Raw genomic sequence first — 72,089 nt, 5'->3', positions numbered from 1 at the left:
GGATCTGGAGAAGGCATATGATAGAGTTGATAGAGATGCTCTGTGGAAGGTATTAAGAATATATGGTGTGGGAGGCAAGTTGTTAGAAGAAGTGAAAAGTTTTTATCGAGGATGTAAGGCATGTGTACGTGTAGGAAGAGAGGAAAGTGATTGGTTCTCAGTGAATGTAGGTTTGCGGCAGGGGTGTGTGATGTCTCCATGGTTGTTTAATTTGTTTATGGATGGGGTTGTTAGGGAGGTGAATGCAAGAGTTTTGGAAAGAGGGGCAAGTATGAAGTCTGTTGGGGATGAGAGAGCTTGGGAAGTGAGTCAGTTGTTGTTCGCTGATGATACAGCGCTGGTGGCTGATTCATGTGAGAAACTGCAGAAGCTGGTGACTGAGTTTGGTAAAGTGTGTGAAAGAAGAATGTTAAGAGTAAATGTGAATAAGAGCAAGGTTATTAGGTACAGTAAGGTTAAGGGTCAAGTCAATTCTGAGTTGAGTTTGAATGGAGAAAAACTGGAGGAAGTGAAGTGTTTAAATATCTCGTAGTGGATGTGGCAGAGGAAGGAAACATGGAAGCGGAAGTCGATCATAGGGTGGGGGAGGGGGCGAAAATTCTGGGAGCCTTGAAGAATGTGTGGAAGTCGAGAACATTATCTCGGAAAGCAAAAATGGGTATGTTTGAAGGAATAGTGTTTCCAACAATGTTGTATGGTTGCGAGGCGTGTACTATGGATAGAGTTGTGCGCAGGAGGATGGATGTGCTGGAAATGAGATGTTTGAGGACAATGTGTGGTGTGAGGTGGTTTGATCGAGTAAGTAACGTAAGGGTAAGAGAGATGTGTGGAAATAAAAAGAGCGTGGTTGAGAGAGCAGAAGAGGGTGTTTTGAAATGGTTTGGTCACATGGAGAGAATGAGTGAGGAAAGATTGACCAAGAGGATATATGTGTCGGAGGTGGAGGGAACGAGGAGAAGAGGGACACCAAATTGGAGGTGGAAAGATGGAGTGAAAAAGATCTTGTGTGATCGGGGCGTGAACATGCAGGAGGGTGAAAGGAGGGCAAGGAATAGAGTGAATTGGATAGATGTGGTATACCGGGGTTGACGTGCTGTCAGTGGATTGAATCAAGGAATGTAAAGCGTCTGGGGTAAACCATGGAAAGCTGTCTAGTTATGTATATTTGCGTGTGTGGACGTATGTATATACATGTGTATGGCGGTGGGTTGGGCCATTTCCTTCGTCTGTTTCCTTGCGCTACCTCGCAAACGCGGGAGACAGCGACAAAGCAAAAAAAAAAAAAAAAAAAAAATATATATATATATATATATATATATATATATATATATATATATATATATATATATATATATATATATATATATATATACCTGGGAATACCTTGGGAATACCTGGTTTAAAAAGCGAGATATACATAAGTATACGTATGTAAGTAGGAGAGATGGCCAGAGAGCGTTATTGGATTACGTGTTAATTGACAGGCGCGCGAAAGAGACTTTTGGATGTTAATGTGCTGAGAGGTGCAACTGGAGAGATGTCTGATCATTATCTTGTGGAGGCTAAGGTGAAGATTTGTATGGGTTTTCAGAAAAGAAGAGCAAATGTTGGGGTGAAGAGCCTGGTGAGAGTAAGTGAGCTTGGGAAGGAGACTTGTGTGAGGAAGTACCAGGAGAGACTGAGTACATAATGGAAAAAGGTGAGAACAATGGAAGTAAGTCGTGTGGGGGAGGAATGGGATGTATTTAGGAAATCAGTGATGGATTGCGCAAAAGATGCTTGTGGCATGAGAAAAGTGGGAGGTGGGTTGTTTAGAAAGGGTAGTGAGTGGTGGGATGAAGAAGTAAGATTATTAGTGAAAGTGAAGAGAGAGGCATTTGGACGATTTTTGCAGGGAAAAAATGCAATTGAGTTGGAGATGTATAAAAGAAAGAGACAGGAGGTGAAGAGAAAGGTGCAAGTGATGAAAAAGAGGGCAAATGAGAGTTGGGGTGAGAGAGTATCATTAAATTTTAGGGAGAATAAAAAGATGTTCTGGAAGGAGGTAAATAAAGTGCGTAAGACAAGGGAGGAAATGGGAACCTTAGTGAAGGGCGCAAATGGGGAGGTGATATGGGAAGGTAATGTGAGAAGGAGATGGAGTGAATATTTTGAAGGTTTGTTGAATTTGTTTGATGATAGAGTGGCAGATATAGGGTGTTTTGGTCGAGGTGGTGTGCAAAGTGAGAGGGTTAGGGAAAATGATTTGGTAAACAGAGAAGAGGTAGTAAAAGCTTTGCGGAAGATGAAAGCCGGCAAGGCAGCTGGTTTGGATGGTATTGCAGTGGAATTTATTAAAAAAGGGGTTGACTGTATTATTGACTGGTTGGTAAGGATATTTAATGTATGTATGACTCATTGTGAGGTGCCTGAGGATTGGTGGAATGCGTGCATAGTGCCATTGTACAAAGGCAAAGGGGATAAGAGTGAGTGCTCAAATTACAGAGGTATAAGTTTGTTGAGTATTCCTGGTAAATTATATGGGAGGGTATTGATTGAGAGGGTGAAGGCATGTACAGAGCATCAGATTGGGGAAGAGCAGTGTGGTTTCAGAAGTGGTAGAGGATGTCTGGATCAGGTATTTGCTTTGAAGAATGTATGTGAGAAATACTTAGAAAAGCAAATGGATTTGTATGTAGCATTTATGGATCTGGAGAAGGCATATCATAGAGTTGATAGAAATGCTCTGTGGAAGGTATTAAGAATATATGGTGTGGGAGGCAAGTTGTTAGAAGCAGTGAAAAGTTTTTATCGAGGATGTAAGGCATGTGTACGTGTAGGAAGAGAGGAAAGTGATTGGTTATCAATGAATGTACGTTTGCGGCAGGGGTGTGTGATGTCTCCATGGTTGTTTAATTTGTTTATGGATGGGGTTGTTAGGGAGGTGAATGCAAGAGTTCTGGAAAGAGGGGCAAGTATGAAGTCTGTTGTGGATGAGAGAGCTTGGGAAGTGAGACAGTTGTTGTTCGCTGATGATACAGCGCTGGTGACTGATTCATGTGAGAAACTGCAGAAGCTGGTGACTGAGTTTGGTAAAGTGTGTGAAAGAAGAAAGTTAAGAGTAAATGTGAAGAAGAGCAAGGTTATTAGGTACAGTAGGGTTGAGGGTCAAGTCAATTGGGAGGTAAGTTTGAATGGAGAAAAACTGGAGGAAGTAAAGTGTTTTAGATATCTGGGAGTGGATCTGGCAGCGGATGGAACCATGGAAGCGGAAGTGAATCATAGGTTGGGGGAGTGGGCGAAAATCCTGGGAGCCTTGAAGAATGTGTGGAAGTCGAAAACATTATATCGTAAAGCAAAAATGGGTATGTTTGAAGGAATAGTGTTTCCAACAATGTTGTATGGTTGCGAGGCGTTGGCTCTGGATAGAGTTTTGCGCAGGGGGATGGATGTGCTGAAAATGAGATATTTGAGGACAATGTGTGGTGTGAGGTGGTTTGAACGAGTAAGTAATGTAAGGCTAAGAGAGATGTGTGGAAATAAAAGGAGCGAGGTTGAGAGAGCAGAAGAGGGTGTTTTGAAATGGTTTGGGCACATGGAGAGAATGAGTGAGGAAAGATTGACCAAGAGGATATGTGTGTCGGAGGTGGAGGGAACGAGGAGAAGTGGGAGACCAAATTGGAGGTGGAAAGATGGAGTGAAAAAGATTTTGTGTGATTGGGGCCTGAACATGCAGGAGGGTGAAAGGAGGGTAAGGAATAGAGTGAATTGGATCGATGTGGTATACCGGGGTTGACGTGTGGACGTGTGTGTGTAGACATTTATGTATGGGGGTGGGTTGGTCCATTTCTTTCGTCTGTTTCCTTGAGCTACCTCGTAAACGCGGGAGACAGCGACAAAGCAAAATAGATAAAAATAATATATATATATATATATATATATATATATATATATATATATATATATATATATATATATATATATATATATATATATATATATTATTGTATATATATATATATTTACTATTATTACTATTATACTGTGTCACTGTCTCCCGCGTTAGCGAGGTAGTGCAAGGAAAGAGAAAAAAGAATCACCCACCCACCCACATACACATCTATATACATACACGTCCACAAACGTACAAGTACGCACCTATACATTTCAACGTATACACATATATACATACACAGACATATACACATATACACATGTACACAATTCACAACCGCCGCCCCCACTCTCCCCCACTGCCACCCCGCCACACACGAAACGACAACACCCTCCCCCACCATATATATATATATATATATATATATATATATATATATATATATATATATATATATATATATATATATATATATATATATATATATATATATATATGTATATATATATATATATTATTGGTGCATATGCACCTGGGCATGAGAAGAAAGATCATGAGAGGCAAGTGTTTTGGGAGCAGCTGAATGAGTGTGTTAGTGGTCTTGATGCACGAGACCGGGTTATAGTGATGGGTGATTTGAATGCAAAGGTGAGTAATGTGGCAGTTGAGGGAATAATTGGTATACATGGGGTGTTCAGTGTTGTAAATGGAAATGGTGAAGAGCTTGTAGATTTATGTGCTGAAAAAGGACTGATGATTGGGAATACCTGGTTTAAAAAGCGAGATATACATAAGTAAACTTATGTAATTAGGAGAGATGGCCAGAGAGCGTTATTGTATTACGTGTTAATTGACAGGCGTGCGAAAGAGAGACTTTTGGATGTTAATGTGCTGAGAGGGGCAACTGGAGGGATGTCTGATCATTATCTTGTGGAGGCTAAGGTGAAGATTTGTATGGGTTTTCAGAAAAGAAGAGTGAATGTTGGGGTGAAGAGGGTGGTGAGAGTAAGTGAGCTTGGGAAGGAGACCTGTGTGAGGAAGTACCAGGAGAGACTGAGTACAGAATGGAAAAAAGGTGAGAACAATGGAAGTAAGGGGAGTGGGGGAGGAATGGGATGTATTTAGGGAATCAGTGATGGATTGCGCAAAAGATGCTTGTGGCATGAGAAGAGTGGGAGGTGGGTTGATTAGAAAGGGTAGTGAGTGGTGGGATGAAGAAGTAAGAGTATTAGTGAAAGAGAAGAGAGAGGCATTTGGACGATTTTTGCAGGGAAAAAATGAAATTGAGTGGGAGATGTATAAAAGAAAGAGACAGGAGGTCAAGAGAAAGGTGCAAGAGGTGAAAAAAAGGGCAAATGAGAGTTGGGGTGAGAGAGTATCATTAAATTTTAGGGAGAATAAAAAGATGTTCTGGAAGGAGGTAAATAAAGTGCGTAAGACAAGGGAGCAAATGGGAACTTCAGTGAAGGGCGCAAATGGGGAGGTGATAACAAGTAGTGGTGATGTGAGAAGGAGATGGAGTGAGTATTTTGAAGGTTTGTTGAATGTGTTTGATGATAGAGTGGCAGATATAGGTTGTTTTGGTCGAGGTGGTGTGCAAAGTGAGAGGGTTAGCGAAAATGATTTGGTAAACAGAGAAGAGGTAGTGAAAGCTTTGCGGAAGATGAAAGCCGGCAAGGCAGCAGGTTTGGATGGTATTGCAGTGGAATTTATTAAAAAAGGGGGTGACTGTATTGTTGACTGGTTGGTAAGGTTATTTAATGTATGTATGACTCATGGTGAGGTGCCTGAGGATTGGCGGAATGCGTGCATAGTGCCATTGTACAAAGGCAAAGGGGATAAGAGTGAGTGCTCAAATTACAGAGGTATAAGTTTGTTAAGTATTCCTGGTAAATTATATGGGAGGGTATTGATTAAGAGGGTGAAGACATGTACAGAGCATCAGATTGGGGAAGAGCAGTGTGGTTTCAGAAGTGGTAGAGGATGTGTGGATCAGGTTTTTGCTTTGAAGAATGTATGTGAGAAATACTTAGAAAAGCAAATGGATTTGTATGTAGCATTTATGGATCTGGAGAAGGCATATGATAGAGTTGATAGAGATGCTCTGTGGAAGGTATTAAGAATATATGGTGTGGGAGGAAAGTTGTTAGAAGCAGTGAAAAGTCTTTATCGAGGATGTAAGGCATGTGTACGTGTAGGAAGAGAGGAAAGTGATTGGTTCTCAGTGAATGTAGGTTTGCGGCAGGGGTGTGTGATGTCTCCATGGTTGTTTAATTTGTTTATGGATGGGGTTGTTAGGGAGGTAAATGCAAGAGTTTTGGAAAGAGGGGCAAGTATGAAGTCTGTTGGGGATGAGAGAGCTTGGGAAGTGAGTCAGTTGTTGTTCGCTGATGATACAGCGCTGGTGGCTGATTCATGTGAGAAACTGCAGAAGCTGGTGACTGAGTTTGGTAAAGTGTGTGGAAGAAGAAAGTTAAGAGTAAATGTGAATAAGAGCAAGGTTATTAGGTACAGTAGGGTTGAGGGTCAAGTCAATTGGGAGGTGAGTTTGAATGGAGAAAAACTGGAGGAAGTGAAGTGTTTTAAATATCTGGGAGTGGATCTGGCAGCGGATGGAACCATGGAAGCGGAAGTGGATCATAGGATGGGGGAGGGGGCGAAAATTCTGGGAGCCTTGAAGAATGTGTGGAAGTCGAGAACATTATCTCGGAAAGCAAAAATGGGTATGTTTGAAGGAATAGTGGTTCCAACAATGTTGTATGGTTGCGAGGTGTGGGCTATGAATAGAGTTGTGCGCAGGAGGATGGATGTTCTGGAAATGAGGTGTTTGAGGACAATGTGTGGTGTGAGGTGGTTTGATCGAGTGAGTAACGTAAGGGTAAGAGAGATGTGTGGAAATAAAAAGAGCGTGGTTGAGAGAGCAGAAGAGGGTGTTTTGAAGTGGTTTGGGCACATGGAGAGAATGAGTGAGGAAAGATTGACCAAGAGGATATATGCGTCGGAGGTGGAGGGAACGAGGAGAAGAGGGAGACCAAATTGGAGGTGGAAAGGTGGAGTGAAAAAGATTTTGTGTGATCGGGGCCTGAACATGCAGGAGGGTGAAAGGAGGGCAAGGAATAGAGTGAATTGGAACGATGTGGTATACCGGGGTTGACGTGCTGTCAGTGGATTGAATCTAGGCATGTGAAGCGTCTGGGGTAAACCATGGAAAGCTGTGTAGGTATGTATATTTGCGTGTGTGGACGTATGTATATACATGTGTATGGGGGGGGTTGGGCCATTTCTTTCGTCTGTTTCCTTGCGCTACCTCGCAAACGCGGGAGACAGCTACAAAGTATAGAAAAAAAAAAAAAAAAAAAAATATATATATATATATATATATATATATATATATATATATATATATATATATATATATATATATATATATATATATATATATATATATATATATATATATATATATATATATATATATATATATATATATATATATATATATATACATATAATATATATATATAATTATATATATATATATATATATATATATATATATATATATATATATATATATATATATATATATATATATATATATATATATATATATATATATATCCTTTTTTCACATCTTGGTTACATCCACACACATTTAGGCACCCCAATCTGAGCCTTCGAGGAGGATGAGCACTCCCCGCGTGACTCCTTCTTCTGTTTCCCATTTTAGAAAGTTAAAAAATACAAGGAGGGGAGGATTTCTGGCCCCCCGCTCCCGTCCCCTCTAGTCGCTTTCTACGACACGCGAGGAATGCGTGGGAAGTATTCTTTCACCCCTATCCCCAGGGATAATATATATATATATATACATATACACATACACACACACATACATACGCACATATACACACACACACACACACATGCATATATATACATATGAAAAATGTAAGAAACAATTTAGAAAACTGAAAACTTCTAGCTTCAAATGCAATGAAAAAATGTATGTCACATAATGGTTCAACCTCTGGCTAAGGAAAAAGGAAATGTATAATTTATTTACACAAACGTCAATATTAGTTCTCATCAATTTGACTACTGTATCAATAAGCTTCAATATCTAAGCTACATTTTTTCCAATTTCACTATTTTCTTGTCAAAGCACCATGTATGAAAACTATCACTCCAGTAACACAACTATAAACATTTACTTCCCCTTTAAAAAAGTTCTGGGGAAGTCTGTCTCGATACACTGCGGGACACTCTACCACCTGGCGAGGTTTGTGTTGCAATGGTTCTTGATTCACAAACGTAGTAGCATCATTGGTGGGCCAAGGTAGTTCCGTTGGCGAAGAGGAGCTCATGAAACATGTCGGAAAGCATGCTACTGCAGGCAGGAGTGAAGGCTGATGCAAACTGGTACCGCTGCATTCTTGAGTTTTGTGTGACTTAATGCCACTTTGGGGATGCCAAAGGGCAAGAGAATTGCGTGGAGGAATCCAAAAATTTATAGGAAAATTGAAGGAAAATTTAGGAAAGGAACCTGGATGTTTTGGCTCTGAGTGAAACGAAGCTCAAGGGTAAAGGGGAAGAGTTGTTTGGGAATGTCTTGGGAGTAAAGTCAGGGGTTAGTGAGATGACAAGACCAAGGGAAGGAGTAGCAATACTCCTGAAACAGGAGTTGTGGGAGTATGTGATAGAATGTAAGAAAGTAAATTCTCGATTAATATGGGTAAAACTGAAAGTTGATGGAGAGAGATGGGTGATTATAGGTGCATATGCACCTGGGCATGAGAAGAAAGATCATGAGAGGCAAATGTTTTGGGAGCAGCTGAATGAGTGTGTTAGTGGTTTTGATGCACGAGACCGGGTTATAGTGATGGGTGATTTGAATGCAAAGGTGAGTAATGTGGCAGTTGAGGGAATAATTGGTATACATGGGGTGTTCAGTGTTGTAAATGGAAATGGTGAAGAGCTTGTAGATTTATGTGCTGAAAAAGGACTGATGATTGGGAATACCCGGTTTAAAAAGCGAGATATACATAAGTATACTTATGTAAGTAGGAGAGATGGCCAGAGAGCGTTATTGGATTACGTGTTAATTGACAGGCGTGCGAAAGAGAGACTTTTGGATGTTAATGTGCTGAGAGGTGCAACTGGAGGGATGTCTGATCATTATCTTGTGGAGGCTAAGGTGAAGATTTGTATGGGTTTTCAGAAAAGAAGAGTGAATGTTGGGGTGAAGAGGGTGGTCAGAGTAAGTGAGCTTGGGAAGGAGACCTGTGTGAGGAAGTACCAGGAGAGACTGAGTACAGAATGGAAAAAGGTGAGAACAATGGAAGTAAGGGGAGTGGGGGAGGAATGGGATGTATTTAGGGAATCAGTGATGGATTGCGCCAAAGATGCTTGTGGCATGAGAAGAGTGGGAGGTGGGTTGATTAGAAAGGGTAGTGAGTGGTGGGATGAAGAATTAAGAGTATTAGTGAAAGAGAAGAGAGAGGCATTTGGACGATTTTTGCAGGGAAAAAATGAAATTGAGTGGGAGATGTATAAAAGAAAGAGACAGGAGGTCAAGAGAAATGTGCAAGAGGTGAAAAAAAGGGCAAATGAGAGTTGGGGTGAGAGAGTATCATTAAATTTTAGGGAGAATAAAAAGTTGTTCTGAAAGGAGGTAAATAAAGTGCGTAAGACAAGGGAACAAATGGGAACTTCAGTGAAAGGCGCAAATGGGGAGGTGATAACAAGTAGTGGTGATGTGAGAAGGAGATGGAGTGAGTATTTTGAAGGTTTGTTGAATGTGTTTGATGATAGAGTGGCAGATATAGGGTTTTTTGGTCGAGGTGGTGTGCAAAGTGAGAGGGTTAGGGAAAATGATTTGGTAAACAGAGAAGAGGTAGTAAAAGCTTTGCGGAAGATGAAAGCCGGCAAGGCAGCAGGTTTGGATGGTATTGCAGTGGAATTTATTAAAAAAGGGGGTGACTGTATTATTAACTGGTTGGTAAGGTTATTTAATGTATGTATGACTCATGGTGAGGTGCCTGAGGATTGGCGGAATGCGTGCATAGTGCCATTGTACAAAGGCAAAAAGGATAAGAGTGAGTGCTCAAATTATAGAGGTATAAGTTTGTTGAGTATTCCTGGTAAATCATATGGGAGGATATTGATTGAGAGGGTGAAGGCATGTACAGAGCATCAGATTGGGGAAGAGCAGTGTGGTTTCAGAAGTGGTAGAGTATGTGTGGATCAGGTGTTTGCTTTGAAGAATGTATGTGAGAAATACTTAGAAAAGCGAATGGATTTGTATGTAGCATTCATGGATCTGGAGAAGGCATATGATAGAGTTGATAGAGATGCTCTGTGGAAGGTATTAAGAATATATGGTGTGGGAGGCAAGTTGTTAGAAGCAGTGAAAAGTTTTTATCGAGGATGTAAGGCATGTGTACGTGTAGGAAGAGAGGAAAGTGATTGGTTCTCAGTGAATGTAGGTTTGCGGCAGGGGTGTGTTATGTCTCCATGGTTGTTTAATTTATTTATGGATGGGGTGGTTAGGGAGGTGAATGCAAGAGTTTTGGAAAGAGCGGCAAGTATGAAGTCTGTTGGGGATGAGAGAGCTTGGGAAGTGAGTCAGTTGTTGTTCGCTGATGATACAGCGCTGGTGGCTGATTCATGTGAGAAACTGCAGAAGCTGGTGACTGAGTTTGGTAGAGTGTGTGAAAGAAGAAAGTTAAGAGTAAATGTGAATAAAAGCAAGGTTATTAGGTACAGTAGGGTTGAGGGTCAAGTCAATTGGGAGGTGAGTTTGAATGGAAAAAAACTGGAGGAAGTGAAGTGTTTTAGATATCTGGGAGTGGATCTGGCAGCGGATGGAACCATGGAAGCGGAAGTGGATCATAGGGTGGGGGGAGGGGGCGAAAATTCTGGGAGCCTTGAAGAATGTGTGGAAGTCGAGAACATTTTCTCGGAAAGCAAAAATGGGTATGTTTGAAGAAATAGTGGTTCCAACAATGTTGTATGGTTGCGAGGCGTGGGCTATGGATAGAGTTGTGCGCAGGAGGATGGATGTGCTGGAAATGAGATGTTTGAGGACAATGTGTGGTGTGAGGTGGTTCGATCGAGTAAGTAACGTAAGGGTAAGAGAGATGTGTGGAAACAAAAAGAGCGTGGTTGAGAGAGCAGAAGAGGGTGTTTTGAAATGGTTTGGTCACATGGAGAGAATGAGTGAGGAAAGATTGACCAAGAGAATATATGTGTCGGAGGTGGAGGGAACGAGGAGAAGAGGGAGACCAAATTGCAGGTAGAAAGATGTAGTGAAAAAGATTTTGTGTGATCGGGGCCTGAACATGCAGGAGGGTGAAAGGAGGGCAAGGAATAGAGTGAATTGGATCGATGTGGTATACCGGGGTTGACGTGCTGTCAGTGGATTGAATCAAGGCATGTGAAGCGTCTGGGGTAAACCATGGAAAGCTGTGTAGGTATGTATATTTGCTTGTGTGGACGTATGTATATACATGTGTATGGGGGTGGGTTGGGCCATTTCTTTCGTCTGTTTCCTTGCGCTACCTCGCAAACGCGGGAGACAGCGACAAAGCAAAAAAAAGAAAAAAAAAATATATATTTATATATATATATATATATATATATATATATATATATATATATATATATATATATATATATATATATATATTACTTATTTATTTTGCTTTGTCGCTGTCTCCCGCGTTAGCGAGAGAGCGCAAGGAAACAGACGAAAGAATGGCCAAACCCACCCACATACACAGATATATAAATACACGTCCACACACAGAAATATACATATCTATACATCTCAACGTATACATATATATACACACACAGACAATTACATATATACACATATACGTAATTTATACTTTCTGCCTTTTATCATTCTTATCGCCACCCTGCCACACATCAAATAACAGCTTCGCATGTGCGCGAAGTAGCGCTAGGAAAAGACAAAGCCCATATTCCTTCACACTCGGTCTCTAGCTGTCTTGTATAATGCAATGAAACCACAGCTCCCTTTCCACATCCAGGCCCCACAGAACTTTCTATGATTTACCCCAGACGCTTCACACACCCTGGTTCAATCCATTGACAGCACGTCGACCCGGGTATACCAGATCCTTCCAATTCACTCTATTCCTTGCACGCCTTTCACCATCCTGCATGTTCAGGCTCCGATCACTCAAAATCTTTTTCACTACATCTTTCCACCTTCAATTTGGTCTCCCACTTCTCCTCGTTCCCTCCATCTCTGACACATATATCCTCAGAGTCAATCTTTCCTCACTCATTCTCTCCATGTGACCAAACCATTTCAAAACACCCTCTTCTGCTCTCTCAACCACACTTTTTATTACCACACATCTCTCTTACCCTATTATCGCTTACCCGATCAAACCACCTCACACCACATATTGTCCTCAAACATCTCATTTCCAGCACATCCACCCTCCTCCGCACAACTCTACGTGTGGCCCACACCTCGCAACCATATAACATTGTTGGAACCATTATTCCTTCAGATATACCCATTTTTGCTTTCCGAGATAATATTATCGAATTCCACGGAGTCTTCAATGATCCCAGAATATTCAACCCCTACCCCACCCTCTGATTCATTTCCACTTTCATGGTTCCATCCGCTGCCAAATCCACTCCCAGATATCTAAAACACTTCACTTCCTCCAGTTTTTCTCCATTCAAACTTACCTCTCAATTGACTTGTCTCTCAACCCTACTGTATCTAATAACCTTGCTCTTATTCACATTTACTCTCAGCTATCTTCTTTCACACACTTTACCGAACTCAGTCACCAGCTTCTGCAGTTTCTCATACGAATCAGCCACCAGCGCTGTATCATCAGCGAACAACTGACTCACTTCCCAATCTCTCTCATCACAACAGATTGCATACTTGCCCCTCTTTCCAAAACTCTTGCATTCACCTCCCTAACAACCCCAGCCATAAACATTAAACAACCATGGAGACATCACACACCCCTGCCGCAAACCAACATTCAAGGAGAACCAATCACTTTCCTCTCTTCCTACAAGTACACGTGCCTTACATCCTCGATAAAAACCTTTTCACTGCTTCTGACAACTTGCCCCCACACCATATATTCTTGATACCTTCCACAGAGCATCTCTATCAACTCTATCATATGCCTTCTCCAGATCCATAAATGCTATATACAAATCCATTTGCTTTTCTAAGATTTTCTCACATACATTCTTCAAAGCAAACACCTGATCCACACATACTCTACCACTTCTGAAACCACACTGCTCTTCTCCAATTTGATGCTCTGTACATGCCTTCACCTTCTCAATCAATACCTTTCCATATGATTTCCTAGGAATACTCAACAAACTTATACCTCTGTAATATGAGCACTCACTCTTATCCCCTTTGCCTTTGTACAATGGCACTATGCAAGCACTCCGCCAATCCTCACGCACCTCACCATGAATCATATATTCATTAAATAACCTTACCAACCAGTCAACAACACAGTCTCCCCTTTTTTTGATAAATTCCACTGCAATGACATCTAAACCCGCTGCCTTGCCGGCATTCATCTTCTGCAAAGCTTTTACTACCTCTTCTCTGTTTACCAAATCATTCTCCCTAACCCTCTCACTTTGCACACCACTTCGACCAAAACACCCTATATCTGCCACTCTATCATCAAACACATTAAACAAACCTTCAAAATACTCACTCCATCTCCTGATGATGATGATGATGATGATAGAAAAGTCCCTTCCAAGGAGGGTCGGGAAAAGAGAGGGGGGGGGGGGGGAAAGAGGAAGAATTGTTTGATGGAATGAATTTTAGAGGGAGTAAAAGAGCCAGGGCTTAAGCCAGCTCGCATTGGAAAAATATGTTAAGAAGAGCGGAGCTGATGAGTGGAGGGCAAGGTTTTATTTTAGTTATCTATTCATTTATCTTTTTATCACTTTATCTTATTCTATTTTATTTTTTGTTTTGTATTTTATTTTATCCTTTTCTTTTTTATAAGGGATATAGGAGGAGATGGATCGTATCTCTGGCCGATGGAGACTAATTTTACCAAGGCGTTCCCCGCACGGACTTAGCAGCAAGATCTACAGAGGTTTTTAGTTTTTTCAAATATATTGGCACTGGATGTTGTCCAGGTTGTATATTAAACATGTAACCTGGGTGGTCTATTCTCAGGAGATTGTTGAAGAAATCAATCCAGTGAGTATGATGTATTTGAAATTGCTCTAATTGTCTTTCAAACAATTTCCTCCAGTAGATGTTTACAGGAGGGATTCGTGCTCTCTCGTGAAGTTCTGTGTTCCTGATGAACTCGTGCCATTTGATGTTAAAAACCCAACGTAGAGCTTTGTTCTGAATGACTTGGAGTGCACAGATGTTGGATTTGGCTCCGAGTTCGAGAACTGAAGGGGCATAAGTGATAAGTGGTCGTATTAATGCTTTGTAGAGGTGCAATTTGGTTTTGAATTGCGCCTCTCTGAATATAAACAATCTTGCGAGCTCCGCTCTCGCAATTGCCGCTCTAGACTGTATATGTCGTTTCATTCTTAGGTGTACGTCATAGTTTAGGCCCTGGACAGTGTTGGTGTTTGAGATTGGAATGGGTAAATGTCAGTGTATACGGGAGAGTAGGTAGACATTAGTTATGTTGTATCTCTGTCGTACATTAAAGTAGGATATGTTGGATTTTGCAGGATTTGTTTTGATCCTCCATTTTAACTCCCAGAGCGAAACGTGGTCAATTTCCTGTTGGGTTCTATTAACTGTGTGAGGGTTCTGGCTCTGATTAGCTTTGTAACATCATCTGCGTATTGGAGAGTGATGGAGTCCAGGTGTATAGGATTGGGAAGATCATTTGAGTAGAGTGTGTAAAGAGTGGAGGCCAGCAACGAGTCTTGGGGTACACCGGCATTAAGGAGGAAGTAGTTTGAGTAAGTGTTTCTGTATTTGATTTGGGGTTTCCTGTTGCTAAGAGAGTTAGAGAGAAGCTTAATGGTGAGTCGTGGGAGTTGGAACTGGGTGCTTAGTTTATACCTGAATCCATCGTGCCACACGGTGTCAAAGGCTTTTTCAACATCTTTTGTGACGAGTGCGGTCATTTTGTGTGTCCGCGTGTTGTTTCTTATGTAGTTCGTAATGATGTTGAGTTCATCTTGTGTGGAGCGATGTTGATGAAAGCCAAACTGCTTGTGTGAGAGTAGGTTATTGTTTGTTAGGTGTTGTCTAAGTCTGTTGTTTAAGATTCTTTCAAATGTCTTCCCAATGGACTCAAGCAGGCTGATAGGTCTGTAGTTCATTGGGTCTCTGTTGGATTTGTTGGGTTTAGGTATGATTGTGGTTGTTGCAGTTTTGAAGGCCGCGAGAAAATAGCCAGGGGCTAGTGCTGCGTTGAAGAAGAAGGTGATGGCTCTGATAGTGTTGTCAGGGAGATGTTTAAGTAGCTGGAAACCAATGCGTGAGTTACCTGGAGCTACTTTGGGCGATTTTAGGAGGAGGAATTTGACCTCGCTCGATCTTATTGGAGTTGTGAAAAGGTGGTTGTGTGAAAGCGATTAGAAATGTACGATATGTTCTGGGTAGAAGTGACTGGGTCTGTTTTGTATGTGTTGTGTGACAATTTGAGTGTTTTCGTACGCCACAGGGTGAGGGGGGTGAGGGTGAAAGATACCTTCCCGATGTTTTTGAAAAATATTGGCAATGTCTTGTGGGTGATGGTGTAGTGTTCTCGTGATTTACCTAATTAAAGTCTGTTTTCGGTATTCCTTTGAGTTTTCGGATTCTGTTCCAAAACTCTTGAGGAGATTTGATTCGGTGTTGTTCTGTTGTGGTGATAAGAGATTTCCAGTGTCTATTGTGGTCTTCTAGAAGACTGTTGCGTGTGTGGTTTCGTAGGGATGTGAGGTCCCACCGTACTAGGCCCAATCGACATCAGTTTTGCTCAAAGCGTCGACGGTAGCACGAGAGGAGTCTTGTTGTTTTGGGAGAGTGAAAGAAGGAGTATCTTGAAGTAAATGAAGATTTGGGGATAGAAATGTTAGCTGCCTGTGTGATTGTTCCATGTATATGTTCTATTTCTGTGTCTATTAGTGTTACTGAGTGATTTTCGTAGTTTGTGGTGTAAGTGCACTTGGAGACAGTGTCTTTGAAGTTCTCCCAGTCTGCTCTTTTGTAGTGGTAGTGTGAGGGTGATGGGACGAGGGTAGGTTAGACGAGAGATCTAGAAAGATAGGGATGTGGTTGGAACCACACAGTGGTCCTGGAGACAAGAAATTATGAAGATAATTACTGGCTCTGTTGGAGAAGACAAGGTCAGGTCTGCCTTTTCCTCCTGGGCCAGTGAAGACAGTGTGGAAGTAAGGTTCTAGGAAGTTAAGACGTTTGTAAGAGTATAAAGCGAATAAGTCATCACCATGAGAATTGTTTCTGTTGTGGTGGAAGGTTCTGTGTTGGGCGTTGAGGTCAGCTAGAAGGTAGACTGGGATATGTGTATGATTAAATACTATGTAGAAATCATGGAGTGGAATGGTAGTGTTGGGTCGAGAGTATGTAGTGCAGAAGATAATGAAACCATGTATTGTGTTTATCTTAACTGCTAGAAAATGTTCGAATTGCCATTTGGCGAAGTATTAGTGTTCGATGGTGTTGCGTTTGAGAATGGCGACTCCCTCGTATCTACTGTTAGGAGACTGTCGTGATGTATACCCACAATGTCTAATTCTATATCCGTTGGTGATACATATGCTGTTAAGTATCACAACATCGGGTTTTTTCTCTTCGAGGAGAGTGGCAATCAGATGGCAACCATTGTGATAGCTGCGCGCTTTAAATTGTAAGATTATTAGCATTTTACGCGTTATGGAAATTTATTGACCTTCTGCATCTGTGGTCGATGAGGGCCACTGACGAACCGTTCGAATGTTTCACGTGTATCATTTTTCTAGTCTTTGGGTCGGGATATATCTGGCGAGGGGTCAGGAGAGGGGAGACGGAAGGGGAGAGGGTCATTGTCCACGAGTTGAAGGTCGAGGTTGACCGTAGGCGGGTTGTCTTGTGTGTCGACTGGGTCAGGTGATGGGGCTCCTCTGGGAGGGTTAGGCGCGGGACGGAGGGAGGGGGAAGGTGGGGATTGGTGAATGGTGGTTCGGGGGTGGGGGTGGGGGGGGTTGCTGTCGTGGTGGTGGAAGTTGGGACGGTGGGGGTGGGAGAGGAATCGATATTTGGAGAGACAGTTGGATTGTTGGTGTTGGGTTGGGGGATTGTGGATGGAGTTGTGTTAGGGGGTGCGTAGGGGGTATTGAAAGTTGGGAGGGTGACAGGTTGAGTTGTTGGGGGAGAGTTGGAAGTGTTACTGGGGGTCTCCTGGGCAACATTATCGTTAGGGGACAGGGTGGCGGACGAGACAGCGGTCGGGGAGGGATAGTTGTTGGCGGGGGAGGTGAGGAGTTCAGGTGGAGTTCGCATATTGGGTAGGTTGTTATGAGCAAGCAGCAAATCGAAAATTCTGATGAATTCTGACTTATTTTCCCTGCTCATGAACAACGCTTTTAGGTAGCACGCATGCATCCTACCTTGTAGGATGAGGAGGTCTGAAGAACTGGTAGTTGGGATAGGAGAAGGTTGGGTGGCAGGGGGAGGAGCAGCAGCAGCAACTGTTGCGTAGAGGTGAGGGTTTGTGGAAGGAGGTGAGTTGGTTTTTTGTGCCTGACGCAATGCGCGGAGCTGCTCCTTCTTACGTGGGCACAGCCCAGATACAGCAACGTGTTCACCTTTACAGTTGACACACTTCGCTGCCTGAGCCTTGCACTCACGAAAACCATAACCAGTTTTCGCGCATTGACTACAGGTTTGGTGGTGTTCCTTACGGCTCTTAGTCTCATGTCCGTATTTCAGATATTTGATACATTGTTGTACGTCGAAATATTCATCTTTCTTCAGGGATTTCGCTGGCACAAAGATCATGGGGAACAGGACTCGGCCTCGGTCGGGTTTGAACATTGTATCTTTATTGATCTGGAGTTATTCGGTTTATAGACGTTGATGACATTAACGTCATTGTTTTCGCCATTGATGGCTTCAACAATATCCGAAGGGCTGAGGGACAAGATAGATGCATCAACATTGTAGGCAATAACAGTGCATTTAGCTTGAAGGGGGCAGCGGTCCTGAACGATTTGGTAGTTTTTTTAGCTAGTTCATCAAGGAGAGGCTTAGATAGGATTCCATCTAAATCACTATACTTGCACTAGCAAATCTTAAACTGGTAATTGTTCGTAGGGAATTGAATGACCCTAGTAGGACGGATCTCAGTGGTCTTAAAGACGATGGACAGGAGTTCGAACGTGGAAGTGGGGGGTGGGGGGACAATCAGTTTTGAGAGATTTTAGACGAATGTCGGTCGGCATGTTGGTGGCATCAGTGTCCTAGTGCGAGAAAACGTGAGTGAGGGACGCTCGACGGTCCAAGGTAGGGGAGAGGTAAGAGATAGTGTGAGGGTCTCCACCCCGTCAGGTGAGAACAGGTCCACTCCAGCCTCCGCTCCTCAGGAAAATGAGGTTTCCAGAATGGGGTGGGGAAGCTGGGGTAGAGATTGCTCAAGCCAAACGGTCGAGAGATGGATGATGGATGATGAAAATAAAAAAAATAAAAAAGGGATATGAAGATGGACTGGAGGCAACGCGGGGGTGTGGGGAGCAGCGAGGGTGGTGAGGGAACAGCCTGCCGGCGTCGTCACCGTAACGGTCTCCCGCGGGAAGGACCAACGCGGGAGGCAACGTTACAATCCACTTCTTTCTTCTGTCTTCTCTCTTCTGTCTTCTCTCTTCTTTCTTCCCTCTTCTGTCTTCTCTCTTCTGTCTTCTTTCTTCCCTCTTCTGTCTTCTCTCTTCTGTCTTCTTTCTTCCCTCTTCTGTCTTCTCTCTTCTTCCTTCTTTCTTCCCTCTTCTGTCTTCTCTACTCTTTCTTCTTTCTTCCCTCTTCTGTCTTCTCTCTTCCCTCTTCTATCTTTGTGGGATCTGGCGGTTAATCCTCCATCAACCACGTGGCCGAAACAGGAGCAGCAAGAACCTTCTCGAATGGCAAGAAAAGAAGGGAATACGATGATAGAAAGGTCCCTTCCAAGGAAGAGCGGAAAAAGATTGGGAGGGAAAGAGCAATAAATTGCTAGAGTAAGTGAATTTTAGAGGGAGGAAAAGAGCCAAGTCTTAACCCAGCTTGCATAGGAATAATAGGATGAGCAGATCAAAGATGATGAGTGGAGGGCAAGATTTTTTTTTTTTTTCTTTTGAATATAGGAGGAAATGGATCGTATCTCTGGCTGATGGACACTGATTTTACCAAGGCCTTCCCCGCACGGACTTAGCAGCAAGATCTATAGTGATTTTTAGTTTTTAATACATGGTCACTGGATGTTGTTCAGGTTGGATATTGAACATGTTATCTGGGTGATCTATTGCCAGGAGATTGTTGAAGTAATCAGTCCAGTGAGTATGATGTATTTGAAATCGCTCTACTTGTCTTTCAAACAATTTCCTCTAATAGATGTTTAATGGAGGGATTCGTGCTCTCTCGTGAAGTTCTGTGTTCCTGATGAACTCGTGCCATTTGATGTTAAAAACCCAACGTAGAGCTTTCTTCTGAATGATTTGGAGTGCACGGATGTTGGATTGGGCTCCGAGTTCAAGAGCTGAAGGGGCATAAGTGATAAGTGGTCGTATTAACCTAACCTAACCTAACCTAACCTAACCTAACCTAACCTAACCTAACCTAACCTAACCTAACCTAACCTATCCCTGGAGATAGGGGATTAAGAATACTTCCCACGTATTCCCTGCGTGTCGTAGAAGGCGACTAAAAGGGGAGGGAGCGGGAGGCTGGAAATCCTCCCCTCATTTTTTTTTTTTTTTTTTTTTTTTTTTTTTTTTTCCAAAAGAAGGAACAGAGAAGGGGGCCAGGTGAGGATGTTCCCTCGGAGGCCCAGTCCTCTGTTCTTAACGCTACCTCGCGAACGCGGGAAATGGCGAATAGTAAGAAAAAAAAAAAAAAAAAGAAGTGCAATTTGGTTTTGAATTTCGCCTCTCTGAATCCATACATTTTTGCAAGCTCCGCTCTCGCAATAGCCGCTCTAGACTGAATATGTCGGCTCATTCGCAGGTGTACATCATAGTTTAGGGCTAGCACAGTATTGGTGTTTGAGATGGGAATGGGTAAATGTCGGTGTATACGGGAGTGTAGGTACACATTAGTTATGTATCTCTGACGTACATTAAAGTAGGATATGTACATATATACATTTCCTTTTTCCATAGCCAGAGGTTGAACCATTATGTGACATCCATTTTTTCATTTCATTTCAAGCTAGAAGTTTCAGTTTTCTAAATGGTTTCTTACATTTTTTATATGTATATATATGTATGTGTGTGTGTGTGTATATGTGCGTATGTATGTGTGTGTGTGTGTGTGTATATATATATATATATATATATATATATATATATATATATATATATATATATATATATATATATATATATATATATATATATATATATATATATATATATATATATATATATATATATATATATATTATCCCTGGGGATAGGGGTGAAAGAATACTTCCCACGCATTCCTCGCGTGTCGTAGAAAGCGACTAGAGGGGACGGGAGCGGGGGGCCAGAAATCCTCCCCTCCTTGTATTTTTTCAACTTTCTAAATAATGGGAAACAGAAGAAGAAGGAGTCACGCGGGGAGTGCTCATACTCCTCGAAGGCTCAGATTGGGGTGCCTAAATGTGTGTAGATGTAACCAAGATGTGAAAAAAGAAGAGATATGTAGTATGTTTGAGGGAAGGAACCTGGATGTTTTGGCTCTGAGTGAAACGAAACTCAAGGGTGAAGGGGAAGAGTGGTTTGGGAATGTCTTGGGAGTAAAGTCAGGGGTTAGTGAGAGGACAAGAGCAAGGGAAGGAGTAGCAGTGCTCCTGAAACAGGAGTTGTGGGAGTACGTGATAGAATGTAAGAAAGTAAATTCCCGATTAATATGGGTAAAACTGAAATTTGATGGAGAGATATGGGTGATTATTGGTGCATATGCACCTGGGCATGAGAAGAAAGATCATGAGAGGCAAGTGTTTTGGGAGCAGCTGAATGAGTGTGTTAGTGGTTTTGATGCACGAGACCGGGTTATAGTGATGGGTGATTTGAATGCAAAGGTGAGTAATGTGGCAGTTGAGGGAATAATTGGTGTACATGGGGTATTCAGTGTTGTAAATGGAAATGGTGAAGAGCTTGTAGATTTATGTGCTGAAAAAGGACTGATGATTGGGAATACCTGGTTTAAAAAGCGAGATATACATAAGTATACTTATGTAAGTAGGAGAGATGGCCAGAGAGCGTTATTGGATTACGTGTTAATTGACAGGCGCGCGAAAGAGAGACTTTTGGATGTTAATGTGCTGAGAGGTGCAACTGGAGGGATGTCTGATCATTATCTTGTGGAGGCTAAGGTGAAGATTTGTATGGGTTTTCAGAAAAGAAGAGTGAATGTTGGGGTGAAGAGGCTGGTGAGAGTAAGTGAGCTTGGGAAGGAGACTTGTGTGAGGAAGTGCCAGGAGAGACTGAGTACAGAATGGAAAAAGGTTAGAACAATGGAAGTAAGGGGAGTGGGGGAGGAATGGGATGTATTTAGGGAATCAGTGATGGATTGCGCAAAAGATGCTTGTGGCATGGGAAGAGTGGGAGGTGGGTTGATTAGAAAGGGTAGTGAGTGGTGGGATGAAGAAGTAAGAGTATTAGTGAAAGAGAAGAGAGAGGCATTTCGACGATTTTTGCAGGGAAAAAATGCAGTTGAGTGGGAGACGTATAAAAGAAAGAGACAGGAGGTCAAGAGAAATGTGCAAGAGGTGAAAAAAAGGGCAAATGAGAGTTGGGGTGAGAGAGTATCATTAAATTTTAGGGAGAATAAAAAGATGTTCTGCAAGGAGGTAAATAAGGTGCGTAAGACAAGGGAGCAAATGGGAACTTCAGTGAAGGGCGCAAATGGGGAGGTGATAACAAGTAGTGGTGATGTGAGAAGGAGATGGAGTGAGTATTTTGAAGGTTTGTTGAATGTGTTTGATGATAGAGTGGCAAATATAGGGTGTTTTGGTCGAGGTGGTGTGCAAAGTGAGAGGGTTAGGGAAAATGATTTGGTAAACAGAGAAGAGGTAGTAAAAGTTTTGCGGAAGATGAAAGCCCGCAAGGCAGCAGGTTTGGATGGTATTGCAGTGGAATTCATTAAAAAAGGGGGTGACTATTGTTGACTGGTTGGTAAGGTTATTTGATGTATATATGACTCACGGTGAGGTGCCTGAGGATTGGCGGAATGCGTGCATAGTGCCATTGTACAAAGGCAAAGGGGATAAGAGTGAGTGCTCAAATTACAGAGGTATAAGTTTGTTGAGTATTCCTGGTAAAGTATATGGGAGGGTACTGATTGAGAGGGTGAAGGCATGTACAGAGCATCAGATTGGGGAAGAGCAGTGTGGTTTCAGAAGTGGTAGAGGATGTGTGGATCAGGTGTTTGCTTTGAAGAATGTATGTGAGAAATACTTAGAAAAGCAAATGGATTTCTATGTAGCATTTATGGATCTGGAGAAGGCATATGATAGAGTTGATAGAGATGCTCTGTGGAAGGTATTAAGAATATATGGTGTGGGAGGCAATTTGTTAGAAGCAGTGAAAAGTTTTTATCGAGTATGTAAATCATGTGTACGTGTAGGAAGAGAGGAAAGTGATTGGTTCTCAGTGAATGTAGGTTTGCGGCAGGGGTGTGTGATGTCTCCATGGTTGTTTAATTTGTTTATGGATGGGGTTGTTAGGGAGGTGAATGCAAGAGTTTTAGAAAGAGGGGAAAGTATGAAGTCTGTTGGGGATGAGAGAGCTTGGGAAGTGAGTCAGTTGTTGTTCGCTGATGATACAGCGCTGGTGGCTGATTCATGTGAGAAACTGCAGAAGCTGGTGACTGAGTTTGGTAAAGTGTGTGAAAGAAGAAAGTTAAGAGTAAATGTGAATAAGAGCAAGGTTATTAGGTACAGTAGGGTTGAGGGTCAAGTCAATTGGGAGGTGAGTTTGAATGGAGAAAAACTGGAGGAAGTGAAGTGTTTTAGATATCTGGGAGTGGATCTGGCAGCGGATGGAACCATGGAAGCGGAAGTGGATCATAGGGTGGGGGAGGGGGCGAAAATTCTGGGAGCCTTTAAGAATGTGTGGAAGTCGAGAACATTATCTCGGAAAGCAAAAATGGGTATGTTTGAAGGAATAGTGGTTCCAACAATGTTGTATGGTTGCGAGGCGTGGGCTATGGATAGAGTTGTGCGCAGGAGGATGGATGTGCTGGAAATGAGATGTTTGAGGACAATGTGTGGTGTGAGGTGGTTTGATCGAGTAAGTAACGTAAGGGTAAGAGAGATGTGTGGAAATAAAAAGAGCGTGGTTGAGAGAGCAGAAGAGGGTGTTTTGAAATGGTTTGGGTACATGGAGAGAATGAGTGAGGAAAGATTGACCAAGAGGATATATGTGTCGGAGGTGGAGGGAACGAGGAGAAGAGGGAGACCATATTGGAGGTGGAAAGATGGAGTGAAAAAGATTTTGTGTGATCGGGGCCTGAACATGCAGGAGGGTGAAAGGAGGGCAAGGAATAGAGTGAATTGGAGCGATGTGGTATACCGGGGTTGACGTGCTGTCAGTGGATTGAATCAGGGCATGTGAAGCGTCTGGGGTAAACCATGGAAAGCTGTGTAGGTATGTATATTTGCGTGTGTGGACGTATGTATATGCATGTGTATGGGGGTGGGTTGGGCCATTTCTTTCGTCTGTTTCCTTGCGCTACCTCGCAAACGCGGGAGACAGCGGCAAAAAAAAAAAAAAAAAAAAATGTTGGATTTTGCAAGATTTGTTTTAATCCTCCATTGTAACTCCCAGAGCGAAACGTAGTCAATTTCCTGGTGGTTTTTATTGATTAATTGTGTGAGGGTTCTGGCTCTGATTAGCTGTGTGACATCATCTGAATATTGGAGAGTGGTGGAGTCCAGGTGTATAGGATTGGGAAGATCATTTGAGTAGAGTGTGTAAAGAGTGGGGGCCAGCACGGAGCCTCGGGGTACACCGGCATTAAGGAAGAAGTAGTTTTGAGTAAATGTTTCTGTATTTCATTCTTTTGCTAAGATAGTTAGAGAGAAGCTTCATGGTGGGTCGTGGGAGTTGGAATTGCGTGCTTAGTTTATACCTCAATCCATCGTGCCACACGGTGTCAAAGGATTTTTCAACATCTTTTGTGATGAGTGCGGTCATTTTGTGTGTCCGCGTGTTGTTTTTTATGTAGTTCGTAATGATGTTGAGTTCATCTTGTGTTGAGCGATGTTGATGAAAGCCAAACTGTTTGTGTGAGAGTAGGTTGTTGTTTGTAAGGTGTTGTCTAAGTCTGTTGTTTATGATGTCTTCCCAATGGACTCAAGTAGGCTGACGGGTCTGTAGTTCATGGGGTCTCTGTTGTATCTGTTGGGTTTAGGTATCATTGTGGTTGTTGCTATTTTGAAGGCCGCGGGAAAATAGCCAGAGGCTGGTGCCGCGTTGAAGAGGAAGATGATGGCTCTAATAGTGTTGTTAGGGAGATGTGTAAGTAGCTGGTAACCAATGCCTGAATTACCTGCAGCTACTTTGGGTGATTTGAGGAGGAGGAATTTGACCTCGTTCGATCTTATGGAAGTTGTGAGAAGATGGTCGTTTGAAAGCGATTGGAAATGTATGATCTGTTTTGGGTAGAAGTGACTGGGCCTATTTTGTATGTGTTGTGTGACAATTTGAGTGTTTTCGCACGCCAGAGGGTGAGGGGGGTGAGGGTGAAAGATACCTTCCCAGTGTTTTTGAAAAATGTTGGAAATGTCTTGTGGGTTATGGTGTAGTGTTGTCGTCATTTACCCCATTAAAGTCTGCTTTCGGTATTCCTTTGAGTTTTCGTATTCTGTTCCAAAACTCTTGAGGAGATTTGATCCGGTGTTGTTCTGTTGTGGTGATAAGAGATTTCCAGTGTCTATCGTGGTCTTCTAGAAGAATGTTGAGTGTGTGGTTTCGTAGGGATGTGAGGTCCCACCGTACTAGGCCCAAACGACGTCTGTTTTGCTCAAATCGTCGACGGTAGCACGAAAGAAGTCTTGTTGTTTTGGGAGAAGGGAAGAAGGAGTATCTTGAAGTAATGAAGATTTGGGAATAGAAATGTCAGCTGCCTGTGTGATTGTTTCGTGTGTACGTTCTATTTCTGTGTCTATTAGTGTTATTGGGTGATTTTCGTAGTTTGTGGTGTACGTGCAGTTGGAGAGAGTGTCTTTGAAGCTCTCCCAGTCTGCTCTTTTGTAGTGGTAGTGTGAGGGTGATGGGACGAGGATAGGGTTAGACGAGAGATGAAGAAAGATAGGGATGTGGTCGGAACCACACAGTGGTCCCGGAGACAAGAAATTATGGAGATAATTACTGGCTCTGTTGGAGAAGACATGACAAGGTCTACCTAATCCTCCTAGGCCAGTGAAGACAGTGTGGAAGTAAGGTCCTTGGAAGTTCAGACGTTTGTAAGAGTATAAAGCGAATAAGTCATCACCATGAGAATTGTTTCTGTTGTGGTGGAAGGTTCTGTTTTGGGCGTTGAGGTCAGCTAGAAGGTAGACTGGGATCTGTGTGTAATTGAATAGTGTGTAGAGATCATGGAGTGGAATGGTAGTGTTGGGTCGAGAGTATGTAGTGCAGAAGATAATGAAGCAATGTATTGTGTTTACTTTAACTGCTAGAAAGTGTTCGTATTGCCATGAGTTGGCGAGGTATTCGTGTTCGATGGTGATGCGTATGAGAATGGCGACTCCCTCGTGTCTACTGTTTGGAGACTGTCGTGATGTATACCCGTAATGTCTAATTTTATATCCGTTGGTGATACATGTGATGTTAAGTATCACAACATCGGATTTTTTCTCTTCGAGGAGAATGGGAATCAGATGACGGCCATTGTGATAGCTGCGCACGTTAAACTGTAAGATTTTTAGCATTTTACGACTTATGTAAGTTTATTGTCCTTCTGTGTCAGTTGTCGATGAAGACCGTTGACGCACCGTTTGAGAGTTTCACTTGTATCATGTTTCTAGTCGTGGGTCGGGATCTATCTGGCGAGGGGTCAGGAGAGGGGAGAGGGGAGGGGAGAGGGTCATTGTCGACAATTTGAAGGTCGAGGTTGACCGTTGGTGGGTTGTCTGGTGTGTGGGCAGGATCAGGTGCTGGGGCTCCTCTGGGAGGGTTAGGGGTTGGACGGAGGGAGGGGGAAGGGGGAGGGGGGGATTGATGAGTTGAGGTTCAGGGGAGACTGTCGTGGTGGTGGAAGTTGGGACGGTGGGGGTGGGAGAGGAATTCGTATTTGGAGAGACAGTTGGATTGCTGGTGTTGGGTTGGGGGGATTGTGGATGGAGTTGTGTTAGGGGGTGCGGAGGGGGTATTGGAAGTTGGGAGGGTGACAGGATGTGTTGTTTGGGGAGAGTTGGAAGTGTTACTGGAGGTCTCCTGGGCAACATTATCGTTAGGGGTCAGGGAGGCAGACGAGACAGGGGTCGGGGAGGGATGGTTGTTGGCGAGGGAGGTGAGGAGTTCAGGTGGAGTTCGTACGTTGGGTAGGTTGTTATGAGCAAGCAGCAAATCAAAGATTCTGATGAATTTCGACTTATCTTCCTTGCTCAGGAACAACACTTTTAGGTAGCACGCATGCATCCTACCTTGTAGGGTGAGGAGGTCTGAAGAATTGGTAGTCGGGATAGGAGAAGCTTGGGTGGCAGGGGAAGGAGCAGCAGCAACTGCTGCGTAGAGGTGAGGGTTTGTGGAAGGAGGTGAGTTGTTTTTTTGTGCCTGACGCACTGCGCAGAGTTGCTCCTTATGTTGGCACAGCCAACGTCACTGCCTGAGCCTTGCACTCACGAAAACCATGACCAGTTTCCGCGCATTGACTACAGGTTTGGTGGGGCTCTTTACAGTTCTTAGTGTCATGTCCGTATTGCAGACATTTGTAGCATTGCTGAACGTCGAGATATTCATCTTTTTTCAGGTATTTTGCTGGCATAGAGATCATGGGGAACAGGATTCCTCGGGAGAGCAGGCGATCGGCCTCGGTCGGGTTTGAACATTGTATCTTTATTAATCTGGAGTTATTCAGTTTATATACGGTGATGATGTTAACGTCATTGTTTTCGCCACTGATGGCTTCAGCAATTTCCGTGGGGCTGAGGGTCAAGATAGATGCATCAACATTATAGGTAATAATGATACATCTAGCTTGAAGGGGGCAGCGGTCTTGAACGATTTGGTAATTTGTTTTAGCTAATTCATCAAGGAGAGGTTTGGATAGGATTTTATCTAAATCACTATCTTTGTCCAAGCAAAAGTTAAACTGGTATTGAATTGAATAACCCTAGTAGGACGGATCTCAGTGGTCTTAAATACGATGGACAGGAGTTCGAACGTGGAAGGGGGAGGACAGTCAGTTTTGAGAGATTTTAGTCGTATGTCGGGTCGTATGTCGGGCGGCATATTGGTGGCATCAGTGTCCTAGTACGTGAAAACGTGGGTGAGGGACGCTCAGCGGTCCAAGGTAGGGGAGAGGTAAGAGAGTGTGAGGGTCTCCACCCAGTCAGGTGAGAACAGGTCCACTCCAAGCCTCCACTCCTTAGGAAAATGAGTTTTCCAGAATGGGGTGGGGAAGCTGGGGGAGAGATTGCTCATACCTAGCGGTCGAGAGATGGATGATGGATGATAAAACAAATGAAAAAAAAAATTGGATGAGAAAGATTGAGTGGAGGCAACGCAGGGGTGTAGGGTGCAGCGGCGAGGGTGGTGAGGGAACAGCTTGGCTGCGTCAGCTCACCGTAACTGTCGCCCGCGGGAAGGAGGCAATGTTACTATCCGCTTCTTTCTCCTCCCTCTTCTTTTTTCGGTCTTCTCTCTTCTTTCTTCTGTCATCTGTCTTCTCTCTTCTTTCTTCTGTCTTCTGTCTTCTCTCTTCTTTCGTCTTCTTTCGCCAGACGGACCTTAACGAGGAGCGTAATATGGAGGAGAGGATGGAGGAGGTGGTCCACTATGACGAGAAACCTGCTGAGTTCTGGCAACGTGTCGTCTATGGTGACGAAAACACGTTCACCTCAGATGGTCATCCACAAACACATTATGTTGGGCCTAACACCAGGCTACTCTCTCTCTCTCTCTCTCTCTCTCTCTCTCTCTCTCTCTCTCTCTCTCTCTCTCTCTCTCTCTCTCTCTCTCTCTCTCTCTCTCTCTCGTGGCTGCCTATTCCTAACAATAGGTGCCTCAGCTTCATCCATATCCATAGATTGGTGTTGTCTGTAGGTTGGAGAATTCCTCACTACTGCAACGTAACTGAACGTCAAAAAAATTGAAGGAAATACGTTATCCCACAACATAATAACTATCTGCAGCCTTGTTATCCTACAACATAGTAACTATCTGCAGCCTTGTTATCCTACAACATAGTAACTATCTGCAGCCTTGTTATCCCACAACATAGTAACTATCTGCAGCCTTGTTATCCTACAACATAGTAACTATCTGCAGCCTTGTTATCCTACAACATAGTAACTATCTGCCGCCTTGTTATCCTACAACATAGTAACTATCTGCCGCCTTGTTATACTACAACATAGTAACTATCTGCAGCCTTGTTATCCTACAACATATTAACTATATGCAACCTTGTTATCCCACAACATAGCAACTATCTGCAGCCTTGTTATCCTACACCATCGTAACTATCTGCCGCCTTGTTATCCTACAACATATTAACTATCTGCAGCCTTGTTAGGTTTCTACTGTATATATGTCACACAACCGTAACTAGTTTAACATATTGACATGATTCAGCAACACCTACACAAACGTTAATGATCAATAAAACCTCCATCATGATGTGGTATGTTTGACATACACACTTCACTATCACTTATATAGTGACAGTGGACGAGTCTGAACGATCAATTATCGTGCCCTGGCAACCTACCGGACGCACTGGGACGGTGCCAGGTCACGATGATTAAACCTTCACACTCGTCCACCATGACTATAGATGGGTTAATGATGTGTGGCTACTGTATGTTGCCACATGTGCCACGCCTGCAACGACCCCGGACGGACCCGTGCTGCTGCTGCTGCTGCTGTCATAGCCGGTGGTGTGGAGACGTGGCACCACAGCGACCGACCGACGCCGTCCTGGAGTACACGTCACATGGTGACGTCAGCCATGTCTGAGGCTGGACTGTGTTAGCACAGCGCCAGGATATACTCGTTGTTTATATATTAATAAAGATGTGAAGCAGGTTTTCCTGAACATATGACACAATATATTGTAAATATAGTATTATATTACCTGAGCGTAATAGAGTATATGATTTTGCCTAACAATCATATTGTAATGATGGCCAGTCAGCGACCAACCATACATAATTGTCATACATTGCATTACACAGGTGATGTGTATTAACGTGACACGTGAGGTGTTTGGTCACGTGATTAGATCCGTGATGTGTGTGTGTATGTGTGTGTGTGTGTGTGTGTGTGTGTGTGTGTGTGTGTGTAATAAGCACATGACGTCATCCGTTGATCACATTATCGGCACACAAAGATCGGCCTGTATACGTCACCAATGTGAATCACGTGACCCACTGGTCTCCCATGATAAATGACCAATGACACCACAGGTGTTAGTGGTGTCATGTCTCACTCCCCACAGGTGTTAGTGGTGTCATGTCTCACTCCCCACAGGTGTTAGTGGTGTCATGTCTCACTCCCCACAGGTGTTAGTGGTGTCATGTCTCACTCCCCACAGGTGTTAGTGGTGTCATGTCTCACTCCCCACAGGTGTTAGTGGTGTCATGTCTCACTCCCCACAGGTGTTAGTGGTGTCATGTCTCACTCCCCACAGGTGTTAGTGGTGTCATGTCTCACTCCCCACAGGTGTTAGTGGTGTCATGTCTCACTCCCCACAGGTGTTAGTGGTGTCATGTCTCACTCCCCACAGGTGTTAGTGGTGTCATGTCTCACTCCCCACAGGTGTTAGTGGTGTCATGGCTCACTCCCCACAGGTGTTAGTGGTGTCATGTCAAGATATTTCCTACAAGTGGCTTCTGTCTGACGTGTAGTTCATTCATATTTACACAATATCCCCTGCATGACCTGACCTAAGACTCGTATTACTCTTCATCTCTTGTAACTGATCCAGAATGACAAAGTTCCCTCCATCCTCACTGATCCTGGCTACTGAACCCTCTGGCTATATATGCTTCCTCCCTGATTCAAGCCTCACACTTGATATATATGGCACATATAGGTATGTATATGTGCGTGTGTGGACGTGTATGTATATACATGTGTATGTGGGTGGGTTACGCCATTCTTTCGTCTGTTTCCTTGCGCTACCTCGCTAACGCGGAAGACAGCGACAAAGCATAATATATAAAATGAATAGATAAATTGATATATATATATATATATATATATATATATATATATATATATATATTTTTTTTTTCTTACTATTCGCCATTTCCCGCGTTCGCGAGGTAGCGTTAAGAACAGAGGACTGGGCCTCCGAGGGAACATCCTCACCTGGCCCCCTTCTCTGTTCCTTCTTTTGGAAAAAAAAAAAAAAAATGAGGGGAGGATTTCCAGCCTCCCGCTCCCTCCCCTTTTAGTCGCCTTCTACGACACGCAGGGAATACGTGGGAAGTATTCTTAATCCCCTATCTCCAGGGATATATATATATATATATATATATATATATATATATATATATATATATATATATATATATATATATATATTTATTATTTTGCTTTGTCGCTGTCTCCCGCGTTTGCGAGGTAGCGCAAGGAAACAGACGGAAGAAATGGCCCAACCCACCCCCATACACATGTATATACATACACGTCCACACACGCAAATATACATACCCATACATCTCATTGTACACATATAAATACACACACAGACTCATACATATATACACATGTACACAATTCACACTGTCTGCCTTTATTCATTCCCATCGCCACCTCGCCACACATGGAATAACATCCCCCTCCCCACTCATGTGTGCGAGGTAGCGCTAGGAAAAGACAACAAAGGCCCCATTCGTTCACACTCAGTCTCTAGTCAATGGATTGAATCAGGGCATGTGAAGCGTCTGGGGTAAACCATGGAAAGTTCTGTGGGGCCTGGATATATATATATATATATATATATATATATATATATATATATATATATATATATATATATATATATATATATATATATATATATATATGATCAGTACAGATGAATTTTTTACATTGTAGTTTTAGAATTAGGAGGCTGTTTACAGTAAAGTATGAAGATGGGAGAAGGTTATATTGTGTGAAGAATTCAATAAAAAAGCGCATGGATGAGAAAAGTACAGAATGGTATGGTTATGTAGAGCGGACGGCAGATAATAGGTGTGTCGAGAAGATACAGAGCAGGAGAGCAGAGGGTACAAGGAGAGGCAGACTTTGGAAGAGATGAACTGATGAGAGACAATTTTCCTTACAGGGAAGTATATATCAGATGAAGATGTCAGAGCAGTGACTGGGGTTGGATACAGTGGACACATGGTAACTATGGATCTGGTGCGACTGGCGACGTTGATCTCACAAGACGAATCAACTTACTGTAGTGAAAACGTAAGAATCACTTTCCGAAGTGTGGAAGTCCGTGTGTCAGTCTGACCGCTGGACACGGGTTATGTAGTTTGTGTGATGTTATGGAAGCTTTATGTATCTGGTCCACCTGATTAAGGTGGGAATGGGTGATAAAATGTACTTTACAACACATTGTACTTTACACAATAACTGTATATGCAAATTCATGTGTTTTGTTAAAAGTATCCCAAAACATATTTCATATCCCAAGCTAACTGATGTTCCTGCTTGAGAAATTAACGTTTTAGTGTGTGTGATTTTTATGATGATAATATACAAAGAAAAAATATAATATTAGTAAAGCTTGGTAATACAGGGAAGATAACATGCCAGACACCACTTGCAAATGGCACACATTAGTCTGTATAAAACAGTATCATATGGAAGTTCATATGCTTTTGCATTATTTTCATTGGGTCGCTTACATCCAATGCCAGCTTCTGCTTCTGCTATGGGAATGGAAGTGTAAGTGATAATACAACGTACAACGTAAATAGAAAGATATGAGATAAGAAATGTGAAGTAATCAGATAAGAGGAGATGCCAGACACCACTTGCAGAGGACAATCTGGAACCACACCAAGTTAACCTAAATTGATATGACTCGAGAAGACTAAACCAGAGATTACTTACCTGTCTGAATTACACATCTAAGCGATACTCAGGAGTATCTTAGATAAAACCATTTTCTTTTTTCCTGGTAATGTCATCGCCCTCGATGGGAGAAATCTATTACAAAAGACAAACTTTCTTGAAGCAATTGCATCGCTGCCGACACTAAGAACAATGCAGCTGAACTTGTCAACAACTCGACAGAATTCTTTGTTAGTCATGTTTACACTGAGGCGACCGCAGCTCCTACATAGGCCTCTCGATAGACCGTCACTAAGTTACTGGTTCACCGGTTCACTGGTAAAAGTATCTGATGTGTATATCTCTCTCACAGTCATGTTCACTGAAGATGGACACTCTTGTGTGACGATGAGAGGTCCATTGAGGGGCAATACAAGTATCAGGCTGAGAGAGAGAGAGAGAGAGAGAGAGAGAGAGAGAGAGAGAGAGAGAGAGAGAGAGAGAGAGAGAGAGAGAGAGAGAGTTCAGGTCGACATCTTGATCTGTAGGCGGTCCGGTAGTATGTTTTGTATAAGTGATAACGAATGTTAAGTAACGTAATATTTCGTGGTGTTGGTAAGACCAGCTGTCAAACTGCTGTCATTACTTACTTAATAATTATGTTACATGACACTTTATTAGCAAGTGTCCGTTGTGGAGGTCCATGCAAGATTCTGTGTAACATATATTAAATACAAACACAGCTACTGTGTCAAACATGAACAAGCAACATTTACGGGAAAATTGTCATGTCTTGTGACCTGTAGACACTCACCCTCTCCCTCTGCTGCCCCTCCCAGACACCCTAACACCCCTTACCCCGTTTTCACCCAACCTTCTCTGGCCAGTGATATCGCAGCCTTCACACGTCTTTGATTACCCCTGATCGAATAAAAACCATTGTTTCGTTCCCTTATGATATTAGTGCTAATACCATTTGCACCTGAAAACAGTTAACAGTTCACGTCACTCTACTGTGTTCCACGTCCCATTACTCTTCCCCCATACTGTCTTACCAGTTCAGTTGACATACGCATTACTTTTGACCTATTATATTGCTATCATTGCTAACGACTGTACATCATATTGTGCACTATTTCAAATACACATTTATACTCTGTATAAATGTATATTTATGTGTAAATTGTAAGTCTAAAATGTTTCATCACTTACCCATGTATATATGTCAATGCTAAGATGATATCCTGTATGACTTATGTCATACCTCCTTCGTATTACACAAACGTTGTTACCTATGTTACTATCAGTATACTGTATGTCGTGTTATACCTGCTTTGTGTTAAACAAACGTTGTTACCTATGTTACTATCAGTATACTGCATGACTTATGTTATACCTGCTTTGTGTTACACAAACGTTGTTACCTATGTTACTATCTGTATACTGTATGTCGTGTTATACCTGCTTTGTGTTACACAAACGTTGTTATCTATGTTACTATCAGTATACTGTATGACTCATGTTATACCTACTTTGTATTACACAAACGTTGTTACCTATGTTACTATCTGTATACTGTATGTGGTGTTATACCTGCTTTGTGTTATACCTGCTTTGTGTTACACAAACGTTGTTATCTATGTTACTATCAGTATCGCTCAGTATACTGTAATTAATGTATCCTAGACCCACCTCTGAAGGGAGTGTACCCTTGGGGTGCCTGAGCCCGCTCCCCTTCCCCCGTCACTCTTCTATGATGATGTATTTTACCCACTGTGCGCTCTATACTGGCCTCCACCTACACCTAGATATGTATGTACACTTCACCCATACAATCACTGAGATGTTTTTTCTATGGATATCTAGACAAGAATCTTTCTTTTGATAAAAGAAATAACATTTATTGAATTGTAACAAACTTACTCAATCTTCAACATTATCAACGTCACGAGCAGGTTTCTCAACTAATTGGACTATGGAACTATCAAGCAAATTTACGTGCATCCGAACATTAACAATATCTAAAATACTTTATGTCGTCGCAAAAACGACTCATTTCTTTATAGATACCAGTACACGGCTTCACTTTCATGAAACAATGACAGTAAAACAATGCAAAGTTCAATATTAGTATTAGGTGCAGCGACAAGTATAACATTGCAAACTGTTGCCACTCGTTACCACCACACATAAGTATTAAGGTTTTCTACACAGTCTAATGGCAATAAACAGACAACTTACCCACAGTAAGCTTATTTTAATGAAAAATCACGTTTCCTTCAGGAACTTCGCCTTATGTGCTTGCAGACAGTAACCTGAGTTCTCCTGGCTTAATGTTGAGGCTCTATATATACTGTACTACACGTCTGTACATACCATTATGCATAGTTGATTTTCATTGTAAGTAACATGTGTCCTGCTGTTGCTTTTATAAGTAGATGCAAGTGACATGACATACTGCTGATCAGGCAAATAAAAAGTGAAGTGATTAATCAAAAGGCAATCTATTTTGATAACATATCACTAATAGAGTAAACACGGTAGATCAATACTTTGTTCCAAAACAATTGATATTTCTGTATTGATAGTTTTTACAAATCAAGTAATCTATGGCACAGTCTACTTAGGCCGTAATGTATATATTTGATCAAAAGGTTGTGAACAGAAAGTTGCTTAAGCCGCAGACACCCACCAGAGATAATCATATGTGAGCAAAAAGGTGACACCTGTGTTACTATAGACCAGACCTGAGGGTGAGGCAGTGTGCCTACCACACACTAGACCAGGCACTGGGCTGCTGTATTCTACACTCATCATGGATAGTACAAGATAATGAATTTCCCATAAACCAGACTTAATGTTGAGATAGTTTGTCCTCAAACATCAAGACTGGCAACGTGTCTCTGCAGACCAGACCTGCAGAGAAGCTTGCCGATTGTGTCACTACACAACAGGCTTAGCACTGTGGTACTGTGTCACTAGACACTGCACCTGGCACAAGGGTCCTGTGGCACCACACATACACTAAATCTGTGGTAGTGTCTCACCACACACCACACCTGTCACGAGGGTCCTGTACCACCATACCATACCTACACTAACACTGGGGTACTGATGTCACCAGACACCTCACCGTAGTGAAGGAAGGTCTTGTAGGTCGGCAGTGAGGGTGAGTAGTGTACGTAGGTGGTGAAGGAAGGTAGTGTTGGCACCTGAGCGCTGTACCACCACACCTAAACCGACACTGGGGTACTGTGTTACCAGACACCCACAAGGCACTAGGACGGTGTAACACCACACCTACACTTACACTGGGGTACTGTCTCACCACACACCACATCTGACACTAAGCCATTTCATCTCACACTCACCAGTATTGCACTGGCACTGAGGTACTCTGTTCCTCACATACCAGACCTGGCAGGTAGTACTATGTCCCACACACCGCAAGCTTGTACCGGGATGAGGATACTGTGATAAGAGTTCCGTATCTCTGCTTGGGCATGGCGTTCCTTCACACATCACATCTCACACATAGGTATTGTGTCCCTCACACACCAGACGTAGCACTGGGGAACTGTTCCTGCACACCACACCTGGAGCTGGGATCCTGTTTTCCCACATCCTGAAAAATAATGAATATAACTCTCAGCACTGGTAGGCTTCCTGTAGATCTTAAAGGATAACTAATCAAAATACCTAATTATCACCACATTAAGGAAGGGTGATTTGCCTTTGTGTTTCCATTTAGTCTTAAACTTGATGGTGGGATGAATCGTAATTCATTAAAGAAAACATCATGATCTTGGTAAGATGGCCATAAGGACCACATATCGTTAACGTATCTTAACCATATTTTTGGACTTTTAGTAACGGAAGTTTGGATCTCAGTCTCATAGTATTCCATGAATAAGTTAAAGTTAATGAGAATGGGAGTGAGGGAATTTATCATGGCTAAACCGAATTTCTTTCAATAAGAATCAGCCTCAGCATCTTGGAAAACGTTATTGTCAACAAAGTTTTATTAAGTCAATGAAAGTTTTTGAGGGTAGGGGCATCTCAGCTACGTTAAAGGAAAAAGAATCTCGCCATATAATGAATATAATAGATTAGATTTTGCTAAGAGGGCTAGGATCATTTATTTGCCTTATCATGAACTTCTTAAATTTAATATCAATTTCTCTTTACCAAAGTATATATTGATGAAACCATTGCTTACTTAACCCTAAAACACTATTGTCAATAATGAGGAATGGTTTTACTTTCCTCGGGTCCAACAGACACAGAGGAGAAAAAGATCTCATTACGATTTACTAACAAATTATATGGACTTAAGCTTTAATTTACCTTATTGAAATATACGTGTAAAGACAACAAATATAGGAGTGGTTATTATGTATAATGCAAAAATTAAAAGATACCAGAAATGAAAAGAGAAGTAGAGAGAATTATTACGTGTGTGTGTGTGTGTGTGTGTGTGTGTGTGTGTGTGTGTGTGTGTGTGTGTGTGTGTGTGTCTGTGTATGTGTGTGTGCGTGTGTGTGTGTGTGTGTGTGTGTGTGTGTGTGTGTGTGTGTATTTTCAGGTCTGCCATTACATGTTAATCAGATCAACAATTCCACGTACTTCAGGTGGAGTGAGCGAGGATCTTAAGCCGCGGCAACAATGTATTAAAGTGTGTAATAAGGCTAATAGTATGTTTGGGTTCATTAATGGGACTGTTAGCAATGAGACTCCTCGAGTATTATTACAACATTATCTTGAATTGGTGAGACTCACATTTGAATCATGCGGTTTAGTTTTGGGCTCCATACTATGCAGTTAATAATGATTATTAGAGAGAGAGAGAGAGAGAGAGAGAGAGAGAGAGAGAGAGAGAGAGAGAGAGAGAGAGAGAGAGAGAGAGAGAGAGAGAGAACAAATGCGAATAACATAAATGATTCCAGGAATTAGAAACCTCACTTATGAAGAAAGGTAAAAAAGGCTGAATTTGCAGTCATTTAGAGGGGATGTGAATGAAGTTTTTGAATAGGTGAAGACCATACATAGAGGTAACATGAATAAAGTTCTTAGAATGACGCCACTGGGTAGGACCAAAAATAATGGATTTAGATAGATTCAGGTCGGATGTGGGTAGATATTGGTTCGGGAATAGGGTAGTAGATTTATGGAACAAGCTGTCAAGTACAGTAGTTGAAGTTAGTTCTTTAGTTAGCTTTAAACGAAGGTTGGATGTGTTTATGGGTACAGGCAGTTGGTTTGTGGACAGACTCAGGACCTGCCTAGCTCGGGCCAATACGCCTCTTGCAGTGTCCTTACTTCTCATGTTCTTATGGTATGTAGTTTTGTAATATACTCTATAATACAGTTGCACTATGTATCCCTGATAATACCTTTGTACTTTTCTAGACAGTTTTCTCGTATAGGCATTAATATTAAAAATCAATCCCAGAGATAGACAAAAATGCTTATAAACCGGTACAAACATTAAAAAAATGATTTTTTCATCCAAATTCTTATAAACCGGTACAAATATATAAATATATTTTTCATCCAAATTTTATCATATATATATATATATATATATATATATATATATTTTGGACAATCACATGATTACCAAATCGCGTCCTAGTTTCGGCTCTTCGATATATAACAACTGACTGTTATATTTCTCTCTTGCGTCTCTCTTGATGATGTGATTATGACACGAAAGTGCACTTGGGAACTTTTCGTGTTTCATTTACCCCGTGTCGTAGAAGGCGACTAAAAGGGAAGAGAGCGGGGGGCTGGAAATCCTCCCCTCTCAATTTTTTTTAATTTTCCAAAAGAAGGAACAGAGAAGGGGGCCAGGTGAGGATATTCCCTCAATGGCCCAGTCCTCTGTTCTTAACGCTACCTCGCTAACGCGGGAAATGGCGAATAGTTTGAAAAAAAAAAAAAAATATATATATACATATATATATATATATATATATATATATATATATATATATATATATATATATATATATATATATATATATATATGTATATATATATATATATATATATATATATATATATATATATATATATATATATATATATATATATATATATATATATATATATATATATTTTTTTTTTTTTATACTTTGTCGCTGTCTCCCGCGTTTGCGAGGTAGCGCAAGGAAACAGACGAAAGAAATTGCCCAACCCCCCCCATACACATGTATATACATACGTCCACACACGCAAATATACATACCTACACAGCTTTCCATGGTTTACCCCAGACGCTTCACATGCCTTGATTTAATCCACTGACAGCACGTCAACCCCGGTATACCACATCGCTCCAATTCACTCTATTCCTTGCCCTCCTTTCACCCTCCTGCATGTTCAGGCCCCGATCACACAAAATCTTTTTCATTCCATCTTTCCACCTCCAATTTGGTCTCCCTCTTCTCCTAGTTCCCTCCACCTCCGACACATATATCCTCTTGGTCAATCTTTCATCACTCATTCTCTCCATGTGCCCAAACCATTTCAAAACACCCTCTTCTGCTCTCTCAACCACGCTCTTTTTATTTCCACACATCTCTCTTACCCTTACGTTACTCACTCGATCAAACCACCTCACACCACACATTGTCCTCAAACATCTCATTTCCAGCACATCCATCCTCCTGCGCACAACTCTATCCATAGCCCATGCCTCGCAACCATACAACATTGTTGGAACCACTATTCCTTCAAACATACCCATTTTTGCTTTCCGAGATAATGTTCTCGACTTCCACACATTCTTCAAGGCCCCCAGAATTTTCGCCCCCTCCCCCACCCTATGATCCACTTCCGCTTCCATGGTTCCATCCGCTGCCAGATCCACTCCCAGATATCTAAAACACTTCACTTCCTCCAGTTTTTCTCCATTCAAACTCACCTCCCAATTGACTTGACCCTCAACCCTACTGTACCTAATAACCTTGCTCTTATTCACATTTACTCTTAACTTTCTTCTTCCACACACTTTACCAAACTCAGTCACCAGCTTCTGCAGTTTCTCACATGAATCAGCCACCAGCGCTGTATCATCAGCGAACAACAACTGACTCACTTCCCAAGCTCTCTCATCCCCAACAGACTTCATACTTGCCCCTCTTTCCAAAACTCTTGCATTCACCTCCCTAACAACCCCATCCATAAACAAATTAAACAACCATGGAGACATCACACACCCCTGCCGCAAACCTACATTCACTGAGAACCAATCACTTTCCTCTCTTCCTACACGTACACATGCCTTACATCCTCGATAAAAACTTTTCACTGCTTCTAACAACTTTCCTCCCACACCATATATTCTTAATACCTTCCACAGAGCATCTCTATCAACTCTATCATATGCCTTCTCCAGATCCATAAATGCTACATACAAATCCATTTGCTTTTCTAAGTATTTCTCACATACATTCTTCAAAGCAAACACCTGATCCACACATCCTCTACCACTTCTGAAACCACACTGCTCTTCCCCAATCTGATGCTCTGTACATGCCTTCACCCTCTCAATCAATACCCTCCCATATAATTTACCAGGAATACTCAACAAACTTATACCTCTGTAATTTGAGCACTCACTCTTATCCCCTTTGCCTTTGTACAATGGCACTATGCACGCATTCCGCCAATCCTCAGGCACCTCACCATGAGTCATACATACATTAAATAACCTTACCAACCAGTCAACAATACAGTCACCCCCTTTTTTAATAAATTCCACTGCAATACCATCCAAACCTGCTGCCTTGCCGGCTTTCATCTTCCGCAAAGCTTTCACTACCTCTTCTCTGTCTACCAAATCATTTTCCCTAACCCTCTCACTTTGCACACCACCTCGACCAAAACACCCTATATCTGCCACTCTATCATCAAACACATTCAACAAACCTTCAAAATACTCACTCCATCTCCTTCTCACATCACCACTACTTGTTATCACCTCCCCATTTGCGCCCTTCACTGAAGTTCCCATTTGCTCCCTTGTCTTACGCACTTTATTTACCTCCTTCCAGAACATCTTTTTATTCTCCCTAAAATTTAATGATACTCTCTCACCCCAACTCTCATTTGCCCTTTTTTTCACCTCTTGCACCTTTCTCTTGACCTCCTGTCTCTTTCTTTTATACATCTCCCACTCCATTGCATTTTGTCCCTGCAAAAATCGTCCAAATGCCTCTCTCTTCTCTTTCACTAATACTCTTACTTCTTCATCCCACCACTCACTACCCTTTCTAATCAACCCACTTCCCACTCTTCTCATGCCACAAGCATCTTTTGCGCAATCCATCACTGATTCCCTAAATACATCCCATTCCTCCCCCACTCCCCTTGCTTACATTGTTCTCACCTTTTTCCATTCTGTACTCAGTCTCTCCTGGTACTTCCTCACACAGGTCTCCTTCTCAAGCTCACTTACTCTCACCACCCTCTTCACCCCAACATTCACTCTTCTTTTCTGAAAACCCATACAGATCTTCACCTTAGCCTCCACAAGATAATGATCAGACATCCCTCCAGTTGCACCTCTCAGCACATTAACATCCAAAAGTCTCTCTTTCGCACGCCTGTCAATTAACACGTAATCCAATAACGCTCTCTGGCCATCTCTCCTACTTACATAAGTATACTTATGTATATCTCGCTTTTTAAACCAGGTATTCCCAATCATCAGTCCTTTTTCAGCACATAAATCTACAAGCTCTTCACCATTTCCATTTACAACACTGAACACCCCATGTATACCAATTATTCCCTCAACTGCCACATTACTCACCTTTACATTCAAATCACCCATCACTATAACCCGGTCTCGTGCATCAAAACCACTAACACACTCATTCAGCTGCTCCCAAAACACTTGCCTCTCTTGATCTTTCTTCTCATGCCCAGGTGCATATGCACCAATAATCACCCACCTCTCTCCATCAACTTTCAGTTTTACCCATATTAATCGAGAATTTACTTTCTTACACTCTATCACATACTCCCACAACTCCTGTTTCAGGAGTATTGCTACTCCTTCCCTTACTCTTGTCCTCTCACTAACCCCTGACTTTACTCCCCAGACATTCCCAAACCACTCTTCCCCTTTACCCTTGAGCTTCGTTTCACTCAGAGCCAAAACATCCAGGTTCCTTTCCTCAAACATACTACCTATCTCTCCTTTTTTCACATCTTGGTTACATCCACACACATTTAGGCACCCCTTCGAGGAGGATGAGCACTCCCCGCGTGACTCCTTCTTCTGTTTCCCATTTTAGAAAGTTAATACAAGGAGGGGAGGATTTCTGGCCCCCCGCTCCCGTCCCCTCTAGTCGCTTTCTACGACACGCGAGGAATACGTGGGAAGTATTCTTTCACCCCTATCCCCAGGGATAATATACATATATATATATACATTTACACATACACACACATACACATACATACGCACATATACACACACACACACATACATATATATACATATGAAAAATGTAAGAAACAATTTAGAAAACTGAAACTTCTAGCTTGAAATGAATATATATATATATATATATATATATATATATATATATATATATATATATATATATATATATATATATATATATATATATATATATATCTTTTTCTTTCAAACTATTCGTTAAGAAAAGCGTTAAGAACAGAGAACTGGACCTTTGAGGGAATATCCTCACCTGGCCCCCTTCTCTGTTCCTTCTTTTGGAAAATTAGAAAAAAAAAAATAATGAGAGGGGAGGATTTCCAGCCCCCCGCTCCCTCCCCTTTTAGTCGCCTTCTACGACACGCAGGGAATACGTGGGAAGTATTCTTTCTCCCCATCCCAGGGATAATATATATATATATACATATATATATATATATATATATATATATATATATATATATATATATATATATATATATATATATATATATATATATCTTTTTTTTTTTTGCTTTGTCGCTGTCTCCCGCGTTTGCGAGGTAGCGCAAGGAAACAGACGAAAGAAATGGCCCAACCCACCCCCATACACATGTATATACATACGTCCACACCCGCAAATATACATAATTACACAGCTTTCCCTGGTTTACCACAGACGCTTCACATGCCCTGATTCAATCCACTGACAGCACGTCAACCCCGGTATACCACATCGCTCCAATTCACTCTATTCCTTGCCCTCCTTTCACCCTCCTGCATGTTCAGACCCCGATCACAAAAAATCTTTTTCAATCCATCTTTCCACCTCCAATTTGGTCTCCCACTTCTCCTCGTTCCCTCCACCTCCGACACATATATCCTCTTGGTCAATCTTTCCTCACTCATTCTCTCCATGTGCCCAAACCATTTCAAAACACCCTCTTCTGCTCTCTCAACCACGCTCTTTTTATTTCCACACATCTCTCTTACCCTTACGTTACTTACTCGATCAAACCAACTCACACCACACATTGTCCTCAAACATCTCATTTCCAGCACATCCATCCTCCTGCGCACAACTCTATCCATAGCCCACGCCTCGCAACCATACAAAATTGTTGGAACCACTATTCCTTCAAACATACCCATTTTTGCTTTCCGAGATAATGTTCTCGACTTCCACACATTCTTCAAGGCTCCCAGAATTTTCGCCCCCTCCCCCACCCTATGATCCACTTCCGCTTCCATGGTTCCATCCGCTGCCAGATCCACTCCCAGATATCTAAAACACTTCACTTCCTCCAGTTTTTCTCCATTCAAACTCACCTCCCAATTGACTTGACCCTCAACCCTACTGTACCTAATAACCTTGCTCTTATTCTCATTTACTCTTAACTTTCTTCTTCCATACACTTTACCAAACTTAGTCACCAGCTTCTGCAGTTTCTCACATGAATCAGCCACCAGCGCTGTATCATCAGCGAACAACAACTGACTCACTTCCCAAGCTCTCTTATCCCCAACAGACTTCATACTTGCCCCTCTTTCCAAAACTCTTGCATTCACCTCCCTAACAACCCCCTCCATAAACAAATTAAACAACCATGGAGACATCACACACCCCTGCCGCAAACCTACATTCACTGAGAACCAATCACTTTCCTCTCTTCCTACACGTACACATGCCTTACATCCTCGATAAAAACTTTTTACTGCTTCTAACAACTTGCCTCCCACACCATATATTCTTAATACCTTCCACAGAGCATCTCTATCAACTCTATCATATGCCTTCTCCAGATCCATAAATGCTACATACAAATCCATTTGCTTTTCTAATTATTTCTCACATACATTCTTCAAAGCAAACACCTGATCCACACATCCTCTACCACTTCTGAAACCACACTGCTCTTCCCCAATCTGATGCTCTGTACATGCCTTCACCCTCTCAGTCAATACCCTCCCATATAATTTACCAGGAATACTCAACAAACTTATACCTCTGTAATTTGAGCACTCACTCTTATCCCCTTTGCCTTTGTACAATGGCACTATGCACGCATTCCGCCAATCCTCAGGCACCTCACCATGAGTCATACGTACATTGAATAACCTTACCAACCAGTCAACAATAGAGTCACCCCCTTTTTGTGCAGGGAAAAAATGCAATTGAGTGGGAGATGTATAAAAGAAAGAGAAAGGAGGTCAAGAGAAAGGTGCAAGAGGTGAAAAAAAGGGCAAATGAGAGTTGGGGTGAGAAAGTATCATTAAATTTTAGGGAGAATAACAAGATGTTCTGGAAGGAGGTAAGTAAAGTGCGTAAGACAAGAGAGGAAATGGGAACTTCAGTGAAGGGCACAAGTAGTGGTGATGTGTGAAGGAGATGGAGTGAGTATTTTGAAGGTTTGTTGAATGTGTTTGATGATAGAGTGGCAAATATAGGGTGTTTTGGTCGAAGTGGTGTGCAAAGTGAGAGGGTTAGGGAAAATGATTTGGTAAACAGAGAAGAGGTAGTAAAAGCTTTGCGGAAGATGAAAGCCGGCAAGGCAGCAGGTTTGGATATATATATATATATATATATATATATATATATATATATATATATATATATATATATATATATATATATATATATATATATATATATATTTTATTTATTTTATTTATCATACTTTGTCGCTGTCTCCCGCGTTTGCGAGGTAGCGCAAGGAAACAGACAAAAGAAATGGCCCAACCCCCCCCCATACACATGTATATACATACGTCCACACACGCAAATATACATACCTACACAGCTTTCCATGGTTTACCCCAGACGCTTCACATGCCTTGATTCAATCCACTGACAGCACATCAACCCCGGTATACCACATCGCTCCAATTCACTCTATTCCTTGCCCTCCTTTCACCCTCCTGCATGTTCAGGCCCCGATCACACAAAATCTTTTTCACTCCATCTTTCCACCTCCAATTTTGTCTCCCTCTTCTCCTCGTTCCCTCCACCTCCGACACATATATCCTCTTGGTCAATCTTTCCTCACTCATTCTCTCCATGTGCCCAAACCACTTCAAAACACCCTCTTCTGCTCTCTCAACCACGCTCTTTTTATTTCCACACATCTCTCTTACCCTTACGTTACTCACTCGATCAAACCACCTCACACCACACATTGTCCTCAAACATCTCATTTCCACCACATCCATCCTCCTGCGCACAACTCTATCCATAGTCATAGTCCACGCCTCGCAACCATACAACATTGTTGGAACCACTATTCCTTCAAACATACCCATTTTTGCTTTCCGAGATAATGTTCTCGACTTCCACACATTCTTCAAGGCTCCCAGAATTTTCGCCCCCTCGCCCACCCTATGATCCATTTCTGCTTCCATGCTTCCATCCGCTGCCAGATCCACTCCCAGATATCTAAAACACTTCACTTCCTCCAGTTTTTCTCCATTCAAACTCACCTCCCAATTGACTTGACCCTCAACCCTACTGTACCTAATAACCTTGCTCTTATTCACATTTACTCTTAACTTTCTTCTTCCACACACTTTACCAAACTCAGTCACCAGCTTCTGCAGTTTCTCACATGAATCAGCCACCAGCGCTGTATCATCAGCGAACAACAACTGACTCACTTCCCAAGCTCTCTCATCCCCAACAGACTTCATACTTGCCCCTATTTCGAAAACTCTTGCATTTACCTCCCTAACAACCCCATCCATAAACAAATTAAACAACCATGGAGACATCACACACCCCTGCCGCAAACCTACATTCACTGAGAACCAATCACTTTCCTCTCTTCCTACACGTACACATGCCTTACATCCTTGATAAAAACTTTTCACTGCTTCTAACAACTTTCCTCCCACACCATATATTCTTAATACCTTCCACAGAGCATCTCTATCAACTCTATCATATGCCTTCTCCAGATCCATAAATGCTACATACAAATCCATTTGCTTTTCTAAGTATTTCTCACATACATTCTTCAAAGCAAACACCTGATCCACACATCCTCTACCACTTCTGAAACCACACTGCTCTTCCCCAATCTGATGCTCTGTACATGCCTTCACCCTCTCAATCAATACCCTCCCATATAATTTACCAGGAATACTCAACAAACTTATACCTCTGTAATTTGAGCACTCACTCTTATCCCCTTTGCCTTTGTACAATGGCACTATGCACGCATTCCGCCAATCCTCAGGCACCTCACCATGAGTCATACATACATTAAATAACCTTACCAACCAGTCAACAATACAGTCACCCCCTTTTTTAATAAATTCCACTGCAATACCATCTAAACCTGCTGCCTTGCCAGCTTTCATCTTCCGCAAAGCTTTCACTACCTCTTCTCTGTTTACCAAATCATTTTCCCTAACCCTCTCACTTTGCACACCACCTCGACCAAAACACCCTATATCTGCCACTCTATCATCAAACACATTCAACAAACCTTCAAAATACTCACTCCATCTCCTTCTCACATCACCACTACTTGTTATCACCTCCCCATTTGCGCCCTTCACTGAAGTTCCCATTTGCTCCCTTGTCTTACGCACTTTATTTACCTCCTTCCAGAACATCTTTTTATTCTCCCTAAAATTTAATGATACTCTCTCACCCCAACTCTCATTTGCCCTTTTTTTCACCTCTTGCACCTTTCTCTTGACCTCCTGTCTCTTTCTTTTATACATCTCCCACTCAATTGCATTTTTTCCCTGCAAAAATCGTCCAAATGCCTCTCTCTTCTCTTTCAACAATACTCTTACTTCTTCATCCTACCACTCACTACCCTTTCTAATCAACCCACCTCCCACTCTTCTCATGCCACAAGCATCTTTTGCGCAATCCATCACTGATTCCCTAAATACATCCCATTCCTCCCCCACTCCCCTTACTTCCATTGTTCTCACCTTTTTCCATTCTGTACTCAGTCTCTCCTGGTACTTCCTCACACAGGTCTCCTTCCCAAGCTCACTTACTCTCACCACCCTCTTCACCCCAACATTCACTCTTCTTTTCTGAAAACCCATACAAATCTTCACCTTAGCCTCCACAAGATAATGATCAGACATCCCTCCAGTTGCACCTCTCAGCACATTAACATCCAAAAGTCTCTCTTTCGCACGCCTGTCAATTAACACGTAATCCAATAACGCTCTCTGGCCATCTCTCCTACTTACATACGTATACTTATGTATATCTCGCATTTTAAACCAGGTATTCCCAATCATCAGTCCTTTTTCAGCACATAAATCTACAAGCTCTTCACCATTTCCATTTACAACACTGAACACCCCATATATAACAATTATTCCCTCAACTGCCACATTACTCACCTTTGCATTCAAATCACCCATCACTATAACCCGGTCTCGTGCATCAAAACCACTAACACACTCATTCAGCTGCTCCCAAAACACTTGCCTCTCATGATCTTTCTTCTCATGCCCAGGTGCATATGCACCAATAATCACCCACCTCTCTCCATCAACTTTCAGTTTTACCCATATTAATCGAGAATTTACTTTCTTACATTCTATCACATACTCCCACAACTCCTGTTTCAGGAGTATTGCTACTCCTTCCCTTGCTCTTGTCCTCTCACTAACCCCTGACTTTACTCCCCAGACATTCCCAAACCACTCTTCCCCTTTACCCTTGAGCTTCGTTTCACTCAGAGCCAAAACATCCAGGTTCCTTTCCTCAAACATACTACCTATCTCTCCTTTTTTCACATCTTGGTTACATCCACACACATTTAGGCACCCCACTCTGAGCCTTCGAGGAGGATGAGCACTCCCCGCGTGACTCCTTCTTCTGTTTCCCATTCTAGAAAGTTGATACAAGGAGGGGAGGATTTCTGGCCCACCGCTTCCGTCCCCTCTAGTCGCTTTCTACGACACGCGAGGAATACGTGGGAAGTATTCTTTCACCCCTATCCCCAGGGATAAAATACATATATATATACATACACACATACACACACATACACATACATACGCACATATACACACACACACACATACATATATATACATATGAAAAATGTAAGAAACAATTTAGAAAACTGAAACTTCTAGCTTGAAATGAATGAAAAAATGAATGTCACATAATGGTTCAACCTCTGGCTATGGAAAAAGGAAATGTATAATTTATTTACACAAACGTCAATATCAGTTCTCATCAATTTAACCACTGTATCAATAAGCTTCAATGTCTAAGCTACATTTTTCTCCAATTTCACTAAATATCATATAAAAACCCAAAGAAACTATGGTACAGCAGCCAAATCACCACGAATGATCACTTAGATACTTCACAAGGAAAAAACTTACCCAACTGTCTAATCCCATTACTACAAAGCAGTCCCTTTATTTCAAATCACTCTGTCTACTAGGAGGAAGAACAAACTTGCCCAAAACAAGTAGAAATGGGGGTGCTGGACTGCACAGTGTAACTTGTACAATTCTGGTTTAGGGAAGTGTCTCAGGCCAAAGCTGTTTTTCTTCAAATTACAATAAAGTTCAGGATACAGTAGTTAATAACATGGTAAGACAATCTATATAAAGCATAGACACAACACACTCATCCTCATTTCAAACTAAAAGGACAAACAGCCATGAAAGGGTCAGCGTTAAGAACAGAGGACTGGGCCTTTGAGGGAATATCCTCACCTGGACCTCTCCTCTGTTCCTTCTTTTGGAAAAAAAAAAAAAAAAAAAAAAACGAGAGGGGAGGATTTCCAGCCCCCCGCAAATATACATACCTATACATCACATCACAATGTACACATATATATACACATGTACATAATTCATACTGTCTGCCTTTATTTGTTCCCATCGCCACCTCGCCACACATGGAATACCATCCCCCTCCCCCATCATGTGAGCGACGTAGCACTAGGAAAAGACAACAAAGGCCCCATTCGTTCACACTCATTCTCTAGCTGCCATGCAATAATGCCCGAAACCACAGCTCCCTTTCCACATCCAGGCCCCACACAACTTTCCCTGGTTTATTCCAGACGCTTCACATGCCCTTGATTCAATCCACTGACAGCACTTCGACCCGGGTATAACACATCGATCCAATTCACTCTATTCCTTGCCCTCCTTTCACCCTCCTGCATGTTCAGGCCCCGATCACACAAAATCTTTTTCACTCCATCTTTCCACCTCCAATTTGGTCTCCCACTTCTCTTCGTTCCCTCCACCTCCGACACATATATTCTCTTGGTCAATCTTTCCTCACTCATTCTCTCCATGTGCCCAAACCATTTCAAAACACCCTCTTCTACTCTCTCAACCACGCTCTTTTTATTTCCACACATCTCTCTTACCCTTACATTACTTATTCGATCAAACCACCTCACACCACACATCGTCCTCAAACATCTCATTTCCAGCACATCCACCCTCCTGCGCACATCTCTATCCATAGCCCACGCCTCGCAACCATAAAACATTGTTGGCACCACTATTCCTTCAAACATACCCATTTTTGATTTCCGAGATAATGTTTGCGACTTCCACACATTCTTCAAGGCTCCCAGGATTTTCGCCCCCTCCCCCACCCTATGATTCACTTCCGCTTCCATGGTCCCATCCGCTGCCAGATCCACTCCCAGATATCTAAAACACTTTACTTCCTCCAGTTTTTCTCCATTCAGACTTACCTCGCAATTGACTTGACCCTCAACCCTACTTGCTCTTATTCACATTTACTCTTAACTTTCTTCTTTCACACACTTTACCAAACTTAGTCACCAGCTTCTGCAGTTTCTCACATGAATCAGCCACCAGCGCTGTATCATCAGCGAACAACAATTGACTCACTTCCCAAGCTCTCTCATCCACAACAGACTTCATATTTGCCCCTCTTTCCAAACTCTTGCATTCACCTCCCTAACAACCCCATCCATAAACAAATTAAACAACCATGGAGACATCACACACCCCTACCGCAAACCTACATTCACTGAGAACCAATCACTTTCCTCTCTTCCTACACGTACACATGCCTTACATCCTCGATAAACACTTTTCACTGCTTCTAACAACTTGCCTCCCACACCATATATTCTTAATACCTTCCACAGAGCATCTCTATCAACTCTATCACGTGCCTTCTCCAGATCCATAAATGCTACATACAAATCCATTTGCTTATCTAAGTATTTCTCACATACATTCTTCAAAGAAAACACCTGATCCACACATCCTCTACCACTTCTGAAACCACACTGCTCTTCCCCAATCTGATGCTCTGTACATGCCTTCACCCTCTCAATCAATACCCTCCCATATAATTTACCAAGAATACTTAACAAACTTATACCTCTGTAATTTGAGCACTCACTCTTATCCCCTTTGCCTTTGTACAATGGCACTATGCACGCATTCCGCCAATCCTCAGGCACCTCACCATGGTCATACATACATTAAATAACCTTACCAACCAGTCAATAATACAGTCACCCCCTTTTTTAATAAATTCCACTGCAATACCATCCAAACCTGCTGCCTTGCCGGCTTTCATCTTCCGTAAAGCTTTTACTACCTCTTCTCTGTTTACCAAATCATTTTCCCTAATCCTCTCACTTTGCACACCACCTCGACCAAGACACCCTATATCTGCCACTCTATCATCAAACACATTCAACAAATCTTCAAAATACTCACTCCATCTCCTTCTCACATCCCCACTACTTGTTATCACCTCCCCATTTGAGCCCTTCACTGAAGTTCCCATTTGCTCACTTGTCTTACGCACTTTATTTACCTCCTTCCAGAACATCTTTTTATTCTCGCTAAAATTTAATGATACTCTCTCACCCCAACTCTCATTTGCCCTCTTTTTCACCTCTTGTACCTTTCTCTTGACCTCCTGTCTCTTTCTTTTATACATCTCCCACTCAAATGCATTTTTTCCCTGCAAAAATCGTCCAAATGCCTCTCTCTTCTCTTTCCCTAATAATCTTACTTCTTCATCCCACCACTGACTACCCTTTCTAATCAACCCACCTCCCACTCTTCTCATGCCACAAGCATCTTTTGCGCAATCCATCACTGATTCCCTAAATACAACCCATTCCTCCCCCACTCCCCTTACTTCCATTGTTCTCACCTTTTTCCATTCTGTACTCAGTCTCTCCTGGTACTTCCTCACACAAGTCTCCTTCCCAAGCTCACTTACTCTCACCACCCTCTTCACCCAACATTCACTCTTCTTTTCTGAAAACCCATACAAATCTTCACCTTAGCCTCCATAAGATAATGAGCAGACATCCCTCCAGTTGCACCTCTCAGCACATTAACATCCAAAAGTCTCTCTTTCGTGCGCCTGTCAATTAACATATATATATATATATATATATATATATATATATATATATATATATATATATATATATATATATATATATATATATATATATATATATATATATATATATATATATATATATATATATATATATGCGGTTTAGTTTTGGGCTCCATACTATGCAGTTGATAATGATTATTAGAGAAAGAGAGAGAGAGAGAGAGAGAGAGAGAGAGAGAGAGAGAGAGAGAGAGAGAGAGAGAGAGAGAGAGAGAGAGAGAGTAATATTATTTTACAGAAATACTAGTATAGTACCAGAGATGAAACTATCATTTGTTTATCATTGTGTGGTCTCACCTGTTTGGCGCCTGACCTCCCTGGTGGGGTCCTCTGTGATCTTGGTAAAGATGTGTGTGACGTCATGAGTCGCTCCAGTACACGCGGGTCGTGGCCGGTTCTCACCACATGAGATCTTGAATGCGTTCAACTACCTTACGTTTTACTATACTGCTTTTTCGGGAGAAACATTTAGGACATTCTGAACATAAGCATGGTTTCTACCCTTTGTGAACTCTCCGATGTCTTCCTTAATCACCTCTTCAAGAAAATTGTTTTTGACATTCTGAACACCGGCTTGGCTTCTCGCCTTGTGAACTCTCAGGTGTCTGACTAAAGCACTTTTACCAGGGAGAGTTTCTTGACATTCTGAACACTATTATGGTTCCTCGCTTGTGTAACCTCTCGATGTGTCACTGAAGTACTTATACCAGAAAAGGTTTTTTGATATTCTTTTTACTAGTTTGGCTTCTCGCCTGTGTGAACTCTCAAACGTTTTACTAACTTACCTCTGTCATAGAATTGCTTTTGAAATTATGAACGTTGGTATAGCTTCTAGCCTGTGTGAAGTCTCAGATGTGTCACTAAATTCCTTTTCCGAGGAAAACTTTTTTGACATTCTGAACATTGGTATGGCTTCTCACCCGTGTGAACTCTCAGGTGTCTCACTAAATCACCTTTACGAGAAAAAGTTTTTTGACATTCTGAACATTGGTATGGCATCTCGCCCGTGTGAACTCTTAGGTGTGTCACTAAATGACTTTTCTGAGAAAAAGTTTTTTGGCATTCTGAACATTGGTACGGCTTCTCGCCCGTGTGAGCTCTCAGGTGTCTCACTAAATCACTTTTAAAAGCGAAAATTTTTTGACATTCTGAACAATGGTATAGCATCTCGCCCGTGTGAACTCTCAGGTGTGTCACTAAATGACTTTTCTGAGAAAAAGTTTTTTGACATTCTGAACATTGGTATGGCATCTCACCTGTGTGAAGTCTCAGGTGTGTCACTAAAGAACTTTTCCGAGAAAAACTTTTTTGACATTCTGAACATTGGTATGGCATCTCGCCCGTGTGAACTCTCAGGTGTCTCACTAAATTACTTTTCTGAGAAAAAGTTTTTTGACATTCTAAACATTGGTATGGCTTCTCGCCCGTGTGAACTCTCAGGTGTGTCACTAAATCACCTTTGCGAGAAAAACTTTTTTGACATTCTGAACATTGGTATGGCATCTCGCCCGTGTGAACTCTCAGGTGTTTCACTAGATTACTTTTCTGAGAAAAATTTTTTTGACATTCTGAACATTGGTATGGCATCTCGCCCGTGTGAACTTTCAGGTGTCTCACTAAATCACTTTTCTGAGAAAAAGGTGATATGGCTTCTCGCCCGTTTGAACTCTCAGGTGTTTCACTAAATTACTTTTCTGAGAAAAAGTTTTTTGACATTCTGAACATTGCTATGGCTTCTCGTCCGTGTGAACTCTCAGTTGTGTGTCTCACTAAACTGCTTTTCTGAGAAAAACTTTTCTGACATTCTGAACATTGGTATGGCTTCTCGCCCGTGTGAACTCTCAGGTGTGTCACTAAACTACTTTTAGAAGAAAAACTTTTTTGACATTCTGAACATTGGTATGGGTTCTCACCAGTATGGATTCTCAAGTGTTTCTTTAAATCACAGTTTTTAGAAAAATACTTTTGACGCTCTGAACACTGATATTGCTTTTGTCCAATGTGAACTTTCATCTGCAACACTAAGTTGTTCTTTCGGGAGAAGGTACTCTGGCATTCTTTACACTGATATGTCTTTTCAAAAGTATGTAATTTCATGTGCCTATGAAGACAGACATGTTTCGTAAAGCTTTTCTGACACTCAGGACATTTGAAGGGTTTTTCTTGTGTTTATGACATTCTGTCTCCTGTTGTCAAAACTGCACAGGAGGTTTCGCTGCACGGAGAATATGGCTCTGGTTGTCCCTCCATGCTGCAGTCTTCTGTATCACCATAACACGTTTATAACACAGTGTAGCTCACCCTGTCAGTCCGCAACTGCCGTCCGTGACACTATGGGATGCTTTGCGAGTGAACACCAGAGAGAGACTGACCTTGGCTAGAGTGTGTGATATAAAGGCAACTCACTCTCCACCCTACGTTGCCTCCAGTCCATTTCTCTCGTGCTTTTTTCTATCTTTTTACCATCCATCATCGAACACCTCTCGACCGTTAGGCTTGAACAATTTCTACCCCAGCTTCCCCACCCCATTCAGGAAAATTACTTCCTGAGGAGCGGAGGCTTGGTGTGGACCTGTTCTCACCTAACGGGGTTGAGACCCTCACATTCTTACCACTCCCGCCGAGCCTCCTGGGTTACCCTGTGATAGTGCAGGGTCCTCCCTGGAGTGGGGTTGTGGTCCCTCACCTACGTTTCCTCGGCATTAGGACATTGATGCCATCATGCCTCCTGACATTCGTTTAAAATTGATTAAAACCGAAAGTCCCCCCCCCCCCTCTTTACACGTTCGAATTACTAACGATTGTATTTAAGACCACTGAGGTCCGTCCCAGTAGGGTTATTCAATCCCCTACTAATAAATATCTATATAAAATATATTTAAGCAAGGATAGCGATCCAGATGAGATCCTATCCAAGCTTACGACCATCCCCTTCAAGCTAGATGCATCGATAGTGCTAATAATATTGATGCATCTATCTTGTCCCTTAACCCCATAGAGATAACTGAAGCCATAAATGAAGAAAACAGTGACATTAATGTCATCAACGTTTTCAAACTGAACATTTCAAGATCACTTAAAATACAATGCTCTAACTCGACCGAGACAGATCGCCTACTCTCCCGGGGAATCTTGTTTCCCATGATCTCAGTGCCTGACAAGTACCACAAACCCAACCAGTACCTCGATATACAAGGTTTTAAATGTCTGCAATACGGACACGAGACTAAGAGCTGCAAAGCTCAGCGCCAGACATGCAGTCAATGTGCGGAAATTGATCACGGTTTTCTTGAGTGTAAGGCTCAGCCAGCAACCTGTGTTAATTGTAAAGGTCAACACGTTGCTGTATCTGGGCAATGCCCACGAAAGTATGAGAAACTCCGCTCGGCGCGACAATCTCTCAAAACCTCCAGCTCGTCCCCTTCTACAAACCCTCACCTCTACGCAGCAGTTGCTGTTGCACCTCCGTCTGCCACCCAAGCTTCTCCTATCCCAACCACAAACTCCTCCGACCTCCTCACCTACAAGGAAGGATGCATGCGTGCTACCTCAAAGCACTGTTCTTGAGCAAGGAAGACAAGTCTGAATTTGTCAGGATTTTCGACTTGCTGCCAGCACACATCAACCTGCCCAATGTACTTACTCCACCCGAACTCCTCACCTCCCCCGCCAACAGCCATCTTTCCCAGGCTCCTGTCACACGTCTCCCTGACCCCTAACGCAAATATGTCCCAGGATACTTCCAGTAACACTTCAAACTCTCCCCCAGAAACACAACCTGTCACCCTCCAATACCTCCCACGCACCCCCTAACACAACTCCACCCACCATCCCTCAACTCTACACCAACAACCCATCCATTTCTCCACTTACCAGTTCCTCTTCCACACTCACCATCACAACTGCCACTTCCCCCCGACCATCCCTCCCGAACCTTCACTTCCCAATCCCTTCCCCTCCCCCCCCCTCCTTCCCCTCCACCTCCTCTCCTCTCGCACCTAACCCTCCCAGAGGAGCCACAGAACCTGACCCTGCCGACTCACCAGACAACCGCTTACAACGTCGACAATGACTCTCCCCCTCCCTAACCCCTCCTAGGAAGTTGCCGACCCAAGACCAGACAAACCTCCACCGAAGTTCACATGAAGACCCTCAACGGAATGCCAATGGCTGTCATTGAACACAGAATTAAAAGAACGATAAAACTTCCCAAAATCGTAAAATGCTTAAAATCTTGCAGTTTAATGTGCTCATCTACCACAATGGCCGTCATCTGGTTGCCACTCTCCTCGAAGAGAAAAGACCCGATGTTTTGATAATTAACATCACATGTATCACTAATGGGTGTAGAATTAGACACTACGGATATACATCCCGACCGTCTTCAGACGGTAGACACGAGTGAGTCGACATTCTTACACGCAATACTGTCGAACACGAATAATAACCCTTTCATGGCGTCTCGAACACTTTCTAGCAGTAAACTCAATACATGGCTTCATTATGTTCTGCATTACATACTCTCGACCCAACACTAACATTCAACTCCACGGTCTTTGGACAGTATTCAGTCACACTCATATCCCAGTCTACCCTCTAGTGACCTCAACGCCCAACACAAAACTTCCACCACAACAGAAACAATTCTCACGGTGATGACCTATTCGCTTTATGCTCCTTCAAACGTCTCATCTTCCTAGGACCTTTCTTCCATACCATCTTCACTGGCCCAGGAGGAAAGGGCAGACCCGACCTTGTCTTCTCCAACAGAGCCAGTAATTATCTTCATTACTTTTTCTCTCCAGGACCACTGTGTGTTTCCGACCACATCCTTCTCTTTCTTCACCTTTCATCTAACCCTATCCCCGTTCCACCACCCTCACACTACCACTACAAAAAAAGCAGACAAGCGCAACTTGAAAGACACTCTTTCTAATTGCACTTACACCACAAACTATGAAAATCACCCAGTAACACTAATAGACAGAAATAGAATATATACACCAAACAATCACACACGCAGTTGACGCATCTGTCCCAAAATCCCCATTTACCACAAGATACACCTTTCCATCTCCCAAAACAACAAGACTCCTCTCGTACTACCGTCGACGGTTTGAGCATTACAGACATCGATTGGGTCTAGTACGGCGGGACCTCACCTCCCTACGAAACCACGCACTCAACAGCCTCAAAGAAGACCACAATAGACCCTGGAAATCTCTAATCACCACAGCAGATCCCCTCAGGAGTTTTAGAGCCGAATCCGAAAACTCAAAGGAATACCCAAAAGAGATTTAATGGAGTAAATGATAACACTCAACATCATAACCCATAAGACATCGCCAACATCTTACAAAAATACTGGGAGGGTATCTTTCACCCACATCCCCCACATCCTCTGGCGTACGAAAGCACTCAAATTGTCACAAAACATATACAAAACTGACCCAGTCACTTTTACGCAGAACAAATCATACACCTGCAACTCCTTTCAGACGACCCCCTACTCACAACTCCCATAAGATCGAGCGAGGCCATATTCCTCCTACTGAAATCCCCAAAGTAGCCCCAGTTATCTCAGGCATTGGTTACCAACTACTTACCCACCTCCCTGACAACACTATCAAAGCCATAACCTCCATCTTCAACGCAGCACTATCCTCAGGCTAAATCCCAGCGAATTTCAAAACAGCAACGACCACCATGATACCTAAGCCCAATAAATCAAAGAGAGACCCAATTAACTACAGACCCATTATCTTACTTGGGTCCATCTGGAAGACATTTGAAAGAATCTTAACAACAGACTAAGACAACACCTAACGAACAACAACCTACTCTCACACAAACAATTTGGCTTTCGACATCACTCCACACAAGATGAACTTAACATAATCACCAACTACATAAAAATCAACACGCGGACATACAAAAGATGTTAAGAAAACCTTTGACGCCGTTTGGCATGATGGCTTGAGGTACAAACTAAGCATCCAATTTCAGTTCCTATAACCCACCATTAGACTTCTTTCTAATAATCTTAGCAACAGAAAAACCCGAATCAAATACAGAAACTCTTACTCAAACTACTTCCCCCTCATCGCTGGTGTACCTCAAGGCTCCGTGCTGGTTCCCACTCTTTACACACTACTCAAATGATCTTCCCAATCCTACACACTCGGACTCCATCACTCTCCAATATGCAGATGACGCTACCCAACTGATTAGAGCCAGAACCCTCGCACACTTAACCAGTAGAACTCGAGAGGAAATTGACCACGTTTCGCTTTGGGAATTGAAATGGAGGATTAAGTCAAATCCTGCAAAATCTAACATATCCTACTTTAACGAAAGTCAGAGATACAACATAAGTAATGTCTACTTACACTCCCGTATACACCGTCATTTACCCATACCGATCTCACATACCAACACTGTACTGGGCCTAAGTTATGATGTTCACCTACGGATGAACCATCACATTCAATCTATAGCGGCTATTGTGAGAGCGGAGCTCGCGAAACTGTAAAGATTTAGAGAGGAGCAATTCAAAACCAAATTGCACCTCTATAAAGTATCAGTTGATACAAGAATGATGCAACCAATTATACTGTGTACAGCCACATAAGGTTTTGTGAGTCCTCAAGACATAATTGATGACTGTCCTTTATAACTGAAGGATATGAGACCTGTTGGCATAGATGACTGATAGTAGCACAGTGTTATCTTTACTAGAGATAATGAAGGTCATTAGCTTCTCATATATTGAACTTTAAGCTTCAGGAATACGATGAATTAGTAAAGGAAACCTGGGAGACTGATACTCTTGATGGATACATTGTCATATCATTTGACCCGTGAAATTAATGGTAATCGAAGTGAACAGTGAGGCAGGCATATTTAGACAAGATAAACAGACAAACAAACGCCTACACATAAACACACAACCATCCTGCATAATGTGTTTAGTGCTGGACCAACGATATTCCGGGGCCCAAGTTCTGGCCTTAGACAGAGCAGCCGCCTCACACCCAGTGTGGTTTAGTACGACCAAGTATGTGCACCAGGTGTATGCTTTGAGCTCTTTTTTTATGAATATATGTATATGTAAACCGTCACCACTGAACGCACGGGACTGGAACCTTGGCCATCGAAATGACAGTGTTGTGAGCTAAACCGCTCGGCCACCACGGTAGCTGTCCACCTCTGACCAGCCTATGATCCAGTGAGAGTTAATGTGAGGTGAGGTAACGGGGGATCCCACTGGACCACAGGCTGGTCTATGGAATGCTTTTGTCCCGTGGTGGACGAGCGGAGTAGCTCACTGGTCTATCATTTCGATGGTCTAGGTTCGTGTCTCATACGGCCAGTGGTGATTGTTTCCATCTGTTTCATGTGAATAGTACATATGTACTGAGTCTTTGTTCCTGTTTGTGCATGTACACACACACACACTCACAGACACAGACACACAGACACACACACACACACACACACACACACACATACAGAGGCAGATTCACACCATAAGTCAGGTACCCAATTATTGACCAGTCCCGAGGGAAGGATGGACACTTGAGTTGGGTCAACTGACTGCCACACCGAGGATTCAAACCCATGCATGTCCTACCCCGGGCTGGCCTCTGCTGACTCATGATTAGTAATGCTAACTATTACACTGCTATAAATGCGAGGCGTGGACTATAGATGAAAACGTACGGAAGAGGATGGTTGTGTTTGAAATGAAATGGTTGATATGTTTGTGTGTGTGTGTGTGTGTGTGTGTGTGAGTAATAGATTCGGTAGGTAACGTCTGCCAGCTGATTATCAATACAGAAACTTCGGTGAATAACCAAACGCTCCAGAGAACAGAGAGAATGGATGAAATAGTGAGTGGGTGAGCGATGTTCACATAGACATACACATGACCCTTCCAGTCCCGTGTGGTCTAGTGGCTAGGATACCTGGCTCTCACCCAGGAGGCCCGGGTTCGATTCCCGGCATGGGAAGGATTTTCTTCTTAGAGAGAGAGAGAGAGAGAGAGAGAGAGAGAGAGAGAGATGTCTAAGTAAATGAATACAACAGTTATCAAGTACGTTATCATCAATTAACCGAAACATAAATTTTTACAATAAAAGCTTGTGTTGTAGTGACTCCTGATTACTCTTGGTGAGTGAGTCCGAGAAACACTGTCACGAGGGCCAAAAGAGAGAAACTGAATGAGTGAGTGGGTCAGTAAGTGAACGAGGAGTAAGTGAAGGAATCAATACAGTTTCACGGTTAAGATATTTGGCTTCCAGTCAGGAACCTGCAGAGCCGGATTAATGTTTAGTGAGGCCCAGGACCAGGTGATATTTGCGGTCTCCACAGATTCTATGAAATATGTCTTATGTCAAATTTTGCCACCATATTGTATATTGCATACCAGCCTCTGTTCCACCAGTTTTCCGAGCTGCATCTTTTTTTACCTGGATGACCAGCGGGGCCCCTGTAAGGCCGGAGTCCAAGACCCGGGCCGAGGTGGCCCATGCGTTAATCTCGCACTGGAAATCTGGGTTCCTTTTCTGCAGTTGGAGTGATCAGTTACATAAGAACAAGACAACTTGATAATGATTCTACACTATGAGGTAAGACACAATGCTTCCAATAATATATCTACCACAATACTTGCATCTTGTTCACCCGACATGAAAGGCCGAAAACTACCCCAAGTGAGGATCGAACTCACGACCTTGAGATTATGAGACTCACGCGTTGCCTACTGCGCCACCGAGGCTTGGAAACCTACTTGGCACATCTAGATTGATTGTTTCAAAGAAAAGTTGTACTGCTGATGTGTTCTTCAGTATGCATGTATATTGTTTCAAAGTTTTATGATCAACTAATTCAGTAATTTTAGTCTAGTATGGAACAAGTCAGACGTCAAATTCAACCACCGGTTGATCTCACCCGATCTACCCTTGCAGAGAAAAGTTTCATTTATGTCTGACCTTGGAATAGTTGGGTTGTTGGTCTGAACAAGATGGCTGAGACTGCAGGGTCTGCTGACTTTTCTGAGGAGGGATTGGCAGTTTCTAGAAATTATGATGCTTCCTAGTCAAGCATCTGTATGCTTAAGTGCGTGTAAGCCTTCTCCATTATTTGCTGCAACATCTTAATGCGCTTCATTTTGAATTAAGCAAGCAAGGGCTCAGGGCAGGATTCATCAAGCTGATTTCTGAAAAATAAACCGATTATACTTTCCACTCTCAGGAAAATAGCTACATAGTTGCACAACAAACTGTATATCATATCAATTCTCTTAAATACAAGCTTAAACAATGATTCTTGACCTTCTCTATTTACAGGTCATTTGCCTTGAGGACAGCAGCATCTGTTGTTCTGCAAGACCTAATAGATCCATCAATGTTGAGGCAGACTTGCCTTTAAATATGCCTTGGAAAGTCACCAAACAGAATATAAAGCAACAAAAATGCATTTTAAAGGTGCAAGTTTAAGGGCTACATAGAACTGAAAGGATGTTAAAATATAACCTCTATCAAAGGTACAGTTTCCAGATATCAGAGCAGCGAGGACATCAAATATATATGAAACTAATGGAAGTTTTTAAATCCTTAGCTGAACCTTTGATTGTGAAACATTCATCCCTAACACAATGTTTACATATTTCCTGTTGAGGTCAGATTGTTATCCTTACTACCCATTTTTTTTAATGTGCTCACATACGCTAAATATACTCACAAAATTTAGGCTAAATAGACTCAGAAAATTTAAGATTTTAACATAATCAATGACTACGAAAAACCTTGATTATCTATTTTCATTACATATGTAAAGTCTGTGGGACTTCTGTCCAGGTACACTGTTTTAGGTGGTGGAAGACTGGTTTTGTGACTGCTTCATTTGGGCCATTTCAAGAGCATGTTGGTGAGAGGCTTCCAAACCCATTATCAAATGGACCATAGTGTTTCATGTGAAAGTCTGTTACATTATTAAGGTCTGTAGGAGGAAAGTTCCCCAATATTTTAAAGGCACTGTTTGTATTAGTGGGAGTGATGGGTACGTGGGCGATTGTCTCTGAATGGATTTTGAGTAGATTTTTCACAACTTTCCTTTTTAAAGGCGAGATTGGTTTGTGGATAATTTTTGAGAAATGTCTCATGAGTATGTTTGTAAGTTCTTTGGGACAATGGATTTTACTGTGATGAGTCAGGTGTGCTTCATGAGTGAGGACTGGTGAGACGAGTGGTGATGTGGGTCTTTCGGTTCACTGTGTTGATGAAAGAGTGCCAGTTATCTGTTTGCCTCTATATGATTAGGTTAATGATAGATTTATTGAAGAATATTGATTTGATCTCTGATTTCTATCAATGGTGAGTGGTTATGTGTAAGGTGTTTCTTTACTTTACGATGTGTGTAATTTATGGGAGTAGGTAGTAGTTTGTAGGAAGCTAACAACCAGGGAGGTATATTACCAGTACTAACCGCCTGGGTATCTGGAGGGTTAGTGACGCCTGTTTAGTGATCCAGCACTCAGGTGGTCGTCACGTTGCACTCCTCTGACCCAGGTAGTTGTCTTTTGTATTGACTGGGTGAGCTGGATGGAGTGTGCTCAGGATGGGTAAGTGGTCAGAGGATGGTTGCCGTAGCATCCTTCCATGTAATGCTGGTGTGAGCAGAATGTTGTTTCACAAAGTTAGCTGCAGGAGGTGGTGGACTAGGAGTCTGGTTGGTTGGTTGGTTGCATAGGTTAAGTATACTGAGAAGTTACAGTTGAAGAGATTCACCTCAGAGATTATAAGTGTGAATGCTGAACAAAGTGGACATTCCAATCTTTAATAATGGGAGCATCTTACCGAGGTTCTGCTGTTGGGTAGTGTATCTTATGGGGTATGTAGAGTGAGGAGGTATGCAGATGTTGATTATCTTGCTCCTAGTACTGTGTTTATAGGATATTGTTGTTGTCTGTGAGCTGTTGTATGGTGTCAGTTGTGGAGAAAATTATGGTTTGGTGAATAAGTGTTATGAGTACCTACTTGTCTGGTATTTCTTACAGCTGTGAGATCTGGATGCGAGACTAGCTTCTTAGATGAGTTCTACAAGGGTACTGCATTCTCTTAATTAGCTGAGAATTTCTGTGTATTTGTTCTTATCATTACTAGCACTGAATTGCAAAATCTTTAGTTTGTCATTGCAGTTCTGTGGCGTAGAATGATTTATTTGTGAAGACTGAAAATGCGCATTCTGTAATGCTGTTTATTGGAAATTTGTGCTCGAGGTGAAGGTGTTTGTGACGGAGTGTTGTAAGTTATTTTCTGAATGGCTGCTGTACGTCCAGTGTTCTGAGTAGTCTCCAGTGGATGACAGTGATGTACAGTGGAGGTGATACCACTGACTGTAGTTAAAGCACAAATTGTAGTAGTGCTTTTTGATATAATTGGCGCTATGAACATATGTCATAAGCTGGAATTAGTAGTTAGATGACCTGGCCATTACCTCCCTGTAGTAAACACATATGTGTGAATTCTTCAGATGCCTGAGTATAACCTTAAATAACACACTGCACAAAAATTAACTTTACACCAGTGAATGAGAGGTCTCAAATTGATCACCTGTTAGCTTTAAAGAGGTTGGTATGTTATCAGATCTTTTAGTCGTTATGTCATTACATTACTTTGAAAGTGAAAATACCATTTTTATACTAGTTTTCTGAAGAGACGTAGTAAGAGCAGTGGTAAAGGGAAAAAATATTGTCAATCACACCAATGGTAAAAAGATATTGCTAAGCTCATTAAAGGAAAAATAATATTGTTAAGCTTACTAAAGGAAAAAAAATATTGTTGTTAAGGTTATGGCAGTACAGATTTCCCATATAATATCCTTCATGTCGAAATATACAAGGAGTAGAAATATGGGATGAAATCAATATCCCAACGATGGTCTAATTCAAGAAACAAAACTGATAACTAAAACACACAACACCACAGTGGCACTCGATAAGGGAGCTGTGAACATGGTTTAATACAAACATAATGTTATGATCGTAGGAAGACTCTCCATATATAATATATCAAATAAGAAACAAAAATAGCCTCTAACATAGAAGCTAAAGATAACATATGGAACACACAACACTAAAATGTCAGGACTAGAAATATAATAACCTCAAACACAAAACTGACTCCAAACATGTACATAAACTAATTTACTGGTAAACAATAACACTGAGAGGAATACATATGAAAATTATTGGTTTGATGCAAGGTACCAAAAAAAAAAGGCAACTGCAGGTGTACAGTACATAGCAAAGATAAACAATGAAACAGTTTACATGGATTAGTAATATTAAAGCCAATTTTGTTGTCGCTAGACTGGTGAAGCCATAATGCAAGAATAAACTGGAGTCCAAATATAAGAATCAAAAGTACATAATGTGTTGTGAAAACTGGTACCAGAATGAAATAATTAAACACATGAAGATAGATATCAGCATAAAGCATGGAAAATCCATGAAATAAAATTATCAATGGAATAATCATAGTACGTAATCATAGTACCTATAACAATTCTAAATTATAATTACTATAATTTTCTTTAATCATTATATTACAATTTTCTTATGTTAATAATTAGTATAACAAACACAAACAAAAACTGTAGAACTATCAGAAGACAAATTTCAGGCAGCAACTATGAACAAACGGGAAGGTTTGATCATTTCTCTCCTGCTCCTGCCACTCTCTCCGTCTCCCATATGGCCTTCCCATACACCAAGATATATATATATCTGGCCAATTCCCTGATCAACTTCGTTAAAGTAGGTTGCATAAAATATACAAAATCACTAACCTCATTACAGGTTACTATATTATAAGAAATAATTTCATAGATTTTTGTTTATACTCCATAGATTTGAGACACTCTAAAAGCCTAGCTTGTATACTAAGATTTTCATCCTCTGAGCGAAGCCATACAATAATCGTCCTTATCTACTCTGAGCATTGGATAGCCTCCTGATGATCAAGGTTGCTGTTTTGGTTGTCCGTTTCCCTTGTTACTGCTGCGCCTCACTGCACACCTTACATGAGTGCCTTCCACAGTATTAGGGACAGCTGCTGGGCCTCACTGTAGCTACTTCTGGGACGGTTGCCAATCTTCCTCGTATTCCCTCATGACCACAGCGCCAAACCGACTCCCGCCATCAGGCCGAGACGCGCAAACATTTCTGACAAAATTGAGACAACCACTTTCGCGTCAGTTTTGACACCAAGTGAATTTATACGACAATTACGTTCAAGATGCTTGGTTTTTCGTTCATGGATTGAACAGAGGCAACCAACGATGGTTGCTACTGCCCAATCCATGAAGTCCCCCCCACCACGGAAAGGTAACCAAGCTTCGGGGGGGATGGGTGTTTACCCTGACGCCAACAGAGAAAATCAATATAATATTTTCATTACAACTTTCCTTAATCTTGAAAAATGAATCAATCAGAGGGAAGAATAGCACCAGCTATATGAAGATTGGCTAACCGAATCCTTGCGCATTGTGTAGAAAGGGATTTCTTTGAGGGTTGCTTTATGGAAGGCACGGTAGCGTCGGAAGAGTTTCATTTTTTCTTTGAAGACGAAGGAAATTATCCCCGTAAATTTATGTATTTTTTTTTGGGGGGGCGGATAATGTTCCCATTTTTTTTCTTTCTTTGTTTTTCAACGTCCCTATGTAGATATTATGTGCCATCCACTACTGGGAGAAAGCCAGACTTCCGCCAGATTAACGTTATCCTTGGCGGGGCGAAACTAAAGTTGTCTTGGTGTTGGTTCCTCAGTGATAACCCAAACACAAACACAAACACACCCCCAGTGTCCACTCTAGGGCCGTGTTCTCCTGCAGCACCAGCAGGAAGAAAGAACTCAGGTTCCTCACCAACTGAATCTTTTGGCACGGGGAGCGTGTGTCATCTCGACACGCCTTTTAACGCCCGTACGTGGTGCGGAGTGCAGTCGGTCTGTAACGTAGGACATGTCATGTGTTATTGGTCCCAGTCGGTCTAGAACGCTGGGCCTGACATGTGTTGGGGGACCAAGTCAGGTCTTGAATGGTGGGCCTGACAGGTCTTGAGACCTGCCATGTCTCCCTGAAGGTGGGCCTGACAAGTGGGGTGGGCTGCATTTCCTCATGGATGGTGGGTCTGGTAGGGCGTGTGGGCTGCAGTGCCACTTGAGTGGGCGAGGTCACTTGGTCAGCATCAGTGGGTCGGTGAGGTTTCACTTTTGCACAGCGACCGTTGACGGAAAGTGGTGTCACGTTGGCAAGAAGTGCCTTCTTGTAGGAGGCATAGCAGGAGTACTGGATGACGGCAATCCCGCGGTGGTTCTCGTACGTGGATGCAGCCAGGATACTTCTCCGTGGTGGGGCTCGCTTCGTGGTTCGTGGATGTGGCCCTCCCCGCCACATGGTCACAGTAGTTGACCTATTTTACGTCAACACATTACGAGGTCAACCTTCACCAAATCCATATGGCGTTCATACCAGCTTCACCCATATTCCATTTCCTCCAATCCCACTTCTGGGTATTCCACCTCCATATCCACAGAGCCAAATTCCACTCCATCCATGACTTCCACGTCCGGGTATTCCGCCAATTCCACTCCATCCATCTCTTCAACGTCTGGGTATTCCACCTCCATATCCACACAGCCAAGTTCCACTCCATCCATCACTTCCACGTCTGGGTATTCCACCTCCATGTCCACACAGCCATAGCCCATGTCAAATACATGGACATATTCAAATTCCATCTCCTGGACAAAGGAGGATCGTCCTACCTCCTTGGTGAACATTATTATATTGAAGTGTTCGAGGAAAGGTTGAGGGAGCTTGCAAGGCGGAGCAGAGATGTTCACTCGACAGAGGTCACAGCTCAAATGATGCTCTCGGCCCGGCTCCCGCCCTTATATACCCTGGGAACTGATCATATCCTAGCATAGCTTAATATAGAGAAGTCTAATATAGTGAAGTTAATACTTTAATACAGTTAAGTTTATTTCTCAATAGTTTGATACATGTGCCTGACAACGGTTCCTTCACCCGTACAATGTCCTGTCACAGAACACAAGGATTGTCATTATAATTCGTTTTTATCAGCAGAAATTAGATTAAAGTGACTAAAGATAAGTGGTTTAATATGTTATGTGTGTTCTCTGTCATCATAAAGATGGCCATCTACCCTGATGTGTAAAGAAAACATCAATTTTGCCGAGGCTGTGGTGAAGATAAGAACACAATGATATGATAATGTGGTCATACAATGGTGTAGTCAAGATGTTCTGTTAGAACTATGTAGTGAAGATGGGAGTGTATTGAAGAGGAGGATTTAGTGAAAATATATATGTTTCTTCACGCTGAGCCATTCCATATAGATGAATATATCTATAATCTAATTGCGGTAAATTACCATATGACTTTAACGGCACCAGCCAGCAGGAAAAATATCGGATATAGGAGTGACTGAATATTTTGTCGGGTACAGAAATAATTGAATATTTGGTACGATCGATCAAAATGCTTTTTATAGGCAAATAATTTCTGATTTTTCAAATGATTTTTTCCATCTGTTGGAACTGGTGTAAGTAATTAAAGATATGAAAACCGATGGAAAAGTTCAGTTTAATGCTTTTACGAATGTCTTGCTGCGTGTTTGGGAAGAGCAGTAAACTACAGGAATATATTGGTCTAATGTCCCCTGCTCGTCCAACAGCAGATATTGTATGGTCTGAGACATTATTTCTGGTGGAGGTGGATTCTCTCCGGCATTGCGTAAATCACTTCCACAAACTTGCGCCATTTTGCACAAATACAGATCCGATATGATGCATTTCCCAGCTCTGTTACGTTATGGACCCTATTCATCCTAGCCTAACCTAGCCTAAATAAAAAGGTGTGGAATAATGTGCAACATTTCTCCTTCATTACAAGTGATGATAAACCTAGGCTATACAGCAACCAGGAACGTCCATATTTGTCTAACTTCTCACATGTTTGTGTCATCTGTCTGCAAACATGTCGACCATTACCATGAGGGTAATTGCGGCTTTTGATTTTGAATATCACACGTTTCCTCTCTGCCGTGAGATCTTCATACTTAAATAAAATGGTGGGCCGTAAGAAATATATGTCCATCGAAGGTCAACTATATGGCTCAGTTCCATCATCAGTTTCTAAGAAAACTGAAAAGGTGAGGTCCCACCGAGATGCTAGCCCTTACACCATGGGACCTGATAAGAAAAGATGTGATTTCGTCTAAATGTTTTACATATAATCAACCAGAGGCCATTCCTCCCTCCCTGCCTGCAGGGTTCAAGGTTTTCTAGAAGGTTCTCGAAGATTCTGGGTAGGAACTGCCATTGAGAGGACGTAGTTATACGTATCATTAATAATATTGTTGTTGACTTTCTGATTAAGAAAGATAGATAGATAGATAGGTAAAAAACAGAGATTAGATAGATCGATAGATACGCAAGGCTGTATATGTCAATTTTCACAGAAATCATTGATATCTGCGTTATTCTGCAAGAAATACATGTACATGGATGTAGTGATAATATGGGTTAGGTATAAGACCAGTCGTGTTGAGATTGTAGTGAATGTGACCATTGACTTCAACCTTAATGGTGTAGTGAAGATAAAGTTATAGTGAAGATAAATCTTGAAGTGACTCATAAGGTTGTTGTGAGTACAAGGATGCATCGTAAATGAGTACTTCCTACCTGAAAGTCAACAATTACAAAATTGATCAAGTATAACAACATCCTCGGACAACCAACTACAAACACCAACCATAGAGTGAACCTGACTGTTACCTAACGACGACCTCTCAAAGGTAATGATCTTACCAGAATCTTCGAGAACCTTCTAGAAAACCTTGAACCCTGCAGGCAGGGAGGGAGGAATGGCCTCTGGTTGATTATATGTAAAACATTTAGATGAAATCACATCTGTTCTTACCAGGTCCCATGGTGTAAGGGTTAGCACTCTGGACTTTGGATCCAGCAATCCGAGTTCGAATCTCGGTGGGAACTCATCTTTTCAGTTTTCTTCGATACTGATGATGACAACATTATTCTGTACGTTATGTATACATTCATATATATATATAAATATGTATATATAAACATATATATGGAATAATATGGTTTTATCAATAGCCGGAGACCATTCCTCCCTCCTTGCCTGCAGAGTTCATAGTTTTCTGGAAGGTTCTAGAAGATTCTGGTGAGATAATTGCCATTGAGAGGACATTGTTATACTTCATATATCATTGATTTTATTATTGTTGACTTTCAGATAAAGATAGATGGATAGATAGATAGATAGTTAGATTGATAGATTGATAGAGCGATATTTAGATAGTTATATAGATAGATAAATCTCATCAATACTGTATCTTACTCCATCTCCTGTTGCTGGACATATGTTCAACCAACATTGGGAAAACCTCCAGTAGACCTTAATGTAAAGCAAGATAATAACAAAACCTGCAATAAAAGAATACGATCAACTCCCCAGTGCAGAAATATTGTGACCAGAAAGTCTTCTAGCAAGATGTCAGACGCTTCCACGGGAATCACAAACATAACATCAAATATCTGAAAGTCAACAATAACATAACTAATGATGATAATGAAAATATAACGAGAAAAATGATAAACATATGGAAAATAGTGTTCTAGATTATGCCTCTAGAAAACAGAAACTTTAACGAAAACTGTGAAAAGAAATACCCATCTGGCTGATACGACACAGTAAAAGAACCATCCCACAACAAACTCTAAACTGAACCTGACTGTCCCCTAACAACGTCCTCTCAATAGTATTTATCTTACCAGAATTTCGTAGAACTTTCCAGAAAATCAAGAACTCTGCAGGCAAGGAGGGAGGAATGGCCTCTGGCTGCTGATGATAACCACATTATTCTATATATATACTTTTACCTACAACCGAAGGTTGACCGGCCAGCCCAAGTGGCTACAGAGGTTGTATCCATGAAAGAAACGGACCCACCAGCAGACGAATTCGGTTGGCAGGTTGTATCGAAGAAGAGGAAAAAGAAGGTTGCCCAACCAACCCAACCAGAAGGGTGTAGCAAAGAAACGAAAGAAGGCTGCCCAACCAACCTGGGTGGTAGTAAGGATGGCTGCTCCACAACCCCAGGTCGTTAGGCAGACTGTAGCCATGGAAGAAAGGAAGGCTGCTCGTCCACCAGCCCAGGTACCGAGTGAGCGTGTAGCTATGCTGGCTGACCCACCAACCCGGCTAGATAGCTACGCCCAGATGGCTATATCGGGTGCAGTAAAGAAGCAAACCAAACAACTACTCCACGAGGTTTGCAAGCCTGCACCCAAAAAGATGAAGACGAAGGTTGCCACACTACCCAATGCACCACCACATGTCCAGAAAGGGAAAAGGTGGACAGAATGGCTGGAGGTCCCACTCCAACAACAAAATCACCTTAGGAGCCGAGTTCCATCCATTATTGAAAATATATATATATATATATATATATATATATATATATATATATATATATATATATATATATATATATATATTATCCCTGGGGATAGGGGAGAAAGAATACTTCCCACGTATTCCCTGCGTGTCGTAGAAGGCGACTAAAAGGGAAGGGAGCGGGGGGCTGGAAATCCTCCCCTCTCGTTTTTTTTTTTTTTTTTTTTTTTTTTTTTTTTTTTTTCCAAAAGATGGAACAGAGAAGGGGGCCAGGTGAGGGTATTCCCTCAAAGGCCCAGTCCTCTGTTCTTAACGCTACCTCGCTATCGCGGGAAATGGCGAATAGTATGAAAAAAAAAAAAAAAAAAAAAAAAAAAAAAAAAAAAAAAAATATATATATATATATATATATATATATATATATATATTATATATATATATATATATATATATATATATATATATATATATATATATATATATATATATATATATATATATATACAAACTACATTGCAACTTACATATAAATAGAATCATCAAGCTTCACTATATTAACTTTACTATATTTAAATATAAACAAGGTCTAACCGAGGTTACTTGGTTGAGCAAGACGTGAGAATTTCATCAACTGGCCCTCCAGCCCTGGGTTGAAATTGTCGTTCTGACGTATTTCGAGTTCAGTGCTGATACAGGACCATTGATTATAGGACTGTCTTGTTAGTCTGTGTAACTTCGCCTGACCCAATCCACGTCTTCAATGGCTTTCTGTTACTACAAACGGGATTACAAAGGAAAGGCTTCCTTTGTTAGTTTCATGAATACCTTCGTTCAAATGAAGGGAAAGACTATTACTATGAAGCGGTACCTTATCAGCAGGAAAGAGCTGCAGCAACGGTATGAAAGTTACTGCAAGATACATAACGAGCCCGTGGCTTCCAACGTAAACATCGGCCGCCATTTGGGTTCACTCGGCATCATGTGTGACACCAAGATTGGACCCGTTGGGAAACAGGAACGATACTATTCTGGTATCATGTGGCTCGATGGCGCAGGATCACCAACTGAAATGCAAAGAAAATGGAGAAAGCCGCCCAAACGTATCATGAAGGCCGTGCAGGAGAAGATCGAGAGGAATCGGTTGAGAGACGATATCGCTCACAGTATATTGAAATTTATACCCAAGACTTCCCTGATCTCCAGACACAGCCAGTCACAGAGACCACCAGCCCCGCTCCCCAGACGCAGCCAGTCACAGAGACCACCAGCACCGCTTCCCAGACACAGCCAGTCACAGAGACCACCAGCACCGCTCTCCAGACACAGCAAGTCACAGAGACAACCAGCCCCGCTCCCCAGACACAGCCAGTCACAGAGACCACCAGCACCGCTCTCCAGACACAGCCAGTCACAGAGACCACCTGCCCCGTCCCCCACACAGAGCCACAAGATCCTGATATTGAGGAAGCAAATGAATTTCTCGATGATTTTTTGCTTTCACTGGAGAAGAACTGATGAGTTCCTTATAGACAAGACAAAATGTTTAAAAAGGAATCTATATAAGTTCACTTATGGAGTGAGATCTTTGACGGAGCTGTGCTGCCTATAGCACAGTCTACCAAAGGGTGATCTTTGGTGTCGTGCAGTAACCTCATGAGGGCGGAGTCCGGCTACACTTTCTTTACCGAGGAAAAGATCTCTGCACTAATAGACAACTGTCCTAGCAACACTTATATGAGATGAATAGATGGATGCTCTAATGATCGAAAATATACAAGTTTGAGGAGGACTGACAACTATATACATTCGGTTAGCCAATCTTCATATGACTGGGGCTATTGTTCCCTCTGATTGATTCATTTTTCAAGATTAAGGAAAGTTATAATAAAAATATTGTATTGAGTTTCTCCGTTGGCGTCAGGGTAAACACCCATCCCCCCCGAAGCTTGGTTACCTTTCCGTGGTGGGGGGGACTTCATGGATTGGGCAGTAGCAACCATCGTTGGTTGCTTCTGTTCAATCCATGAACGAAAAACCAAGCATCTTGAACGTAATTGTCGTATAAATTCACTTGTTGTCAAAACTGACGCGAAAGTGGTTGTCTCAATTTTGTCAGAAATGTTTGTGCGTCTCGGCCTGATGGCGGGAGTCGGTTTGGCGCTGTGGTCATGAGGGAATACGAGGAAGATTCGGCGTTTTACGAAAGCTTGGATTGGCATATCAAAAGCGCGGCAAACGTTGCTGATATATTGCTATCAAAAGCGCGGCAGAATATTAAGTCAAAAGCACGTTTTATCACTCACCTCTAAGTCCGATTGTTTATACGTTCATTAACGATCGTTCACCTCTTCCGTTAGCTAGATGATATCATCTGTTGCCCCCTGCTTACCACGGGGAGGTGGAAGTAGGATTTTTAA

At 42.0% G+C, this 72,089-nt stretch overlaps 1 non-coding gene and 1 pseudogene across 1 annotated transcript; one reads left to right on the top strand and one right to left on the bottom strand.

The window, feature by feature from the left end:
* Positions 1-34,769: 34,769 nt before the first annotated feature.
* Positions 34,770-53,501, bottom strand: LOC139762287 (uncharacterized; annotated as a pseudogene).
* A 5,598-nt stretch (positions 53,502-59,099) lies between these two features.
* On the top strand, positions 59,100-59,171 carry TRNAE-CUC (transfer RNA glutamic acid (anticodon CUC)). The gene has a single exon. It is a non-coding gene; the product is annotated as a tRNA-Glu (tRNA).
* The last annotated feature ends 12,918 nt before the right edge of the window (positions 59,172-72,089 follow it).

This window comes from Panulirus ornatus, chromosome 43 (genome assembly GCF_036320965.1).
Source record: "Panulirus ornatus isolate Po-2019 chromosome 43, ASM3632096v1, whole genome shotgun sequence".
In the NCBI taxonomy this organism is placed as follows: Eukaryota; Metazoa; Arthropoda; class Malacostraca; order Decapoda; family Palinuridae; genus Panulirus; species Panulirus ornatus.
This window is presented reverse-complemented; position numbering and strand designations above follow the sequence as displayed.